Here is a 62,899-nt window from a genome sequence, read left to right on the forward strand (position 1 = left end):
ATCATCGAAAGTGATTGTCTATATCTGGTTGAGGATGTTAACAGTGGAGAAGAATCATATGCAGCTATGAGGACAGTTGTTTTTGAGATCAAAAGACTGATGGAAGGATTTTTGCAATGCAGGTTACAACATGCCAATAGATTGTCAAATGCACCTGCACATCGACTTGCAGGCATGCACGGTCTATTTCTAATTTGCAAGTTTGGTGGCATAGTGTACCTATTTTCATTGAGAATGTTGTTTATGTTGATAAACACTTTTGTAACTAGGTTTGAGGTGTTTGCCTCCTTTGCAATGAAGTTAGTTCCTATAGAGAGATTAAAAAAAAAAAAAAGGAATAAAACCACGAGCTACTATTATTTTGAAGTTTGCTACGAAGTTTTAATTAGGCTTATACACTCAAGAGTTTATTTTAAATCCAGTTAAGACTTAGTGAATTATTTTTTATGGTATTAATGACCCAATATTTTTAGAAGTCCAATTGAAGTTTAATGGACAAGTTTGGCTCATTTTGGAATTTAAGATCGCTTGTTATGATTGTTAAGCGGCTTGACCTATGAAATTATAGGCAAGCCCTATAATATAAAAGGACCCATTAAATGGGCCAACTCATTTGTTAGACCTGCAATACACATATATCAACCTTCATGCAATACGTAGGCCTGCAACCCAACCAATTCGGACTAGATTTGAGCTCGATCCGACCCGACTCGGTGGCCAGGGCAACAAAAAAGATCTGACCTGACTCGAATTGAGCCAACCCCCCCCCCCCCCCCCCCCCACCCAAAACATAGTTGGGTTATATTATAATTCTTGATTTATGCAAGAAATTATATTTGCAAAAATAAAGTAGAAAATGATTATAAAGTGGTAAAGAAGATATGGATTTCTAGGAAAAAATCAAGACATAAAAAAAAAATAAAAGTTACAAAAAAACTACTTTAATGTGCTAGGTCTAATAGTCTGTACTGTTCTTCTGAGGTGAAAGCCGCTTGATGGTGTCAAGGAGGTATCAGTGATATTGCCATTAAGAATAGTCATTGTCATTCATGACAATCTCCTCTATTGCCCATATGACTAATACAATAGGAAGAGTGAATTGGGTTGGTTTTAAAAATTAATAATTATAAACTAAATACACAATATAAAATATAAATAAATTATGAAACAGTAGTAAATATAAAGAGTAAGGGTAAGAGAGAAGCAAACTCAGTATTTTATCAAGGTTTGACCCTACTGCCCACTTCCTCGCTTCAAGAATTTCCAAATTTACTATGTAATCTCATTGAAGTGGAGATAGAAACCTATTACATATTTGAGCGGCACCACCACAAACAATCCATGTAGAACACCCTCTACACTTGCAATTACCTTATAAATGGTGATTCAACTATTTTCTATGTATGACACATTCTATACGCACAAGAGTTATACACACTATTTTATTAATACAAGAGCTGATAGTGAGTAGGTTATCAGAAAATACTCCTTAATGAGTAACATAAGAACAATATAGCGCAATCTATATCTCTTTCAAAATGAACAAAGGTTAAGGCTCAATGTATCAAGAAGAGAGATTGAAAACTTTGAATGAATGTTGTAAAACTTATTTTCAAATAAAAGTCTCATTTTTACAATTGTCAAAGATAACATAATTCACTTTTCAATTACTTTTTCAAACAAAATTATCTACCTTTTGCATATATCAAAAAGAGCATCAATCACTTTTCAAAATTTTCAAACCTAATCGTTTACTTTTCGCATATGACAAAATGAGCATTATTTACTTTTCAAAATTTTCAAATAAAATCATCTATTTTTTACATATATCAAAAAATACTTCAATCACTTTTCAAAAATTTTAAGCAAAACATGCACATGTGAAAGATGACAATCAATCATCTTTTAAATTTTCAAAATTTGAACTTTCAATCATGTCATGTACATGTGAAATATAACAATCAATCATTTTTCAAAAATTCAAATTTCAAACTTTTAATTTTCAAATATATTATGCATATGTGAAAAGTGCAATTTGATGCTTTATGAGAAAATATTAATTTTGAGCATTAATCCAATTTCGAATTTTTTCAAGAGATGTACAAAATTACTCTTAAGAGTTTTATTTGTGAGCTTGTTCCCTTTTTTTCTCATGCTTGGTTCGTTGATGTAATTGGCTCCATTGTGTAGACAACTTAAGTTTAAGACTCCTTTATGCTTGAATTCATTTGTTATTATAAAAATTTATGTAGATATATAATTATATGAAACTTGAAACCTTGGGTTCAACATCCTCATTTCCGAGGTTCAAATTGGTAATTAATTATCCATTACTTGTCCCAGCTCCACTATAATAATATTTAGTGTGATGACCCGCTTTTAAGTGTATTTTCGCTGAAATAATTGTTTTTATTTTAATTAATATATCAGTTATTTTATTTTAATTTATTTGCGTTTTTAAAATTGGTTTTTAATTTAATTTAATTTATTTGAGGTTGTGTTTTATTTCTTTTAGTTGTTTTGTGGTTTTAATCTTTTTCGGCGGTTTGTTTCGTTTTCCCGGAGTGAGGATTGGACCTCATCTCTTTTCACATCTTTTTCCTTTTTCTCTTTTTTCTTTTTCTTTTTCCCTTCTTTTCTTTTTCCTTTCTTTTTCTTTTTTCTTCTTTTTCTTTTTTTTTTCTTTCTTTTCCTCTCCCGCTCGACCGAACCCCCCCCCGTGCTCTCTCTCTCTCTCTCTCTCTCTCTCTCTCTCTCTCTCTCCTCCCTCTCCCTCACGCCGGCGTCACCTTCTCTCTACCCTACCGCCGCCGTCCGGCCACCGTTCGGCCTCCCACCGGTCCCATTTTCTTCCTCTCCCTCCGGTGCACCACCCCTCCAAAACCCACCCCCAAGCGGCCGGCCGTTTGGCCGGAAAAGCTCCAAGAAGGGCGCACGGATTTTGCTCCGATCCGCCGCCGTCGCTCCACCTCCGGCCACTATTTCTTCACCACTTCATCACCGACTCCTTGCCGTCCTAACCCACTCATTTCCGGCCTCCAACGACCACCGGAACAGCTCCTACGAGCTTAGTTTCCGTTTTGGGTAATCCGGCCATTTCCGGCCATTCCGCCGCCACCCACGGCCGTTCGTCACTTCCAATAGCTTCACAACCATCCCTAGACCATTCCCTATCAATCTCGTGTCCTAGTTTGTCCCCGTTCAAAAGTGGGTTTTTCAAACCCACGGCCACAGTGAATTTTCACTATGACGTTGCTGTTTTTCCGCCGTTTGCAACGCCGCTTGTTTTCTAAAATTGCCGTATAGCGCTGTAAGTATTTTTCAAACCCTATTTTCAGATTTTAATATATATTGCTCATTCAAATATTTATTGTTGTTGGTTGTTGATTCCGGACTGAGTCCGAGGAGTTTCGGGGGTCGGATGGATGGAGGACGGAGTTGTCTGTTTAATTGATTTATGTTGGTTGGAGGACGAAGCGGCCGGCCGTTTCTCCGTGTTCGGGCGTGGGGATTTGGGGGCGTCACAGGTGGTATCAGAGAAGTTTGGCTCTGGGTAAAACCACATGTCCCGTAGGTAGTACCAGAATGTTTTTAAAGTTGTGTTTTGAAAATTATGTTAAGTATAGTTGTTTTATTTGTTTTATTTGTGTGAGCTTGTTTGGTTGTTTTTATTTATCTAGTTATGTTTTGGCATGCTGGTTTCTTTCGTTTCTTGCTGTGTAGTGCTGTTTTGTTTTGATGGTTTTATTTGTTTTCTTAAAGGAGGGTCAAGAGTAGTGTTGTGACAGGAATATGGGGAGACCAGGGAGACCAAGGAAAAATACTCAGGAACCGCAAGAAAATACCTCCAGAGATGACTCCATAGCCGAAGCAATTCGGCAGATGACGGAGTTTATGCAACAGAGTGCGAGGTCCCAACAGGCAGGGCCTTGGCCACCACAAGGACCTTGGCCACCACAAGGGGGTCCTTGGCCACCATCAGGAGGGCCTTGTCCACCATCAGGAGGGCCTTATCCACTGTCAGGAGAGCCTTGTCCGCAACAAGGAGGGTATTGGCCACAACCAGGAGGTCCTTGGCCATATCAGGGAGGGCCTTGGATGTATCCAGGAGGGTCCAGCAGCATGGTGCAAGCCGGATGCACCTATGAGCGCTTCCTAGCGCATCGGACTCCACACTTCACTGGAAATGAGGATCCAATTCAGCCTGGAAAATGGATCAAAGATCTGGAGAAGACTTTTGAGGTGTGTGGGTGCACTGAGGCACAGCAAGTACTTTACGCCAGCTACCTCTTGCAAGGTACCGCTTCTGATTGGTGGGATACCAAGAGGGTGCTGTTGGAATCTGAACTGGGATCTTTCGCTGCGGTGACTTGGCAGCGTTTCAAGAAAGAGTTCAATGACCGCTTCTTTCCCGCATCGGTAAGGAAGCAAAAGGCAAGAGAGTTCTCCAATCTGGTCCAAGGGGGCGCGACAGTGGAGCTGTACGCCCGGAGGTTCATAGAACTTGAGCGGTTTGCTCCTCATCTTGTCGCCACTGAGGAGATGCGAGCAGATCGTTTCCAGGAGGGGCTGCGTCATGACATACGCCGTATGGTGGTCAGCCATCGGATATCCAATTTTCAGGAGTTAGTGGATGTGGCCACCCTCATAGAGCGGGAAAATAATCTGAGTTTGGGCTCCCCTTCAGGGCAAAAGAGGCGGAGTTTTTCTGGTGAAGGGAGCAGCTCGGGTTCGCCTCAGAAGTTTGTTCAGCGGACCGGAACCCGATCTCAAGCATCCTTCAGTGTTCGCATGGGAGGACGGATGCCTGTTTGTGGAGCTTGTAATAGAGCTCATGAGGGCGAGTGTCGGACGAGTAGCGGACCCCAGTGTTATCGGTGCGGCCAAGTGGGGCACATTGCTCGGGATTGCCCCGTTAGAGCTCAAGGAAGCCGTGGAGGTAGACACGGTGGAAGAACCAACCCGAGACAAGCAGTGCAAGCCCGGGTTTATGCTGTCACACCCGGAGAGGTGGATGATGAGGCACCAGCGACCCATGATGCTGGAGTAATCACAGGAATGGATAAATTTAATTTTAAGTTGGATTTAATTTTTGGTGCATTTGGTTTCTTCGTTGTTTTTGGATTTCATGGATTGTGTGTTTGGTTCAGGAAGAGTCTGTTTGTATGAGTTTTTTGCTTGTACTTTGTTTGATTCCGGTGCTTCACGATCGTTTGTGTCTTCCACGTTTGCTCGGGTGTGTAACTTGGTCACGGAACCGTTGCCAAAGGCTATGGTAGTGGCGCTACCCGATGGCGAGATGGTGTGGTGTTCCAAGGTTGCTTTGGGATGCCCGTTAAATTTTGAGGGAAGATTCTTGGATGCGGATTTGGTGGTGTTCAAGCTGTTGGGTTTTGATATTATCCTCGGAATGGATTGGCTATACCGATATTCTGCGAGTATTAATTACAGAAGTCGGATAATTAGCTTTCAGCTTCCAGATGGTGATTGTCTGGAATTTGTGGGGAGTAGGTTAAAAGAGAAACCGATAATTATATCGGCGATTCAGGCAAGACGAGAGATTGCATGGGGAGCGGATGCATTCTTGGTGCAGATGGTGTCCACGCCGTCTGAGAAGAAGTCTTTGGCAGACATTCCAGTTGTGGAAGAGTTCCCCGATGTGTTTGTGGATGACTTGCCCGGACTACCCCCTGTTCGGGAGATGGAGTTTGTCATAGATTTGGAACCTGGAGCGGCTCCTGTGCATAAAGCTCCTTATCGCATGGCACCGGCTGAATTGAAAGAGTTGAAGACTCAGTTGCAAGAACTGGTAGAGAAAGGATTTATTCAGCCTAGTACGTCGCCGTGGGGTGCACCAGTTCTATTTGTTAAGAAGAAAGATGGAACCCTCCGTATGTGCATTGACTATCGGGAATTGAACAAGGTGACCATAAAAAATAAATACCCTCTCCCGCGGATTGATGATTTGTTTGACCAACTTCAAGGAGCAGCCGTGTTCTCTAAGATTGATCTGAGGTCGGGATACTACCAGCTGAGAATCAGAGACCAGGATGTGCCTAAAACTGCTTTCAGGTCGAGGTATGGGCATTATGAATTTAAGGTGATGCCGTTTGGGTTAGCTAATGCCCCTGCAGCGTTCATGGATTTGATGAATAGGGTGTTTCAACCTTACCTGGATTCCTTTGTGGTAGTATTTATCGATGATATGCTGATTTATTCCCGAGATGTTGAAGAGCATGTGTATCATCTTAGCCTGGTACTAGAGAGATTGAGAGAACACCAGCTATACGCCAAGCTCAGCAAGTGTGAGTTCTGGTTGGAAGAAGTTAAATTTCTTGGGCATGTAATTTCCCGGGGCGGAGTGGCAGTTGATCCTAGTAAGGTAGAAGCCATTTTGTCATGGCCACGCCCAACTACAGTACGTGAGATCAGGAGTTTCTTGGGACTCGCCGGTTACTACCGAAGGTTTGTAGAGGGTTTTGCTCGCCTATCCGGACCTCTCACAGCTTTGACTCGGAAGAATACAGAATTTGTTTGGTCAGAGAAATGTGAGAGAAGCTTCCAGGAATTGAAGAACAGGTTGACAACGGCACCAGTGTTAGCACTCCCAAAACCGCATAAGCCATTCGTAGTCTTCAGTGATGCGTCTAAGTTCGGTTTGGGTTGTGTCCTTATGCAGGAAGGACGGGTTGTAGCCTATGCATCTCGTCAGCTTAAGGACCATGAGAAGAATTATCCGACGCATGATCTAGAATTGGCTGCGATTGTTTTTGCACTCAAGATCTGGCGGCATTTCTTGTATGGGGAAGCTTGCGAGGTATTTACCGACCATAAGAGTTTGAAGCATTTGTTTTCCCAAAAAAATCTGAATATGAGGCAGAGGCGTTGGCTGGAGCTAATCAGTGACTATCAGTGTGAGATCAAGTACCACCCGGGGAAGGCTAATATAGTTGCTGATGCTTTGAGCCGGAAGTCTCATTTGGAGGATGAAGCCGAACCGTCAGAAATGGATTCGTTACTTTATGGGATGAGAAGGCTCCTTATAGAGAGTTCGCAGCAAGTAGAGATTTTGTCTTCAGTTCTTGATATTCGGGTAACTGATTTTGAAGAATTGAAAGCTCTCCAAAGAAAGGATCCGAAGCTGCTGAACATCAGGAAAAGAGTCTGAAAATCTCGAGGGCCGTTGCACTATAGCATGGATAGTGATGGGATACTTCGGTTCCGAGATCGCAGAGTGGTCCCAAAGGACTCAGATTTCAAAGAATGGATCATGGCGGAAGCTCATGCGGCCCCGTATTCAGTTCATCCCGACAGTACAAAGATGTATCGAGACTTGAAGAAAACTTATTGGTGGGATGGAATGAAGAAGGACGTTGCCTTATATGTGGAGAAATGCCACACGTGCCGTCAGGTAAAGGCCGAGCATCAGAGACCTGCAGGTATGCTCCAACCCCTCCCAATTCCCGAGTGGAAATGGGATGACATCACGATTGGACTTCGTAGTGGGTTTGCCGAGAACACCTAGTGGAAAGAATTCTGTTTGGGTGATTGTGGACCGGTTAACGAAGAGCGCTCATTTTCTACCTGTTAACAACACCGACTCTTTGGGTAAGTTGACCCGTTTGTATGTCAAAGAGATAGTGCGGCTACATGGCGTACCAAAGAGTATAGTGTCGGATCGAGACCCGAGGTTTACGTCGCAGTTCTGGAAGAGTTTGCAGGCAGCTTTGGGTACTAAGTTGAAATTCAGCACTGCTTATCACCCGCAGACAGACGGCCAGTCAGAGCGCACCATACAGACCCTGGAAGACATGCTGCGAGCATGTGTCCTGGAATTCCAAGGGAGTTGGGAAAATCATTTGCCGCTCATTGAGTTTGCCTACAATAACAGCTACCATGCGACCATTCAGATGGCTCCATATGAAGCTCTTTATGGGAGAAAGTGTAGGTCGCCCTTATGTTGGGATGAAATTGGGGAGAGTAGGGTAATTGGACCCGAAATAATTCAAGAAATGCAAAGCCAAGTCCGGATCATTAGAGATAAAATGGCAGCAGCTCAGAGTCGCCAGAAAAGCTATGCTGACACCCGGAGGAGAGAGTTGTCTTTTGAAGTTGGTGATTGGGTTTATCTTAAAGTCTCTCCCATGAGAGGTGTTAAGCGTTTTGGTAAGAAAAGGAAACTAGATCCGAGGTACGTCGGCCCTTTTCAGATTCTGGAGAGAGTAGGGTCCGTCGCCTATAGGGTTGCTTTGCCAGATTATTTTGGGGATGTTCATGATGTCTTCCACGTATCATCCCTGAAGAAGAGCTTTGGGCAGCAAGAGCCACGTTTCGTCGACCCAGCAGGTATTCAGTTGCAACCGGATCTCACTTACGAAGTTGTTCCGTCGCAGATTTTGGATTGGAAGGAGCAACAGTTGAGGTCCAAGACGATACCTTTAGTTAAAGTGGCTTGGGGAGATCCGTTGGCTCAAGACTTCTCTTGGGAGCGAGCAGCGGACATGAGGGAGCAGTACCCGTATCTGTTCGAATGATGAAGGTATGTATTTTAATCTTGATCTCAGTTGGATTATGAGCGTTTATGTGGCTTGCTTTAAGCTGGTGGTTAATTTGCAATTTCGAGGACGAAATTGTTTTTAAGGAGGGGAGGATGTGATGACCTGCTTTTAAGTGTATTTTCGCTGAAATAATTGTTTTTATTTTAATTAATATATCAGTTATTTTATTTTAATTTATTTGCATTTTTAAAATTGGTTTTTAATTTAATTTAATTTATTTGAGGTTGTGTTTTATTTCTTTTAGTTGTTTTGTGGTTTTAATCTTTTTCGGCGGTTTGTTTCGTTTTCCCGGAGTGAGGATTGGACCTCATCTCTTTTCACATCTTTTTCCTTTTTCTCTTTTTTCTTTTTCTTTTTCCCTTCTTTTCTTTTTCCTTTCTTTTTCTTTTTTTTTCTTTCTTTTCCTCTCCCGCTCGACCGAACCCCCCCCGGTGCTCTCTCTCTCTCCTCCCTCTCCCTCACGCCGGCGTCACCTTCTCTCTACCCTACCGCCTCCGTCCGGCCACCGTTCGGCCTCCCACCGGTCCCATTTTCTTCCTCTCCCTCCGGTGCACCACCCCTCCAAAACCCACCCCCAAGCGGCCGGCCGTTTGGCCGGAAAAGCTCCAAGAAGGGCGCACGGATTTTGCTCCGATCCGCCGCCGTCGCTCCACCTCCGGCCACCATTTCTTCACCACTTCATCACCGACTCCTTGCCGTCCTAACCCACCCATTTCCGGCCTCCAACGACCACCGGAACAGCTCCTACGAGCTTAGTTTCCTTTTTGGGTAATCCGGCCATTTCCGGCCATTCCGCCGCCACCCACGGCCGTTCGTCACTTCCAATAGCTTCACAACCATCCCTAGACCATTCCCTATCAATCTCGTGTCCTAGTTTGTCCCCGTTCAAAAGTGGGTTTTTCAAACCCACGGCCACAGTGAATTTTCACTGTGACGTTGCTGTTTTTCCGCCGTTTGCAATGCCGCTTGTTTTCTAAAATTGCCGTATAGCGCTGTAAGTATTTTTCAAACCCTATTTTCAGATTTTAATATATATTACTCATTCAAATATTTATTGTTGTTGGTTGTTGATTCCAGACTGAGTCCGAGGAGTTTCGGGGGTCGGATGGATGGAGGACGGAGTTGTCTGTTTAATTGATTTATGTTGGTTGGTTATTTTTATTATGCATTGATATGGCATTTCATGGTGCATGCACGTGTGTTTTTGTTCATGTGTGAAAAGCCTGTGTATTGGCGTGAGTAGTTTTACGGGTGCGTGTGTATCACGAGCCCAAGCCGGGATGGGTTATTATCTCGGTGGAGCTCCTCTGGTCACTCGGGAACGGAATAAACTGAGTGATATCCCCTGAGTTGTCGAGAGAGATGACGGGAGCGGGGCTAGGGGATGCTTGGCTACGAACGCGCCGGGCGCGGAACCGGGTATCGCCCTACTCACCGACTCCGTGGCCCTTCGCTGGCGAGGGCTAGAGGATGCTTGGCTACGCACGCGCGGGGCGCGGAACTGGGCATCGCTTGTTATGTGTCACATGCGTGGTGGTACTCTACGGTGTGACACTGGAGCCAGGGTGTGCGGATGACCCCTAGGGGAGGTCATGGTGCATACGGTTAAAAATTGGATAATGGTTTATGAGGCCAAATGGGACTTTTGGCGTGGGCCAGATGGACTTCTAGCGAGATATTGGGCCGGATGGACTTCCGGCGAGATATTGGGCCAAATGGACTTTTGGCGGCCAAATGTGACTTTTGGCGCGTTTTTCAGAAAGGATATGCTTTTGGGCCAAATGGGTTTTTGGCGTGTGTGGAAAACTTGTGTTTTATGGGCTTTGTGCATTGGGCATGGTTCATGCATCTTGTTTGAGTTTTATGTGTTTTTATCTGGTAGTGTTTGGGTTTTACTTACCTGCGGTACCATTCGTGGTTCCGTAGCTTTTGGTGCAGAGTTAGAGGACGAAGAGGAGGAGGCTGAGCCCGAGGATGCGGCTCCGCCGGGTTGCTGATGCTATCTTTTATATTTGTTTAAAACTGTATTTGTGTTTTGTAATATTTTATCTATGCATGTTTTAAACAGCTTGTATTACGTTAAGAAAAATTCTGGTACTTAGTTATGACTTTCATTATCCGCTGCGTGTTTCTCTGTACACATCCGCTGCCTTACACACACTCGGCACCCGTCGATGGGATGGTGACCCGGGTTGTCACCATCCGGACGTCTCAATTTCCCCGTGTTCGGGCGTGGGGATTTGGGGGCGTCACATTTAGCCCTGCCATGCCTCATGTGGTAGTGATAGGCTAGTTGGCCTAGTTGCAAAAACATTGATCTCTTTGTCTTAGGTTTTTCATGATTTTAGAAGTTGATGCTCGTCGATCAGTTGAACTCTTGCTTCAACAATCCTCCATATATCTAGGATATGCTTGGGATGAAGGAAAGGATCTTGAAATATATGGGTGTGCTTTTGATCCTAGTTCTAGAGGCAGACCAATACCAGAGAACAAATGATCAATACTCATGCCATCTAGCATAAATGCGTATGCATCTGTGGCATCCAAATAATAGCAGTTAATCTGAAGTTTAAAAAAAAACCACAACTCTCCTAAGCATTTCATCAAACTTATAAAATACAAAAAAGATAGAAGATAAAAAAAAAAAAAACACAGAATTTGCATAAAGTCGATAGATTTAAACATATTAATGAAAAAAATGACATTTTCATGCCATAATGAGCTACCGTCATTAGGGATTTTTCATTCATTTTTTAGAAGAAATATGTAAGATAGCTTGATGGTTGGTACTTTTGGACCTTATTTAGTAAAGCGAGCATTAGAGACTTTGAGTCATTACCCTTTAGTTAACTCGGGTTTCAACAGAAAATAAGAGGCTAAAAAATAGAAAGACAGAGAGTGAAGACACAGAGAGGCAAACCAGGTGCTAGGAGAATCATGGACTGGCATTTGTGGTTGGTGGAGAAGAGTTAAATGAGGCAGAAGAGGTGTTAATGAATGATGTTACTTAGTGCTTGCTTAGGAGTTAAGAAGCACGTCCTCTGCTAGTTCTAACTAGGAACTCAATGTCTATGCAAAACTAGACCTTGAAAAATGTGGGTTTGCTTTCACTTGGCACCTCCATCTTCCCTTCCTTATTTATTCCTCTCATGGAGGTAGTGGAACTTCTCTCTTCAAGTCTCTTGAGGATCTTTTGAGGCTGCTTGTTGATTGTTGGAATCAACGGTGATGATAAACGAAGTCAACGAGTGGACGGTGATGACAAATGGAGTCGACGACAGTTCATCATCATTGTCAATGATGGTGATGACAGAGAGAAATGAGGAGGGATGGCAGCTAGGGTTTGAAATTTGGGGAGGTATGGCATAAGATTTCAAATTTGAGGAGCTGTTAAAATGTGTTAGTCGGATTACAGTTAGTGGGTTTGACACCACAAGTTAGTTCAACTCACTTTTATCAGTCGGGTCAGGTCGTACTAAAGGCCTAGGTCAGCAACCTTTCTGCACAGGCCTAACAATGGGCGACACATCTCACTAGTTCTATGATTGAACCTCCATAGATTTCTCTCCAGCAAGAACAACAACACACGTTGCCCACCACCTCTATGGTTGCGCCTCTATAACCCATGCCCCATGCATTTCTTTCACACTTCGTATATTTATCATCACTTGTTTATAGAGAAACTAGAAAGCGCTTGAGGTTGATTTTGACAGTCAATTATCATGACTCAACCTTCATGTATTTTGTTCCATTTTGAAACTATTTTATGATGGTATATGTTGGATAATTGTTCATGAAGTATTGATTGGTGAAAGTTTGGTTTGAACATGGAAAGGTCATAGTTGAGATAGTTTTTGTGTTTGTGTGAAACTTTGATATTTTGATTAAGTGTTTTCTAAAATCTTGGGTAGATCTTGATGTGGTGAATTATAACAAGTTAATATGCAAGTTATGTTTGGATTTATAGCATGTTAATATTTTTATAAAATAGTTTTGCATGATTTTGGAAAGTTAAAAATTGGATGACTCAAAATAATTTCTATTTTGGTGAAGTTGTGATCTTTGGTAATGGAAACTTGATCTAATGGCTTTGATCTTTATATATGATGTTCTTGAGGCTTTGATCTATGTGTTAAAAGTTTATGTTTGGAGAATATTGATTTAGATCTTCAATGGAATGATTTTATACATGCAAGAGTTTGTTTAGGACTCAATCTAGAGGTTTTCAGGTATCAGTTATGTCTTAATAAAGTTTTTACTTTGTGATGCTAGATTTAATTCTTAGGTCAAGTTATAACTTGAATATGAGGTATATATGGTTATATTTCTTGAAGTTGTATTTCTTGAAAATCAAGAATCTAGTGCTTTTGGTTTCAATTCAAAAGTGTGATATATACGGTTTTGATGTTTTAGTGCAAGCATATTATGTATGTTGTATTTTTATGATTTTGGTTGTTTAATCAAGCATTATATTACTTATGTTTGAATTATCCACATGTTAGGAGTGTGATAATGGACTTTTGCATCCTTAGAGTTGATTTGAAAAGCATTAGACCAAGAACATCAAAAGTTGGTCCTATTTGACCTAAATTTGGTGTTTTAGCATTTTTGTTGATGTAGTGAGTTTAAAATTTTTATAAAATGTGTATTTTGATATCTTAGCATGATTTTTGAACCTAGGATATGACTTTTTGAATGTTGCAAAAACCGGTTCAAGCATGTTAGTTGATGATTGGTCAAATTGTAACAAAAATCAAGTTTTTGGCCTTTATATGTGAATTGACCGAAGCATGGTTCTCCTAGTTGTCTTGTGTTTTAAATTTTTCTGATTAGATATTTTCCTTTAGGAAAAAATGTACATAAGGAATATAAATTTTGGTAAGATTTGGAGTTAGTACATTGCAAAATCCTTATTTTAGGGGTAAAATTGTAATTTTTTTCAAGTAGAGGAATAACTTTACAATTTTAGCCATAAGTCATTAAATTTTTATATATCTAAGTATTTAGTAAGATATTCTAACCCTTAGAAATATCTCATTTCAGTTCATGCTTTTTCACACTACGCTTTACATAATGCCAAATCACTGTAAGTAAACCTCTACTTTATTCTCGGTATATTTATGTATGTATTGTGGTAAGAATATTATTGTCAAATTCTTATCACTTCTGAATTTTTATAAATCGTTATAATATGTCATACCATGTCATTTATTGCAAGTACATGTTTGACTTTCCCATGCGATGTTATGCCGTGTCATTTATCACATGTTCATTTTGTTATTTGCCATACCATGCCACATGCATAGAGTATGTCATGAAAAGTATTTCAACTCATTTAGAGTCTTTGATTCTTATCATGACCCCAAGTGCTAGGATGATGAGTTACTCTAGTGGAACTCCATTATCTATGCTGGAGTATTTAAACTGGTGTGGAATTTCTTGAATGGATAAAGTACCGTTTATAATAGCCCGCTAGAAAGTCAACGAATGAATATAATGTTAGTTCAGTTCACGTCAGTTCAAGTCCATGTCATGTATTTGCCGAGTCACGTCATGTTTACTCATGTTCACGTCAACATTCATGTTTTATTGTCATGCATGCATCTATACACTATCAGTTAAAGTTATTTGTCAACTCGATAAAATTTGTAATCAAATCTTATGTGGTAGTTACAACTACCATTCTCCCAGAACGGTAGATCATGTATCAGGATTCCTCAGGAGATGCCATCAAAGGTCAATTGAAGGAGGTTGATTAGGCATCAATGCAACGACGCGTAGCTTATAGCCTTGATGCTCTGTTTCATCGATAGAATGTTGGCTTCCTTGGTTGAGTCTCGTGAGCTACTCAAAGGACTAGCCTAGACAATATTAGTAGAATCTACCAAATCCAAATCAAAATTTGGGAGTGCCACAATCAACCCGCTTAACATAATATACCAGTTTCTAAAAAGTAATAAAAGTTTAGCTCAGCTCATGACAAGCCCCATGTGAGATCCCTCTAAACCATCAATGAGAGAGAGAGAGAGAGAGAGAGAGAGAGAGAGAGAGAGAGAGAGAGAGAGAGAGAGAGAGAGATTAATTTGGGGCTTAACACTAAGAAACGACAAGGCAAAGGGAAGGAGTGGTTGACGTGGCTAAGCGAGGGAGCAGGGACAAATGTCTGAGTTCAGGTGCCTGGGTTAGAAATTTTTGTGGATGTCAAGAGGTGTTTCAACTTCTTCTATGGTGGTTGATAGTGTTAGAAGGAAAGCCAAGTGTTATTTGATTATTTATGGTAGAGTGAGGGGAAAAGTGACGAATGAGAGAAGATGACTTACCAATGGTTTCCTTTGGCTTATTCTGGTGAAGAGAGTGTTTCGGTTTGTTGTGAGGAAGACTGTGGTGATGTTGTGGGGAAAGCTATAGTGATGCCACGTTGAAGAAGAGAAGAATTCACTTTCATTAGGGGTTCTCACCACAGTAGTATTGTGGGTTTGCTTAAAGGAATATTATGAGGGAAAAAGAGAGGATATACATGAGGGTTTCAAGCTTTTAAAACAGGGATAGAATTTCTAGAAGGCTTTCGGACAAGGAAACGAATCCTCTTAAGAGAAAAGGGGTGTGAAGAGGGGTGAAAAATAAACTAAAAATACACTTAGACCCTTAAAAATGGATTTTAAAATAATAATGACAACAACAACAATAATATTAATAATAATTCTAAACCCTAATTTAGGACCCATATGTTATGCCACCAGTTCTAGTTTAATAACTCCAAAATGGACAGGGGGTTCAACTAAGATATTCCCCCATCCCAGAATCGGGGTCATGTAAAAAAGCCATGTTCAGACCACAACCCGAAAACCATGTGACTATGATTGAGCTTGGCATTTGCATGTGTGAGTGTGTGTGAAAGAAGACTATGATTGAACTCTCTTACCATGCCAAGCTCCACCAAAGATATATACTTGAATATTCCTTTTTTGCTTGCAAGAGGTTGGAGTTTGGATGGAGAGAAAATTTAAGAACTATCTTCTAGGGTATGGGCGAGATAGAGAGGAAAGAAATGGGAGAAAAGCTGAAAATGACTCTTGAACTTCCTCTTCCTTCACCATGGGCACTGGCCATTAATGGCCCTATTTATGGGTCCCCTTACCTCCACTTATTCTCTCTCTATCATCATTAATTTTGCTGGAAAGTGAAGAGCCACAAGAAATCTCTTGCATGGGCACCAAGTGGCCCCTTCTTCTTGCCTTAGCCGAACATTCCTTTTTTCCCTTGCTCTTCCCTATTTTAGAAACCCTAGAAGCTTTTGAATTATTTTCATGTGGCATGTGTCTCTTTGTTTTTCCAAAAATTCGCTTATGATTGCATCTTTTAGAACTCCAAACATCATATGCATGATTGCCAAGTGTCATGGCTAAATGCCTCTTCCTTTCTCTTCATTATTTTCCTCTCTTGGAAACCTAAGGGACTCTTATGCATGAAGGACAAGTGGTGCCTTCCTCTATGGCTGAAACCCTAAAGTTTTTTCATCAAAGATCCTTCTATAAACCCTCAAGATCACATGTATGTTTGCCAAGTGGATGGCCAAAGTGTCACAACCTTCTCTTGGAAACATAAAAGCCTTCATTGCATGAAAGACAAGTGGCGCTTCCCACTATGGTCGAAACCCTATTGTTTCATGATCACAAGTTCATTTTAAAACCTTCATTGCGTGAAAGCCTTATGCATGCTCACCTAGTGGTATAGCCAAAACCCTCTCATCCTTCTATCTTCATCATCATTGCTCTTTATAGAAACCCTAAAAGGCACCTTGCATGTTTGCCAAGTGGAATGTCTCTTGGTAAAACTGACACTCTCTTTTCCAATGCATCTAATGATTGTCCCTTGGAAACCCAAAGGGTTTCCCTCAATTAGAACTAAATCTCAACCTCAAGAATCTAACTTGGGCTGGGGTATCACAATATAAAAGGAAGTGCAGATTCCCATTGTAAAGGAACAAAGTTGGGGAAAACAAGGTGATTGGAGTGGAAATCCTACAAGAATTAAAGGATTAGATTTTATTGATCAGGGAAAGAATTAGGACGGTTCAAGGTTGGTACAAGACTTATGCTAACAATAGGAGAAGAAGTCTAAATTTGAAAAGTAAGCGTGGGTAATCGAACAAACAACAGAGAAGTAAAGATGTAGTAGGCAATAGGTGAGTAATGACATTGACGGACAAATATGGAACAAATATATTGAGGTAAGGGCAATAGGAAAAGCAACAAGAGAGTAACGTGTAGCGAGTGCATTTAGGGGTGAGCAACGGACAACACCATGTGAAAACTATAGTACCAAGAAATAGATTGAGTGCTCTTAAAGTGGCGGGTAACCTCACAAGACTACACTCAAACAACAATGTTTCTACATGGAGCATGCACTGGAAAGAAAGATCACACTCAAGTGCGCCGACTAGACATGAGTTTTCCACCATATGGGTGACATTCACAAGCGGCGGATTGCACTTCTCATCTCCTTGGCTAAAATTCTGAGTCACATAGACGCAAGTCCTTTTCGTTGCAATCACTCCCTCCATTAGACATATATTTGGACCTTAGAGGAATCCCCAATTTACCAACCAATCGATATCAGGAACTGTGAGACTCGTAATAGGCTAAATGCTCAGCATAAGAGCCTTGCCTTAATGAACTCTCCCTTCACATTTTGAAATCTCTGTAGAATTTAGAGAAACACACACACACACACACACACTCTCTCTCTCTCTCTCTCTCCCTCCCTCCCTCCCTCCCTCCTTCTCTCTATTGTCTACTCCAAACTTTGAGTGAAGGCATAAGCTCTGACTCAAGCTTTCTGCTTTCAAACATGAGAATCGTCACTAAATAGAGGGAGTCTAGATCATCAGCAACCATTCGGTGAAAGCTCAACGTAGAGGTAGGTTCTTTCCTACAACAATTCTAGAAATGTCAATTAGTGACTATGGTTATGTCAGGTTACGATCTATGACGTCCTTGTCCTCTTCTTGGCATTTATCCGTGTGCATAACTCTTCACTATGGTTTACTAGCTATCATTATTAAAGTGTTAATCCTATTTTGTAAACTATCATTGTCTCTATAGTTTCTAGGTGTGTGGGTCATGACCCCAATCCTAGTGGAGAATTATCTCGGTGAAGCTTCCTTGGTTACTTGGGAGCGCCTAAGAATTGATTGACATCCCTTGTGTTGTTGCCAGATGACAATAGGCTAGGTTGAAATGGTAATGCTCTCAGGTCAAGGCAGTAGCTCTCAACTAGAGGAGGCTAGAGGATGTTGTGGTCAAGGACTTAACATAAAGCTAGGCATTTCTTGTTACAAAGTTGAACTCATGGTTGTTATCAATGGTATGGTGAAGCGAACCAGAGTGTGCATATGGCCATATGAAAAAGAAGATTGTGATGCTTACATTAATAAATAGCAATGGTTGGAAATATGAATTTTATGATGCATTTTCCTTTATAATCTCCAAATACTATCCTTTTATTATCTGAGCTTCTATTGGAAGCATATGGGCTTGCTCTCTTTGTTTTCTGAACTAGTATGCACAGATAAGCCTCCAAACTTGGCTTCTGTGATTATTTTCACGTTAACTAGTTCTTGAAAATATTTGATTTGAAGACGGGTCACTTGGAAACGGATCCCTGGCTGCAAGCCGCCTTGAAACTTTTATGTCTACATATCCTTTATGGTAGCAAGATAAGGCGTGAATCCTTTGAGTTTCATGAATCTGATTGCACACTATTCCATAGCCATGTTCACTTGCACTAAAGATGTGAATTCTAGTTCCTTCTATTGTCTAACCGATTCTGGGGAGAATCAATTTTCAAACTTTTCTTTGGATCTCTCCTCAATCAGAGCAGCTATGTTTCCTAACTCCCTTGTCAACAACTACTATTTTTGTCTCTGGAATAGCTCTTGCTACTATCTCAGCATTTTTATAGTTGACAAACAGCCTCAATCACAAAATGTCATCCATTCAAGGAAGGGTTCTACTCCTTTTGATTATCACCGTCAATTGGATTTTTAGTCGGGCTATTTTGAGCCATGCGTTTCATCTTAAGACACATAGGGTCACACATGTCAAATTGAGAATGTAATTCAGCACTTCCAAAAATTCGAGCCTATACAAAAACATTAGTATTCCCATCTTAGCTTGATCACTTCCTACCCTATTGAATACATAAGCCATTCTTTATAGCTAGTTGTACATCTATTCCTCGATCTAACAATACAACTTCTAAGGTTCTCACAATTTATAATCTTAATTCTAATAAGAATCGTCTTCCAAACTTGTAATAAATTTATTACTAAATAAGATACTATCATTATTAAAACTCTGTAGATTCATCACCTTCAAAACTCATTAAATTTCATCTCCTAATGTCTCCCATTCTATATTGCAGATTCAACCAAGCTCTTCTTCTAATAGTTATAAACCCAAAACTTCATATATGCTTAAACTTACATAGCAAGTCTATAAAACTTAAAACTTATGATCCCAATAGAGGGATCTTTCCTTACAGTCTCCAATTCTAAAACCTTGATTCTTCTAACTGATCTAAAACTATCACCTTTCTCAATTTGAGACTTTCATTTCTGTTCCACGATCTAGACAACTAGGCCAAGTTGCCTCTATCCTATGGCTGATGCTGTCATGCCTTCTTACTATAAACACTTCAGTTTCATTCAAGCCTAAATATCTCAAATCCTAGCCTAAATATGCTAATAATTCATACCTCTATTCTAGTATTGAATCCTAGGTGACTTGTGGATTTACTTAGAGACATATTTCCCTAGTACCACCCTGTGACACCCCTAACTTAACTTGGGATTTGAGGGAGTTTGAAGTATTGGGGCATGCAACACAAGGTCACTATCGCCATTCATGACATTTAAGGATGCAGAGCACCAAACATACATCTAAACAATAGGCAGTATTTGTAGTAGATATATTTTTTTAGCAATACATAATGTACCAGAATGCTATATCCCAAAACATAATCATCATTTGATAACATTTACATATCCAAAAGTTATAACATTTGTCCAATACTTCTGTTAACAAAACATGTACTGGAGACAACGCTCCATAAATATAGACAGATTAAATTATTGCACTAAATACCATGTCACTCATTCAGCTCAACTATAAGTGCCAAAATGAATTCAAAAGTTGGAGCATTGACTCCATCAGCTCCTCGAGGGTCTTCCGTAGCCTACTTAACCTCGTCCAGCTGATTGAGTCCTGATCCCTCAGCTCTTGACACATCGTTTACCATTTAGGGAGGGGGAAATGATAGTTAGGACTACCAAGTGAAACTTTACAAATCTCTACAAGTAAAACTCCTAAACTACCAACAATATAAATAGGCAGCATCATAGTAAAATGACATGTATACATCATGATATGGATTTGAATATGCGTGACATAACTTGAAAGTAACATGGCTACACATGAACATAACATGACTTAACTTGAACATGGCATGACTTGACATGAACATTACTTGATTGACATGAATATAACCTTGTTACATATACATGTTTGTTTACATGAATTAAGGATGCTCCTTGACTCTCCAATGGCCATGTGCTCTTGTAGGTATGATGTCTTGCATAATTTCCTATATTTTATTACTTCTTAACTTTAAACTTTAGTATAATTTTATTTATTTTTGTCAGTTTTAGGCTTCATTGTTGTCATTAAATTTTATTTCAAATTTGAAGAAAAAGAAGATCCAAATTTTAAGAGCTAATCACCGATGTTAATTAGGGAATAAAGATCAATTTGAATTTTTGAATAGCAGAAGAAATTGAAACCAGTCAAAATACAAACTTTTGAATCGCATGTTGGAGTTGGAAGAGAGAAGAATACTATAAACGGAATAAAGACATGAAGAAATAAGAAAATTCAAGGCTAAAGTGATAAATAAAAATAAGAAGAAAGCTACGCACGCATGCGAGACCAAAAAAAAAATAAAAATGGAGAGATTTGGGCATTTGAGCAAGGGTCTTTTGTTTGGCTTTGAGGGCCATGAAACATGGGGTCCTTTGGTTTTGACTTGCGAGCAAGGCGTCTGATGAGGAAAGCTAAGATTTTCGCAGCTAGCATGAAATGGATGCAACACGAGTAGATTTGATTTTCTCGGTTTGAACGAATATACACGAGGAGCAAGTCTTTCGGCTTGATTTTTTTAGGGCCTTAGACGCAGTCCTGAAAGAGGGGTGAAAAAAAAGCACAGCATGGAGAAAGGGAGAGAATGGAAGAAAAAGAGAGGAAGAGGAGGATGCTGCGAGTAGTGATGAATATTTTTCAGTGTGGATTTTCTTTTCTTGAAAAAATTATGGTGAATTCGTTGATGTCAAATTTAATTTTTAGTATAAACTAAATTTTCTTCATTCTAGGAAAATGATGTAATCTAATTTTAAACTATACTTGCTCTACTATACTAATTTGACGTAATTTCCTGTTATGTTTGTCTGATTTATTCTAAGCCCATTGCTTCTAATTGAATGGCTATTAATTAAATGATTTTGATCTTGTGATTTGCTTTCAAAAGAAAGAACTATATGATATGTAACAGCCTGCTAGAAATTCAATTGTAGAATTTCTATTGATTTTAGGAATCTTGTGAAGACTCTATAAGTTTTCACGAATCTATTAATCGTATAGGTTTTAGTTTAACCACATAGTTAGTATCATCACTCAATATAGTATCAGAAGTGTGTTTTTAATTATTAAAGATAGTTAGAAGTGCCAGAATGCGTTACGGTTTATACCATTAGACTCGGTGGATTATTTAAGATTTTATGGTAGAATAACTCATTTTCATATTTTCGGAGGAAATGCCTGTTTGAAATTGTGAATTTATTTTTAGGGGCACTTCGGGGTTGAATTTCGGTAATGATTTTCACTGTAGCTTCATATGAATATTTAGAATTTTTTGATACCAAGTTTATCATGCACTTTTTCAGAGTAAATAGTAACATTGATAAGCATACCGAATGCTATAGTTTCAAAATTCACAGTGTAGAATGTCCAAATTAAGTTAGAGAAGTTTTAATTAGATACATGAAAAAATCTTAGCCACACATGATGAATAGTATTAGACACTTGGATCAAGAGAAATTAGATTTGGGCTTGATAACAACCCAAACCCTCTTAAAACCCCAAATTGAGACCCATTCAATTTAGGCCCACTAAGGCCCACAAAATTGGGTACCTTAGCATTGATTTTGGCCAAGTAATATAAATCCCCACATGGATAATCAGATTTCTTCAAGAGGGTCTAGAAGGTTCTAGAAGGGAAAAGTCAAAGAGTCATCTCACTCTTCCAAGTCGACACTTCACCATTAGAAAATATCTTGGGCTGATTTTTGTGGATTTTTTGTGTAATAAATGCCAACACTCAAGCCTCACTTTAGCCTCATCCTCTTTCATATCTTGTGCAAAAATATCTCTAGCCCACTCCCCATGAAATCATCTTCCTTTACACTTTTCATTGAAAGAACACCAAACACTCTCTCGGATATGTTTTAAGTGTTCTTTTGCTTGCCCATTTTGAAGCTTTTTTAAGTATTTTATCATAAATATTTCTTCATAAAAGTTGTTAATTTTTTAGTCTAGTTTACGTGGATATATTATTTGTCCCATTTGAAGATCATTTGGTCACTGATATATTGTTTAAACTCTAGAAAGGTTATTTTGGGTGATAAACTGGAAAATATGTTATATTTTGGAGTTTTTGACCAAGCTAATGGATAGATCTTAGCCTGAAATGTTTATGGAGTATTGTTAACATATGTATATGATTATTGGTCCAAGATTTGTTGCATGATTAAAGGTTTTAATGAAATATTTTCTTAAATCTAGAAACTTAGAAACTGGAAGAGGAAAAACAGTTTCTGTTTTGAGAAATTTTAAATCTTTGGTGGTTTAAACCTATTCCAATGGCTTTGATAATTTTATTGGAGGATCCTAAGTCTCTTATATACATGTTAGAATATTATTTTGAATATATTTGATGTTAGTTTCAAATATATGAAATATTATGTAAAGAAATATTCGGATAGGCCAAAGTGTGGATGTTTTTGCCTCAATTTATGTTTTGGTTAATGTTTAACCATGTGATCTTGAATTAGAAGCTTATATATGTTTTAGGACATCTTTTTAAATCATGTGATGCTTTGGTTTGAAGATCACATTTTTATAAGTCATATATCAAAAGGTTGATCAAAACAAGTTAGAAACAAAAATCAATAGAAATAACATATGAGAATTTCGGCCCTATGGAATTTTAATAGTTGTGATTAGTTTTAAATTTTTCTAAATTGATATTCGAGTTTAGGATAAAATTTATATGAGGCATGTAAATTTTGGTGACTTTCGAAATTAGCATACAAAATCCTTAAGTTAGGGGTAAAATGGTCATTTTCCTACATGTAGAGGGTAAAATGAAAATTTTACTCTTAAGTTAGTATTTTTTCATATTTCAAATTATTAGTGATTTAGTTCTAACTTTTAGAATCACTAATTACAGTTTCTCGTGAACGCACTTGAGCTTTCATAAGAAACGTGGAGATTGAAGTAAGTTAGCTTTTAACTTACTAGCAGTTTACTGTGTATCTATGCTAAGTAAAGGAAATACAGTGTATGTATGTGTGTTATCATATATGTCATGCCATGTCAAGTTATCACATATTTGTCTGTTACGTAGAATTTATTTTGTCATGAGTTTTCATCTATTACATAAGATATTCTGTCACTTATTACTATACATTGCAAGTACATCATGTTAAATATGTCATCTATTACATATATGTCATGTCATGTTCACTGTTATAAGTATGTCATGTTAAGTGTGTTTTCCGTTATATGTGATACCATGTTATGAAATATTGTGTGTTACATGTTTATGTCATGTTATGAAATGTTCTATATCAAGTTAGTCATGTCTTTCAAGTTATATTTAAGTCACATTATGTTACGTCAGGGCTTATGTCTTTTCATATTCCAGTCACGTCTTGTCTTGAGTACAGTGTTTGTATTTCGAGAACAGTCAAGTCAATTTATTCATGTCAATCACGACCTTAAGTGCTAGGATGTGTTAATATCATAGTGAAACTCCTTTGTTCACGCTAGAGTGTTTAAATATGTGTGAAATCTCGTAAGTTGACGAAATACTGTCAACGGATAGAGGGCGGTGACCTAACTAACTGGTCACTGGAGCACACCAGACACTAACGCTGATGGAGCCACATTCAGTTTTGTGGGGTCTACAACAACTGTGGCACACGAAGAATGAGGTCACAGCAATTGTGACACGTAGAATACATGGGGCCACAACAACTATGGAGTATGTATTAATGCACTTACAGCTGGTTCAGATACCTGTATTGTGATGCAATAATCGGCAGGGACACATGGCTCTAGGGGACCCATGTAGCACCCAAGAAGTTGAGTTACATTTAGTTTCGTGGGGTCCACAACAACTGTGGCACACGAAGTATGGGGTCATAACAATTGTGATGCATACACTATGTGAGACACATCAATTGTAACATGTAAAATACATGGGGCTACAACAATTGTGAATTACGTATTTAAGCAGTTAAAGAATAAGTTTCAAAACAAGTTCATGTTAAGCCAAGTTTCAGATCAGTTCATGTCAAGTCAAGTTCAGTTCACGTTTTAATTTAAGTTATGTCAGTTATGTTATGTTGTACATCAAGTTATGCTTTAATTACTTATGAATTTGATTATGCATTCATATTTTTACTGTCACGCATGCATCATTAGCCTGTGTGGTGATTTTTGTTAACTTATTAAGATTTGTAATCAAATCTCACTGTGGTAGTCCCAACTACCATTCCCCCCAAATGGTAGATCTTGTTACAGGACTTGAAGAAGAATCGGAAGCTGACCAACTAGAAACAGTCGACTGAGTGACGGTGCGACGTCAATGTTAATATAGTAGTTAGTTTAAATTACTATTTGTACTATGGAGTTACATCTCCATTACTCTTTTGGATCATAGCCATTTTAGACTAGTGTTGTGATCTTAATTGTTCAATAGGTCTTTATGTATGAAGTATGTTTTAAGCATTTGAGATATTTTCAGTTTGGTGCATAGTATTTCTAAAGAAAAAAAATTTATCCGCTGCAAATATTACATAATGTTAGATGCATGTTAGGAACATTGCATCTTATATGTCATGAATGGGGGCAGGTAACCTTGTGTTGCATGTCTCGACACTTCAAATGTCCGTCCGATCCCAAACGGAATTTGGGGACGTCACATGATATACCTTGAATATTTCAGCATAGGTAAATATAGGAATCGAAATACCTATATAACCTATGTGGTATTAAAATAGTTGGTCTTAATGTTTCATTGATTCATTAATTTGCATACTCTTATGTAAAATGATGATCAAGAATAAATCCAACTAACTATCAAAAGAAGTTTTTGGAATGACTTTGGAGAATTTGCTAACAAACAGAGAGAATTAATTTCAATTAGCTAGGTGAGAGAAACATATTAAGGGATTATGTGAAATCGGTTTTCTAGAAGTTCTTTTTCTTATTAATTTGATCATCAAATAACAGCTTTCTTTTCCTTTAAACATTTTTTTTTAATTGATTTTATTTCAAATTGCAACTACAAAATCTTAGTATTTTTTCTAAATAAAGTAGAGATTAGTATAACTTCAGTACTTATTCAAAAGGGAAATACCAATCCCTGAGGATGACACTCTTCTCATCACTTTATTATAAAACTACATTATTGTGTACTTGCAGTTTTGCACCGATCAAGCTTTTGGCGTCATTGCTGGGGATTGATTTCTTCTCGTTTTTGCCAATATCGATACAAAACAATCTTAGTTTTAATTTAGAATTTTATTTTTATTTTTATTTTTATTTTTTTGTTCTATGTGTTTTTGATGTTGAATGCACCATACTGGGTATCTTGACATTACTAATTTTGATCTGAAAATCGAAAGAACTCTTAGATCACAAATAAAAATAAAGTACCAGTCATAGTTGATGGACAAAATGATGCACAACCACGCACCTTGAATGATTATGTACGACCAGTTGTGAATGACAACTACTCAGGCATAAGATGCCAAACCATTGAGGCCAACAATTTGAGTTCAAACCAACCTTAATTAGCATGGTGAAACAAGCCCAATTCAGTAGATCACCACTGGATGATGCCAATATTCATTTGGTGATATTTTTTGAGATTTGTGATACTGTAAAAATTAATGGTGTTACTAAAGGCACCAATAGATTGAGATTGTTTCATTTTTTCTTGAGGGACAAGGTAAGAGGTTGATTACAATCTTAACAACCAGGAGGTATTACTAGCTGGCAGGGAATGGCTAAAAAGTTTTTTGCTAAATTCTTTTCACTTGCAAAAACAGCCCAACTCAAGAATGAGTTGGTCAATTCAAGTAAAATGATTTCGAATCACTCTATGAAGCATGAGAAATGTATAAAAATTTGATTCGACGCTGCTCTCAACATAGATTGTCTAACTAGTTTCAAGTTCAGATGTTTTACAATGGGTTAAATGGGCAAACTCAAACTATAGTTGATGCTGCTTCTGGTGGAACTTCGATGTCAAAAACAGTTGAAGGTGCTACTCTTTTGGAAGAAATGACCTTAAACAACTATCAATGCCTAATCAAAAGAACTATGCCTAAGAAAATTGCTGGGATTTATGAATTGGAGCCGTTAGGAGCCCTTTCAACACAAGTTGCTTCTCTATCCCATCAAATTTCAACTTTGACAACCCAAGGAATACCACAAGTTGGTGGAACAGAACATGATGACAAGCTTGATTCACACTCTATCTCTTATACACTTTGTCCTCCTCTTGACAAGTGTTCTAGGGCTTCCAATTGGGTGGCTAGAATTGCGCCATGTGTCTAATTAAAAAGTTTCCTAGTGATCCTAAGTGTATTTAGACATCCTACATGGCGATTTGACAGTTGTTTGAACTAGATGCCATGTGGTGCTCTCCCTAAGAGTTACTATTCATCCAAAAACCTCGAAACTTTTTATTGCACCATAAAATCTTAAATATTCATGTGATTCTAATGGCATAATTTATTTTATAAAATTTTACTTCTAAGTACCTTAATTAAATAGAAAGGCAATTCTAACAAACTAAAATCTAATCGATCACTCAATTCATAAAATCCTTTCAGCATTTCATGATGTTTCTAAGGTCTAAAGTAATTCTTCTATCAAACTTTGTTCGGATCATTAAGGATACTAATAATTGTAATATTTTGTAGCCATTTGATTTGGGCGATGAAACATTGTGGTTTGTAATACGTTTAGTAGTGACATGATTGTGACTTATGGATAATTTTATTGATTGGCAAGCTAAGTAGTATTTCTTTAGTACTCATATTTCTATATATGACATATATCTTACTTGTTTTTCGCTGTGATTTAATTATACATGTAAGTTTAGCATACAAGCACACAATACTCCACAGAACACAAGGTGTGTTAGCCCAAGAGGCAAACATCCTGACATCTTGGCCTTCTACCAAATCTCAAGTGGGGGACGGGGGTGCAACAACATATATTAATAATGAAAAATGTCAAACTTTACTTAAATCGAGGAGAGAGAGAGAGAGAGAGAGAGAGAGAGAGAGAGAGAGAGAGAGAGAGAGAGAGAGAGAGAGAGAGAGAGAGAGAGAGAGAGAGAGAGAGAGAGAGAGAGAGAGAGAGAGAGAGAGAGAGAGAGAGAGAGAGAGACCAAGGGTCCTTTATAGTGCCAAAGTATCTCAATCCAACAAGTCATAATTTATAAACCATTTAACTTTCTATGAATTCCAACAACTTCTATGATTTCATCGGTTATAAAACTTAAAAATGCATGAGTGGAGAAAATTAAAAGACTAATGTTTGGGAAAGTACATGGTTAACCAATACCATAGAAGAGGAGAAGATGTAGATAAGCAAGAGGATTAAATTGGACATGAGTAAGGCATACAATATAGTTGAATGGGGTTCTTTTAGAGAAAATCATGCTTAAATTGAGGTTTGAACTCAGATTTGTTAATCTCATTATGGAATGTATTAAAATCATTACTTTTTCAGTTTTAATAAATGGAAATGCTCATGGACCTATTTCACCTACAAGGGGAATTGGGCAAGCGAATCTACTTTCCCCTTACCTTTTTCTCTTTTGCACTAAAGGCTTAATAGCCTCATTGAAAGATGTTGAGGTAAAGAGGAATTTGATTAGAGGTATAATCGGTTCGGTTAGGTCTGGTTTTGAATAAAATCTAGGACCGAACTAGTAGGCACTGATTTTGAATTTTTCAAAATCGATTATGCACTGGTTACCCTCTTAAACTAGTATTCTGGTTTTGCTGGTTTTCGGTCCAATTTTTTGGTTTTAATAAAATACAAATTTATCATAAAAAATCTGTTTATATATATAAATAAAAAACTACTATGTCAAAAATTCTGCCATAAAAAAAAAAAAAACTACTATATAAAAAAACTGTTATGTAAAAAAAAAAAAATCTGCTATATATAAGTATTAGTATATAACTATTAACTATAGTCTATATATTAGTATTTGTTAATTGTTATAGTGAGTTTAGTTTATTATAACTATATTATTGATAGACTATATTGATAGTATTAGTTTAGTAATTTAGTATTACTATTATTATATTATTATTTTATATGTGATTATTTAGTACAATGATTTATATACTAATTTATATATAAACTTAAAGTATAATACTAATAGTAATATAGTATTAGACTATTAGTATTTAGTATTAGGTCATAAAATGTAAATTGTATTAATATAGTATATATATAATTTATATTTATCTACTAATATCTTATGTACTTATCAGAAAAAAATATAGAGAGTTTTAAGTTTATTAGGCTATCAAAATTTAGTAATAATATTTGAGTGATTTTGTTTCTTTTTTGGTTCTTACTTCTTATGAATCTATGATAAAATGTTATTAATAAACAATATATATTTATAATATTATATATTTAAAGCATATGATCAATTAAATTTTCATGTTTAAGATTAAACTTTTATTTTATAAATTATAATAACATTATATATAATTATAATTTATATTATTATATATAATATAAAATATATTAAATAGTACCGGTTCAGTCTGGTCTAAAGATGATCGAAACCGAAACCGAACCGGTTCCAGCCAGTTTTCCATTTTATGAAACCGATTCTGAACCGGACTAGTCTAAAACCGGCACAACCTGTCCTGGCCTGTTTTCCGGTTTGCCGGTTAAAATTTACACCCCTAAATTTGATAGGTGTAAAAGTTTGTAGAGGGGCTCCAATGGTAACACACCTCCTCTTTGCTGATGATAGCATTCTTTTTTGTCTAGCTATTGTTGAAACAACCAAATTTATTCAATGATTGTTAACTAAATATGAGATGGCTTCTGGGCAAAAGGTGAACAAGGGGAAAACAGAAACAACTACATTTTTTCTAAAAATGTAGATGCTACTAAACAGAAAGAGCTGTTGCATTTATAGGGTGTTAGAACTTTCCAACAGTATGATAAATATTTAGGATTACCAAACTTTGTGGAGAGGTCTATATCCAGATCATTTGAAGGTATTAAGACAAGGGTGTGGTCAAATTTGCAGAGTTGGAAATAAACTATACTTTCCCAAGGGGGTTAGGAGATTCTTATAAAAGTAGTAGCCTTATCCATACCCAACTCAATGAGTTGTTTTAAATTACCTCTAACATTGTGCAGAGAATTAGAAAGGATGATGGCGAGGTGTTGGTGGGGTCAAAGAAGTAATGAAAGGAAAATCCATTGGATAAGTTTGAAGAAATTATGTGTCCAAATTTAGACATGGGATGGGGTTCTGAGATTTACACATGTTCAATATGTTATTATTGGCCAAGCAAGGATGGAGGCTTTTGTAAAATGAGAATTCATTGCTGTAGAACTATCCAAGGCTAAGTACTATCCAAACTGTTCATTTTTCCAAGCTTCTTTAGACACTAATCCTTCCTATGCTTGGAGGGGATCTGGATAGCCGAAATGGGACAATTGTTGATGAAGAAACTACAGTGGATAGTTTAATTGATGCTACTACTAGGACATGGAATGAACAGTTGATTAGAGCTCTTTTTTATAGAAGTATAGCTGAGGAGATCCTAAAGGTTCAATTGTCAACAAGTCAATGTATGGATAAGTGGATTTGGGACAAGGAAGTAAACTGCAAGTTCACTATCAGGAGTCCTTACAAGCTGATTTAGAACTTTGAGGCTGGTGGTGATGGGGAAACACCCCTACAGATGCAAGACAAAATCTTTAGAGGAAAATTTGGCACATGAAATTTCCCAGGAAGATTAAAACTGCTTGGAAGGCTTGTAAGGATATTTTACCAACTCTTACTAATCTTAGGAGGAAAAAGGTTGAGGTGGAGCCTCAGTGCTATTTTTGTCAGGATCATGAGGAAGATATTACTCATGCTATCGTAACTTGCCCTACTAATCATATTGTATGGCAAAAATTATTCCCATTGTTCAAGCATTTTCATTCTTCTTTCAAATTTATTCAAACTATGCGAATGGTTCTAATGCAAGGCAGTGAAGCTGAGTTAACTATGTTTTTTGTCTTCTGTTGGAGTTTATGGCACAGACGAAACTAGTTGCAGATGGAACATAATTTGATACAACCTATTCAAGCGGCTGAACATGATTTATCAATCTGTAAAGCATCCAATGATGTGTGAGAAACTACATCAAGGGAGTTACAAAAGCTAAATAAGTGGCAAGCTCCACCAGATGGTTTTCTCAAAGTAAATATTGATGGGGTAGTCTTTGCTTATCTAAGGAAAGCTAGAGTTAAGGTTGTTCTTTGAGCTAAAAATGGAGGCATTGTGATGGTTGCAAGCAAGACTAAGCTAGAGGTGGATGAGGCAGCCACAATTGAAGCCATTGCTATGTTGAGAGGGATATAACTATGCCTTCCACTTGGCATTTCAAAATTGATCACTGAAACTGATTGCCTTAGCGTGATTCAAGAGATGCAGTCCGTAGAAGCCTCTTAGGCAAGTGCTAGTAATCTACTCAATGAGATTAAGAATCTGCTGCTGCATTTTCAGGAAGTCCAAGTGCTACATGTCAACGGGATGGGGAATGGGGTAGCTCGTTCTTTAGTTAGATATGCTTGGAACATTGTTGATATTAATGTTTGGTGGGAGCATATCCTTTCTTTTGTTCACCATGTTTTATGGTTTGATAATAATTGATGAATTGATGCTATTTTCAGTTGAATGAAGTTCTGGTTATCATAAAAAAAAAAAAAAAGAAAAAAAAAAAAAAGAAAAAAGAAAGATAAGCAAGAGTAAAATCTCTCCAAATATTAATACTTTTCAAATTATATTTTATGATAAAAATATCCATGTCAGATTTCTTACATGACTTGGCATTTCATTTATATGATTATGTTCTTATAATATTTTCTATTTGGCAGGGAATATTCTCATGAATTTCATACCAGCTCTTCTACCAACGGCATCGTCTAAACTCTCGCATTTTATCTTATATTACAATTATCTTATTGTTACATGCCCAAATTCATTGTCTTTTATGTCTCCATCTCAAGGACCAAAGATTAATTACTCACTAAGTTGTTTTAGCCTGGTTTGGATTCAGAGAAGAGATAGTTTTAAATGAAAAATGAAAATTAAATAAAATATTATTATAATATTATTTTTTAATATAATTATTATTTTAGAATTTGAAAAAATTGAATTATTAATTATATTTTGTTTAGATATTTAGAAAAATTATAATAATAAAATGAGATGAGTTACTTTCCAAATCCAAACGGACCATCGTCCATTAATTCTTGTTGGATTCCTTTGAGTCAATTTTTTTTTTTCTCTAAGCAAATATATTATATTTTGATAAGAAAAAAATATAATTGCAAGCATAATTGTGCACTAATCTGTGCACCAATATGATGTGATTGGTCAAAAAGTAAATTTTATTGAAAATAATGTTAATTTAAATTTTAAGTATGAATGAATCAATATTAGTACACAGATTAGCACGCGACTGTACTTGTATATAGCAAAACTCTTTTGATAATCACTCGATCGATGAGTAAAAGTGGGTAACCCCCAACAAGCATCCCATTATAGCTAATACATCATAGAAAAGATAAATAAAAACGTGATTTTGGGACCAATACATTGATCCCCAGCCATTCTACACTAGAGAGGAGCCGCCAATAGCAGATTTGATGCTGGCATGAAGCCATGGTGGCTTGATTTGTGCTACATTTATTAGTCTAGATTGGCTGAATGAGAGATCTACATCCTCATTCCCTTGATCCTTGTTAGGGGAAGCAATAGCATAGGAAGGTAGCAAATGAAAGGTCAAGTCATCATCGAATCTTTAGCGCTTGTACCGAAGCATGGGGTGTAACCATTGCAGAAATTTTATGTTAATAAATTAGGAATGGCCTGTGAGCGGACAAGAAGCCACAGTAGTGCATGAATCTCACACGCTGACAAGGCTGCATGTGAGACTCACTTGCCGATATTGTGGACAATCTTCCCATCATTTGAAGGATCAACGGCCAAGGATTCTTGTGGCGTGTTGCGTGCGGGCCATAGTTGCCAGAAAGCAACAAATCTAACCACCACCTTGCTATAGATGGAAAACAAACAAAAGGACCAAGAAAAGAAATATTAACAGGGTATCAATAGTTTATGGAAGAAAACTCCCGGATGAGAGTATTACTCCAAGAGACATGACAAGAACATCCACTAGCTATGGTAATTATATTTTGAGAAAGATTGCAGCTCAACCAAGCACAGATCTTACTGCTCTTTTAAGTACAAGAAGAAACTAGCTGCGGTAATTAAGCTGAATGGAATCTTCGATCGCAAACCCCCATTGACACACAATTGAAGAGAGTTCACTCCAACACGTAAAAGCTGTCTAGTTGCTGTCCTTTTTCCCTCAGCGAACTCAAGAAAGTGTGTTTTTGTTTAGGTAACCTAATAATCAAAGTTTTGTAGGGGCATTTGAAGACTGGGCCCTACTTGGGCTCCCAGAAGATGATCTCACCTTGCTCCCCACATAGGCCAAGATCCTTCAGCCTCCTTTCTTGGTAGTATTCCAATTGATCCAATTCTGATTCCCTAACATGGAAGATCTCGTCAATCTGTAGGAGCACCTTCTTCTCCCCTTCTCTTATCCCAATAGCAATTTCTAGCCTGGTATCAAGATTTGCTTCTTTTAACTTCTCATCCTGTAATACATATTTCTATTTAGTTATCAGTTTAGATTGATTGGGTATTGGAGGACGCCACCCATCTATAATTTCAAAGAAAAGATTGATTGTTCCAAGAACAAGGAGGAAGTGCCACCCATCACCCAAACCAAATAAAATAAAATAAAATAATAAAAAGGAAGTGGCAGGGAGATCATTGTCATATTTCATTTAACAATGTTTTTGCAGCTAATTCAGGTAGTTAAACATGCCGAGCTGAGCTGTTATTAACCATTCATCATTATATTAAAAGGTATGGCTAAGTTTGATGGGCCCCAAGGTGGACCAAGTCGTAAAGATCATTTACAAGTTTCAGAATGAGCAATTATAAGATCAAGAGTTAGGAAGATAAAGAAAGCTATACAAAGATTGGTGAAATCCACTTGAGATGTGTTTAGCAAGAGCCCAACATTCAAGATGGGCTTGAGAGGAGGAGATCTAATTTTCATCCACGTGATACACTACAAAAGACACGACTTGGGCTTATTGTTATTGAAGGCTTTGGACTTATTTATTTCATTAAAAGAGCTTATTTTATTAGTTTAGAATAAGTAGGCTTGAGGATGTCAGCCCACACATATGTCTTATTTGTAATGAATTAGGGTTTTTGGGAAAGCCTTGTATTTTGGCCAAGGGTATATTTGGAAAGTTATTATTTAAAATAAACTAGTGTTGGGCACTGTTCATGCTACAGTACTGCGGCTCACTTAGGGTTTTGGGGATTTTATTTAAACTACTTGTAGCCTCATTTGAGAGGGCAAGACATTTTTTATTGAATTTTCATTATGAGTGAGTTTTCTCCTCTTGTTCTTAATTGAACTCTTGAGCTTATCAAAGGTAAATCACAACCTTTGTGGCGTTCCTCCTTGTAATTTGGGTTCTTGAGACGGGATTTCATTGGGTCTAGATTTTAATATAATCTAGGTTCATGAAACGAGATTTCAACGGGTCTAAATTCTCTATCCATAGACTTGAGTTTGGTGTTCTTGGGTTTGTTTTTCCAATATTGTTGTTGGGTCTCAAAGCGAGTGGATTGGGGTTCACATCAAAGTTTCCACATAATAACCTCTCATTATAAATTCCGCGTTTTGGAATTCTACCTAGCAGATATTTTATACAGCTTCTAGTACTGCGTTTGAAGGCCTTATCAAATAAGACTTATAAAAAGCAAATAATACTTCATATTTTTCCTTTGGGGTAATTACTCACCTGAGATCACATATTTTAATATACTTTCAGTTTGAAACACTTCAGATTCATATATCTAATCACTTCACAAAGGATTTATAAGATTGCATGGGAACTAATGGCAACATGGAGGGTAAGAGTTTACCTCTTCAGTGGTGGTGTGGCCCCATACAGAATTTCTGAAAATAGATTCCAACAGGAAAGCATCGGTGCCACTTAGCACTACCAGACGCAGATATTGAAGCATTGATGGTGGAAGTGGACGGTCCAAAACAAAGTCAAAGTATGCAGTCTCACTGAAACCATTCGACTCGGCAATGTCAAGCTTGTCCCCGAAAAATGGGTCTGACTCAGATATTTCTAGTGTTAAGGTCTAACCATTAATTGCAGTCATCCTTAGGTTCTATGAACCCATAGTCGAGAGCCAGGTCAGCATTGCTCTTGTTTATATCATATTGGATCATAACCTAATGAAAAAGCTTCCAATTGTCACCCATTAACAAATAAAATCAGAACTCCTTCACAAGGAATGAAAGGGCTTGCAGTCATGGGTTTCAGGGCATCAAAATTGTAGTGTTATTTAGTTCTTAATCCCACTTCTTTTGAACTTATCTCCTCATCTTAACACCAAATGACTCCATTTATGAATTATTATTTGCCATTAACTTTGTCCAACTTGCTGATGATTCAAAAATTATAACCATTCATGTCAAATAGAAAGAAAGGCATAAAAAAAAAAAAAAAAAAAAATGGAAAAGAAAGAAAGAAAAGGGCATATGTGCTTATATATATGAATGCCAATGGAACCAAATACAATAAAGAAACATCAGAAGCAGGAATACTTCACCTGCTCACCAGCCTTGACAGAAACAGGGGTGCGTAGAGAAAATAATGAATCCCTAGAGAAGAAAGCAGCTGCTCCTTTAATCTCCCATACATGATCTTCTGTGGTTATGCTGGGGCTGTGGTTAATCTGATTCATAATTGGGACTTGAAGGAGTGAAGATTCCAACTAGAGGCAGCTTAGCCATTATCAAAGGAAAACAGCAACAGCATTGCATAAAGTAAATCCTTTTCTATCAGATTGTGAAATACAGCCTTTATGTAAAAAAGTAAACTATAATGTGTAGTATGTTAATAGAATTTTATTGGAATTGAAATGGTTAGTGCCTCCGATAAAGGCATCATCCTCACAGCTACTTGCTACTCAAGTACCATGAATCCAATACAGCCTGGTAAATTCTAAGTAGCCATTCCATTTATGGTATATCCAATGCAGCTTTTACCCAGTCAAATTTTAACAGGCATCAAGCATAAGGAGATAATTGATAATAGTGCCCTTCATTATTAAAGAATAATCCAGCAAATATTTTCAACAAAAGATAATTGATTACCTTGTCCATAAATATATTGTAGGAGTCATTGTTTCACTTTTCCATACAAATTAGTGTTGTAGATAATTCAGAAGTCGGAGTGACTGCCACTGAAAACTAATATGAAGAGGGAAAAAAAACTACTTTACCAAGTCTGCAAGGGGGATCAAAACAAGATTTTGACCACGCATGTGGGAAAATGCCCTTGATCTGAGTATTCCAAATGCCCAAAAGAACTCATCCAATGTTATCGGACAAGGAAAAAGCTTCTTGTGAGGAGATATAATTTCTTCTTCCACTTTTCGAAATTCATTTCGCACATATTCTTTCACACTCAAAGTCGTGCTCAAAAGTTGGGTTCCTGAAAATCTCAATTCAATTTAATTCTAATGAAAAATGGCATCTGATGGCAAACCAGCAAGTAAGGCTGTGACTGTACGCACGTTAGAAAATTTTCAATAAATCTAAGTGGTCACAGGCTGAAGAACGCCAATAATTTGGGTATATTGTCTTGGCTCCCACAATAGATTTAAGTCTCCCAAGAAAACCTGTTTTAGCCTTCCACCTCCCTCCCTCAATAACCAATCAGGATTTTAAAAATAAAAATCAATTAATTAATTAATTAAAAATTTTAAAAAAATTATTAAAAAAAAAAGTGAAAGAAAGCAAAAGGCAGCACAAATTTTACTACAATGTCATACCGATGTGATGCACTTCCATTTTGAAACGTTGATACAAGAGAGAACAATATTCGGATATTCCCATTATTAATTGGGTTATGCTACTGAGCATCCCACACCATACCAATACATAGACTAAACTAATTGAGTAGAATTATGCTATTTAGCATCCCACACCACACACCATTCTAAACTAATTGAATTGTTCTACTTATCATCCATACACCACATACTTGTTATAGAAAAAAATAAATAAATAAAAGAAGCCTGGTGTATGGTATATGGGATGCTGAGTAGAATTATTCTTATTGATTTACGTATGCTAAAACTGGGTAAGCAATTTGTACTAGCCTTAAGTTTTCTAGATTTTAAATCCACCGTCAATTGTTTATAAAAACAGAATTAGTTCGTGCCAAACTACAAAATACAAACTACTAGCACTATTTTAATACGGTCAAATATGCGTTGCAGATGAAGCTAAACTTAGGCGGAAATGCCAAAAATGTTGAGAACTAATCCATAGTTAGATCCGAACCTTGGAAAGTTATTGAGCCTAACGCAAGAATCAAATTGGAAATATCAATCTGAAACAGCAACTACACTAACCTTGAAGTTCAGCCAGCTCCTCTTCTGACCTGCACTGGAACCAGCAAACCACATTCATCAACCCCACAGTTCAAATATACCAAAACACCGAATTCCCACACACAAATACCAAACAACCAAAACCAAGCCAAACCCACCAATATATAGTGGAGTGAGTGTACTCCGGAAGAATATCGACGTAATAACGCAATGGAGAATCGTTTTTCAGCTTCTCTCTGATCAGAAACAGAGCAACAGACACCCAAGGCTTCAACTCACTACAAAGGGTCCCAATTTCGGAGGCCGCCACAGCATCTGGGTTGATCCAGAATCTCTTGGGGACCTCAAGAACGACCTCGTTCCGGGAAAGGTCTCTCTGGGCAACGAGTCCTAGACCTTCCGGGACGACAGCGGGCCTCGCCTGAGCCTTGGCGGAGACTACGCCCTCGTCGCGCAACCATTGCCAAAAGGTCTCGACTTTGGGAGGCAAGGGTGGCGAGTCAGTGTCTGATTTCTGAACAGAGGACGTCACAGACACAGAGAGAAGCCTCTTGCTGTGGAGGAAGTGAAGTGGGGGTGCTTTTGTTACCTTTACGGAGGACGAGCTTCTGAGGGATTTGGTTGGGGAGAGGAAAGGAGAGGATGAAGATATAGAGAAGGGAGTAACCATTGTCTCTCCGCCTCTTCGAACTTCTTAACGGCAATGTATATGAAGAGATACCGGTCTATTTCCTTACTGCTGGCTGTGGATAGCGTTTTGAGAAATGTTTTATTTTCCGCTACAAAATTAAATGAGAAAACGTGAAGAGCGGTCGGGCTTATTTTGGGAGGTAACAGCCCATCGATAAATTTGTGACAGATAGGCAGTCTACTATAATAATGTCGTGGATGCACTGCATAGGAATCGGACCTCTCCTTCCCATTTCGCAATCCTCTATGATTTTCCTCTCAGCCTTACACCCCTCTTTGGCCATCATTAGCCTCGACCCCTCCCTCTGTTCCTTTCGCAGCCTCGACCACCTTGTTAAAATCTTTAGAAAAGTGGCCTTCAACCATACCTCAATACAACCACTATCATATCGTGTCAGTACTGCAGCTTAGTCAGCCATGCCCATGGCCTATGCCATGGGCCATTTCAGCACAAGGCCAACACCAAATCAAATTGTGGGCACCCATGAGTCCCACTGCCAGATTTAATTAATTTATTTATTATTTCATTTTATTTATTTGTTTTAAGTGTTTTTTTTATTTATGAGACCTATTTAGCATTTCCACTTTGTAAGCCTATAAGGACCCTTAGCTTTTATCTTAAGATCTTTTTGGCATTTTTCCTTGGTCAAATGGTTTGGTTTGTTGTTTTGAACGCTTTTGGTGTTTGCGCACTTGAACTCTTTTGGGTGCAATTCATGAATCCCAATGAGAGGATTAACATATTATAATTCGTGAATAGGTGTTGTCCATTTATCTATCTTTATTTCATTACCTTAGAATTCGTGAATAGGTGTTGATTCTTTTTATCAATCTCTTGTTTATTTTTCATTCAATCTTCATATCATCCATTTATCAATCTTTTGCATATTTCCATTTTCTAGTCAAAAATTCAAAAATACTTTTATGTCCTTATATTTTCTAGTTTGTTCATATATTTTCTTGCATTTTCTTGCATATCAAACATATCCTAAACCTCCATCTTTCCAAGGCCATATTCCTATCTCCCAATCATAAATCACACCCAGTACATTTCTACCTCCATAGATCTATAATTCTCACATGACGTAGCCTAGATTTATAATTTCATATCCATTTCATATACTTTTCATACACTTTCCTACCTACCAAACACTTCATAAGCCTCCATAGATCCATATTCTATCATAAATCTATTCTATAAAGCCATAAAACCCTAGATCCATCCTAGATCTATTATCTCCAACAATCCTTGTCAAAAACCCTAATTCCCATAAGGATTCTTATATTTTAGGAAATCCTAACCCTAGCCTCAAATTCCTAAATCTTAGGATCTTTCCTAAACCCACCTAAATCCTGATCATATCTCTTCTTGTCCTAGCCAAATTCCCTCAAATCCTTTAAACACTTCCTACACTTTTGGATCTCATCCTATATATCACAAATCCTAAGATCTATTCGATCTTTGACCTAGCCAAAACCCTAGACTACCCAAAACACTTCCTTCAAAATTCGCAACACTATCCATCCATCATTCAAACCCTAGCCTTACTTCACCATACCAACCCTATTCATCATCCAAGTGGCAGCAACATCAAGGCCAACCATCAAGCCTTTCCACATTGCATAAAACACACCAAATCATTACTTAGATTACTCTACTACATCATCATCATCACTTCCATCACTCAAATACTAAACCTTCATCAACCTAGGGACCCTCCATTGCCTCGCAAGTTCAAGGCCAAGCAAGTCAACTATGCACAATCGGTCATCACCACAACAAGGCGAGCTCGTGGACTTTAATGTTTAGGAACTAGACTGAGGTCCCTAAGATTAATTTGTGCTTTTCATTGAGAGGGTTGCATTGAGAGTCTACTTGCTTGGTATTTTAGAAAAGTTCTTACTTTTCTTTGAGGTAAACAATGCGATAACTTAGCCTTTGTGATTGGATTGGGGGAATTCCTCTGGAATCCCATTTATTGTTGTTATTGCATTGTGAATCAAATTTTGGAGGTTGAGGTGGAGGACAGAGTAGTGTGACTTGAAGGGATCGACTACCCTTGAAGGTGGGGGATCCGTGGTTGGACATTTGTGCAAGAGGGGTTGACCACCTTTAAAGGTGGGGGACCCAAGGTTGGACTTGTGATCCTTGAACAAGCATCCAAGCAAGCTAAGTGTTGTGTGAAGAAGACTCAGTTGCAAGCTCATTTTGTAAGCATCATGCAAGATACCGGCTAACAAGGAGGCTCCAATCGGGAGCATATTGAGGTATTGGAGAGGCACACCACAAAGTTCACCAACATCCTTGATGAGGTCACCACCACTATGGCCAAGTTAAGGATGGCCTTAAATGCCACCACCCGAGAGGGTGAAGAAAATAGAAGGATCATGGAAGCCATGAGAAGAGAGACACATGTGAGCATTGAGAGGCTCAAGAGAAGGATGGCGAATGGGCATGCTCGTGAGCAAGTGCTTATGATCAATGGGCAAAGGCATGAGGCCTTTGTGGAAGGGGCCGAGACAAGTATTACTAGTTCCATCCATGAACCACCAAGGCATGAATTTAGAAGGGGTGGGAGGATTGAAAATGATCAAGTGGTTGTGGAGAGATGGATCCGTAATGAGGATACACGCACTAGAACTCCTAGTTTGAGAAAGGAGTATCAAGATGCACGATTTGAACAGCCACAAGGAGAGGAAGACTATAAGGCCAAGTATGGGCATGGGTATGAGCATGAGAGGCCTTTTGGCCGTGGAGATCACTATGAGAGAAGAAGAGGCCATCATGGCTGAAGATATGAAGATGACCATTATGAAGATAGAAGGGGAAACCGGGCTTATGACTAGGGACCAAAGAGACCAAATCTGGACTTCCCTAAGTTCAATGGGGTGGATCCATACGAGTGGCTTGACAAGGTGGATCACTACTTCCTTGCATATGAAGTTCCAAGACACGAGAGGGTGTCAACGACTTGTTTTTATTTGGAGGGAAAAGCAAGTTAGTGGTGGAGATGGATTAAAAACCAATATGAGAAGGATGAAAGCTGTTAGGGATGGATGGCCTTTGAGAGAGAATTCTTGTTACAATTTTTCCGTCACCCATCATCAATCATCATGGGAAACTTGCCAAGTTGAAGCAAGAAGAGAATGTGCACCATTACATTGAGGAGTTTTGACTACTCCAAACTTTAGTGAGGGGTTGGTCAGAAGAGGCATTGATTGGCACTTTGGTGGATGGGTTGAAGCCATGGTTGGCTAAGGAGATCAAATTGAAGTAACCTACAAGGCTCCAAGAAGTGATGAAGATGACGGAAATTTTAGAGGAAAGCACACACATGGAGAAATGCCAATATGGAGAGCAAGCTTACTACACCCTTGCAAACCAATGTTCCTTGGAAAGGTAAGGAGGAAATAGGAAGTGCTTCTAAGTCCAAGCTGCTTGAAATAAAGAAGCTCACAAGAGAAGAAGTCCAAGAAAGAATGAAGAAGGGCCTTTGTTTCAAGTGTGGTGAAAAATAGGGCATAAGGCACAAATATAGATCGGGACAAGTGTACATATTGATTGATGAGAGAAATAATGTGAGGATCATGGTTGCTTTGTTGAACCATCTAGCCAAGAGTCCGATCAAGAAGAGACTAAAGCTAATGAAAAAGGAGAGGAGGCCAAGTTGTCCATTAATACCATGATCGGGGATCCAAAAGCATACCACCATGAGGGTGATGGCATGGATAGGGATAGTTGAGGTCACATTAGTGGTGGATAGTGGCTCCACACATAACTTTATGAACTCCAATATTGTCACCAAAATTGGGTTGAAATCCCTGGCTATAGAGCCATTTGAGGTGAAAATAGCGAATGGAGACAAGATAAAATGTGAAGGGAAATAAAGGAAGTGAAAATGAATGTACAAGAGGTGAGAATGGTGGCGGACTTACATGTGCTTCCTTTAGTAGAGCTTGAAGTGGTCTTGGGCAATCCATGGCTAAAAGGCCTTGAAAGGGTAGTACTTGACTACAAAAAGATGACTATGGAGTTCAAGTTTGAGTCCAAGAAGAACATTTGGGCAACTGTAGCATCCAAGGAGGCCAAGTTGGGAGATGTCTCATATTAGAGAAATTGGGCAAAAGTGGGGCACATTGTTTTGCCATGGAGATGGCCAAGGAAGAGTATGAGGAGAGGATATGGAGAGTTTCAAATTTGACCCTTGAAGGCAAGGATGTTCTTGAAGGGAGAGAGAATCTCAGAACCCCTAGGAAAGTGGCTCCGGACCATGCCTCAACACGACCACTGTCATGCTGTGTCAATACCGCTGACGAGCCACAGGCCATGGCATGCTCATGCCCACCAGCCATGCAGCTTAGTTAGCCACGCCCATGGCTGATGCCATGGGCCATTTCAGCACAAGGCCAACACCAAAGCAAGCCGTGGGCCCCCATGGGTCCCATGACTAGATTTAATTAATTAATTTATTATTTCATTTTATTTATTTATTTTAAGTGTTTTATTATTTATGGGACCTATTTAGGATTTCCAATTTGTAAGCCTATAAATATGACCCTTAGCGTTTATTTTAGGATCTTTTTGGCATTTGTCCTTGGTGGAACAGTTTGGTTTGTTCTTTTAAATACTTTTAGTGCTTGCGCACTTGAGATCTTTTAAGTGCAATTCGTGAATCCCAATGAGAGGATTAACACCTTGCAATTCATGAATAGGTGTTGATTCTTTTTATCAATCTCTTGTTTATTTTCCATTCAATCTTCATATCATCCATTAATCAATCTTTTGCATATTTCCATTCTCTAGTCAAAAATCCAAAAATATTTTTATGTTCTTATATTTTCTAGTTTGTTCATATATTTTCTTACATTTTTTCACATATCAAACATATCCTAAACCTCCATCTTTCCAAGGCCATATTCCCATCTCCCAATCATAAATCATGCCCAATATATTTCCACTTCCATAGATCTATAATTCTCACATGCTGTAGCCTAGATCTATAATTTCATATCCATTCCATATACTTTCCTACCTACCAGACACTTCATAAGCCTCCACAGATCCATATTCCATCATAGATCTATTCCATAAAGCCATAAAACCCTAGATCCATCTTAGATCTATTGCCTTCAACAATCCTTGTCAAAAACCCTAATTCCCCTAAGGATTTCCTATATTTTAGGAAACCCTAACCCTAGTCTCCAATTCCTAAATCTTAGGATCTTTCCTAAACCCACTTAAACCCTAAAGATCCTATCTCTTCTTACCCTAGCCAAATTCCCTCAAACCTTAAAACACTTCCTACACTTTTGGATCTCATCCTACATATCACCAACCCTAAGATCCATTCCATCTTTGACCTAGCCAAAATCCTAGACTACCCAAAACACTTCCTCCAAAATTCGCAGCACTATTTATCCATCATTCAAACTCTAGTATCACTTCACCATACCAACCCTATTCATCATCCAAGTGGCACCAACATCAAAGACAACCATCAAGCTGTTCTACATTGCATAAAACACACCAAATCATTACTTTGATTACCCTACTACATCATCATCACCATCACTTCCATCACTTAAATACTAAACCTTCATCAACCTAGGGACCCTCCACTGCCACGCAAGTTCAAGGCCAAGAAAGTGGCTAGGCACAATCAATCATCACCACAATAAGGCAAGCTTGTGGATCTTAATGTTTATGGACTAGACCGAGGTCCCTAACCTCCCTTCTCATAGCATCGCACTCCCTCTCAAAGTTTTTCACACCTACTCTCGCACACCCTTCTCGCAACACAGTCACCCACTCCGTCTATCTCCAAGACATTCACGTGGGTTTACAACCTATAATTGATGAGCTTAAAGTGTTGGGTGCCAATAGTGCAGTTCATGAAGATGGTAACAGCAAATGTACTTCGATTACAGGGATAAATGAAATGGTAGGTCTTCAGTATGAGAACCAATATTCTGATCATAGGGTGAGTGATTTTTTTTATTTTTTTTTTATTTTTTTTTTTACTTTTAAGAATCCAGCTACTATCCAAAAACTGGGTTTACAACCTATAATCATTGTATGTAATTAAGTGCTGCTATGAATAAGTTTGAACCATTTCGTCCAAGATAATGGTTTCATTCTGGTGTTCAGAAATCTTAGACATATTAGTCTGGCCCATTATGGCCTTGAAATGATACAGAGATAGACTTTACCAACCATTAGAGAAACTAAAAAATGTAGTTGAGAGGGGTTAACAATTAGGAAGAGACCAGATTTGGCATGGGGGCAAAATTGGGAGAAAATGGCCTGGGTGAAATCAGCCAAGGAGGACGACAAATACTTGGCGAACTGGTGGTAGCCTAGTGGCGATGGATGCTAGCTGTGAAGGTCTGCTCGGCGTTGGTTTTGGAAGCACACGTTCATTCTGGAAGAACCTGGGTAAGCTGAAGTAATTTTGCATTGATATCCCATGTGCACGAGTCTAGCATGAATTTAATATGATTTCTGAAGTGGCGGCTTCTAAGTGGAGGGCTGTTATTACTGAAAAGTTGGACCGACCGCTTAACAGCAGAACTGAAAGTAAATTTATAAGATAAAATATCCAAAAATATTCCACACACTGATAAAGCACCATGTCTCCTCTTTTTCTTTTTTTTTTCTTTTTTTTTTTTTTCTTTTTGGGGCTCTCCCTGTGCCTCTCCCCTCCCCTCCTTCTCCTTTCCCTCTCTTTCTTCCCCCTCCTTGTGCCTGCCATTGTGGTCAGGGACCACCTCAAGGTGGGCAAAAGCCACCAACAATTCAAGCGGCACCTCCAGCAGGGACATGGGAGCTCATAGTAGTACCATAAGCTTTTCGTAAATGTTTTGTACACTGTGTTGTGGCCTGGGTGGTCACAGCTTGCATGGGGACCAACTCAGGGTGGGCAAAAGCTATCAACAGTCCAAGTGGCACCACTGACGAGGACATGGGAGCTCGCAGCAGTGTGATGGAAGCCTCACTTGCTCTTAGGTGTTTACGGTAGTGTTGGATGTATGAATTAAGGGCCACCATAAGGCAACACCAAGATCCGAATAGTTTCGAGCATGAAAATCAAGGTAACTTGGGCTAGCACTCAATTCTCGAAAATAGGGTAAGAAAGCATAAGCTTTTCTTTTATTCAAAAAATAGCATAATAATCCAATATAAAGCTGTAAAATATAAATACTCCATGGTTCAGTTAGGTCTCCCCCAATTATTCCCTCCAACAACCTTTTTTAAGATAACATTCCAAAATAAACTCAAAAAACTCCTAAAATTAAGGGCAATCTAATCCCTTACTTAAACAAATCAATATTCAAACTAGATTATTCAAACTTCCTAATTTAAAGAGCATTCAAATGCCTAAATTTCTCTAAATTCCATTAGCCCTAAAATTAAGGGACTCGGTCACCATCTAGGTGACAAGTGGTTGGTCTTTCGTGGCCGTGCCTTGCACGCCCAAAGCTTCCCCATCCGAACCATGTAAGCAACCCAAAGCCGCCCTCCTAGCTTGGCATGCCTAGCCCTCCTAATGGCATTGCGAATGGCTCTTCTTGCATCTCCATTAGTCATCCCCCTTTCAAGATCGACCTTATCCTCAAGGTCAAGTTCCAAAAATTGCTCCTTGAGAACTCGAACACTCTCCCATGTAGCGTTTTCGATTAGAAGTCCCCTCCATTGAACCAAGGTTTTGGTTCTCACAAGGCGTCCCTTCCACACTTGCCTATACTTTAAGAGCTTCTTAGGTTTAACTGCCTCTTGTCCCTCCTCGTCTGCCATAAGAAATTCATTCACCACCTTGTTTAGGTCTCCAAGCTTCCTCCCTAACCATGAAACATGAAAAATAGGATGAATTTGAACCTCGGCCGATAAGTCCAGCTTGTAAGCAAGCTATCCACACTTCTCTAACACTTGGTATGGGCCAAAATATTTAGCCCTCAACTTGCTCAGTGCCACCGTGGATAGTGCATTGTACTACCTTAGTAAGTACTTGAGAAAGACCCAATATCCTGGCTCAAAGAACTCTATACTCCTTCCCTTGTCAAAGTGCTTCTTCATTTGGTCTTGAGCACGTGCCAATTTCTTTTTGAGTTCCTTCAAGACCTATCCCTCTCTCTAAGCTCCATATCTACCAAATCATTAGCTGAATTCCCTACTTCATAGGCTACAAGCACCGGTGGTGGCTTCCTATAAAGCACCTCGAATGGTATCATCTAGATTGATCGGTGGTACGAGGTGTTGTACCAAAATCTAACCCAAGGTATTTGCTCCTTCCACTTCTTTGGATATTGGTGTACAAAGTACCTAAGGTATTGCTCAAGAGTTTTGTTGGTCACCTCAGTTTAGCCATCAGATTGAGGATGATAGGTTGAATTTTGAGCCAACTCTACTCCATGCATCTCGAAGTACTAAAAAAAAAAATTGCTCATAAACACACGGTCCCTATCCGTCACAATGCTCCTCAGCATACCATGGAGCTTCATCACATGATTCACATAAAGCTTAGCAATAATCTTGGTCGTGTATGCATGCACTATTGCAATGAAGTGTGTATACTTAGTCAAGTGGTCTACCACTACAAGCACCCCATCACATATGTTAGAAAGTAGCAACCTCTCCACAAAGTCTATGGTTACATCCTCCCAAGTGTGAGTAGGGATTGGTAAAGGTTGCATCAAACCCTTGGGCTTGCTACTCTCACTCTTCACTCTTTGACAAGTGTCACACCTCCTAACATACTCCCTCACATCACCTTTCATGTCATCTCAATAAAACAAGTTAGCCACCCCTACCCAAGTATAGTACACCCCCGAGTGTCCCCCTTTCTCGGTATAGTGAAAGTGGCCTAAAATCTTCCTTCTAAGGTCTCCTATACTTGGTACCACTACTCTTCTCTTGTATTTTAAAAGCTCATCACGTATCTCATAGTTTTCTACAATCTTAGCATCTCCTTCTAACCTCTCCATTACCTCCTTACACCTTAGATCAGATTTTTTACTCTCTAATCTCATCCCATACTCCCCATGAAGAACCTGAAAGGGCCTCCAACACCTCACCATCTTCCCTCCTAAATAAAGCATCAACCACTCGATTTTCCCTACCAGGCATATACACCAATAGAAATTCAAACTCAAGTAACTTAGATACCCACCTTTGTTGATCTGCAGTGATGATCTTTTGCTCTAAAAGCTACTTCAAAGGTTGTTGATTCATGACTATCAAGAACCTCCGCCCCAGCAAATAAGGCGTCCATACCCTCACGGCCTCCATGATAACAAGCATCTCTCATGCATACACACTCCACACTTTCTTTTGAACTCCAAGGGGCCTTGCTAATGAAGGCTAGTGGCCTCCTTTCTTGTGTCAATACTGCACCTACCCCCACATTGCTTGCATCCATGTATAACTCGAACACCTTATCAAAATTCGGCATAGCAAGGATAGGTGTGGCAATCATGGCCTTCTTTAAAGCTTTGAATGTCATCTCCACCTCTTCACTCCAATCAAAATTATTCTTCTTGAGCATGTTGGTGAGTGGTTTTGCAATGGAAGCATAATCCTTGACAAACTTTCTATAGTAACCATTGAGCCCTGGAAAGCCCCTCAATTCAGTGATGGTCTTTGGTTTGGGCCAAGCCACCATAGCTTTAACCTTCCTTGAATCTACCTTGACACCCTCATGTGAAATTAAATGCCTCAAATACTCAAGTTCCTTTTGGCTGAATGTACACTTGGACAACTTAATATAGAAAGAATTGTCAAGTAGCACCTCCAAAACAACCTCCAAGTGTTTCAAATGATCCTTCCAGGTCTCTGAATAAACAAGAATATCATCGAAGAACACCAATACATACCTCCTCAGGTACGACTTAAAGGTTTAGTTCATACATGCTTGAAATGTTGAAAGAGCATTGCATAGACCAAACGACATTACCAAGTACTCGAAGTGGCCATTGTGAGTTTGAAAAGCCATCTTGTGAATGTCCGATTCATGCACCCTTATTTGATGGTACCCGGCCCTTAGGTCAAGTTTGGAGAAGAACATCGAACCTCCAAGCTCATCCAACAAGTCATCAATGGTCAGATTGGAAATCTATCCTTGATAGTAGCCTCATTCAAGGCTCGGTAGTCAGTGCAAAACCTCCAAGTGCCATCCTTCTTTTTCACCAAGAGAATGGGACTTGAGTATGGGCTATTGCTTGGTTGAATGATCCCATTAGTCAACATCTTATTGACTTGCTTTTTGATCTCGGTTTTTTGGTAATAGGCATATTGGTTGGGAGCCATATTAACCGACTTAGCTTCCTCCTTCAATGGCATGCGGTGGTCAAATTCTCTTGAGGGCAGAAGTGTCTTTGGATCGTTCATCACCTTGGAAAACCTCCCCAACAAACCCCTTGAGTCACTAGGCACCTCAGCCCCTAACTTCACCTCTCTGCCCCCCACCTTCCACTCCATGCTTCTCACCCAAATCCCTTGGTTGTAAAGCCAAAGTGATGGCAAAACATAACCCCCTTGTCTCAAGATCTTCTTCATCTCATTATGCCCCACGACCTTACATCCTCCTCTCCCATTCATTCTCATTATCACCCATTTGCCCCCCATCATAAACTCCATAGTCATTTTTCTATAGTCCAAGACTCTCTTCCCTAGCTCCTCTAGCCATTGCACACCCAACACAACGTTCAGCTCAACAATAGGCAAAGAGTATAAATCCACCAAAATCTCAAGGCCTTTCATTTTCAAACATACTTTCTTGTACGCTTCTCTACACGCAACTTCTCCCTGCTAGCTAGCTACCTTGACTTCAAATGGAGTGATAAAAGTCATAAGCAATCCCAAGCTCTCGACTACTTTAGAGTTGATAAAGTTTAAGGATGAACATTATCAACAAGAATTGTTCTCTCCATCTTGCTAATGTGAGCTTGTGTTCTCATCATTCTAGGCCCCATGACACCAGCCAATGCATGGATAGAAATGTGATGATCTCCCCCCCAACCCGGCGTCTCCTTATTCTTCCTGCTTTTGTCCTTGCTCTTCCTCCTCTAAGTCTCCCTCATTCTCTGACTCCATCTCAATAAGAAAAATTTATTTCACCCTGCATTTGTGGCCAGTGTGAACCTCTCATTGCAATTGAAACAAAGTCCCTTCTCTCTTCATCATTTCATCTCTTCCAATGATAGCCTCTTCACGCCCGTGGTTAGTGGCTTGACTCTATTCGATCCACCCACCTCCACTAGGGCCTATTTGTGAAAAGTTCTTGCTAAAAGTTTTGTTTGCATCAAACTTGGAAACCATTGGGGGTGGTTTTCTTACCTCAAAGCGGCTATTCTTCCTCAAATATTGGAGTTAATCTTCCTTAATCAGTGCAATCTCCAAGACTTGCATCAAGGTCTTCAGCTTCTTAAGCTTTACTTGCACTGCCAATTCACTCTTCAAGCCTCCCACAAAAGATCCAATAAGGGCTTTCTCTGACCACCCATGTACCCTTGTAGACAAGTATTTGAACTCCTTTTGATAATCTCTTAAAGATTCATTTTGCTTGATCTTTAAGAGAGTCTCATCGTAGTCCATATACTCAGTTGGTCCAAACCTCCCCAAGAGCTCATTGACAAATTTTTGCCATCTCAACTCGCTCGTTTGAGCTCTATAGGTCTTCCTCATCCATTAACACTATTAGTTAGCATCCTCCTCAAGGAAGTAGGCCGCATAGGATACCTTAGCATGGCCCTCTATGTGATTATGCTCGAAGTATTACTTGGCCCTAACCCAAGTGCTCGGGTCATCACCATTGAACTTGGAAAAGTCCATCTTTGGTTTGGTGGCTTCCCCCCTTTGCCTTCTATTATGAGCACCTCTTCTCTCACTTCAGTTTTCTTCTTCCCTTTCACTCTCCTCGGTTGATCCTTCATTGAGGCTTAAGGAATCTTTATTAGATTAATCTGAATCCTTTACCCTCTCATGGTGTTGGCTTCTTCTAGACCCAACCGAACCCTTAGGACTATAGTGTCTCTCAGCCCTTCTTCTATGGTGCCTTCCATCTCCATTCTCGAGTATCCTCTTTTGCTCCACCAGCTGGTTGAGCACCTTCTCTATCCTTCCAAATAGTTCATTTGTGGCGATTTGTTATGCCTCCAAAGTGGCTTTCAGGTTCTCAATCTGCTTTCTATGCGTTAGTTGTCACCTCTCAACAAAAGCACCAATGATGGAAGCCTCTTAGGTGTTTACGATTGTGTTGGATGGATGAATCAAGGACTACCTCAAGGCAACACCACGATCCAAATAATTTAGAGTATGAAAATCAAGATTAACTCGGACTAGCACTCAATTCTTGAAAATAGGATGAGAAAGCATAAGATTTTCTTTTATTATAAAAAATAGCATAATAATCTAATGCAAAGCTGTAAAATATAAATACTCCCAGGTTTAGTCAGGCCTCCCCCAATTATTTCCTCCAACAACCTTTTTCAAGATAACATTCCAAAATAAACCCAGCAAACTTCTAAAATTAAGGGCAATCTAATACCCTAATTAAACAAATCAATATTCAAACTGAATTATTCAAACTTCCCAATTTAAAGAGTATTCAAATGCCCAACTTCATCTAAATTGTATCAACTCCTAAAATTAAGAGATTTGCCTACCCACTCAATCAACATCTAAGTGACAAGTGGTTGGTCCTTCATGGCCACACCTTGCACGCCTAGAGCTTTCCCATCCAAACCATGCAAGCAACTCAAAGTCGCCTTCCTAGCCTAGCACGCCTAGCCCTCCTAGCCCTCCTAGTGGCATTGAGGATGACCCTTCTTGCATATACATCACAATGTTATGAGCTTACCGTGCACATTTAGTGCACTGTGTTGTGGCCAGGGTGGTTGCAGCTTGCCTAGGAACCACCTTAAGGTGAGCAAAAACTACCAGTGGGGACATGGGAACTCACGCTAGTGTCGTGAGCTCTCCGTGCACGTTTTGTGCACTATGTCATGGCCGGGATGATCGCAACTTGCTTGATTGACGGCCGCTGTTCATTGGCTGGAGTGGTCGAGAACCACCTTAGGGGGGTAGACATTGTCGACGAGGGAAATGGAGAGGGAAAGGGGGGGAGGAAAAAAAAAAAAGACAAAAAGAAGTGGCGCATTGTTAGTGCCTCATATCAGTATGTGGAATCCCATTGTACGATTCATTTGTGTCTCTAACAACCCTCAAAGACTAAAGTATACTTTTAAAAAATAATAGTAAGAAAAACTAAAGAATAGCATGAAAAAAATAAAATTTTCAAGCTGAACTCTCATTTTGTAAAAAAATAAAAAAATAAAATAAAATAAAAAAGTAGGTGGGAATGCTGGCGAATTTAACTCTAAAATTGTATTTAATATTATCCCTCTATAAATTTATATAGATTTATGTAATACGGATTTTAACTTTTATTTTTTAATAAAATATATTTGAAGTCTTGTATATAATCATATCAATTTATAATTTATGTTTTTAAGAAGTACCTTTCTATTTGGGTACAAAGTATGCCAATAGTTTATCTAAACTCTAACGTATTTTAGCCAAACAAAACTTATATTATCTATTTTAGCTAGTGTTATACATCAGTTTATCTATTCTTTTTAAGATTGTTTATTCATATGTAAAGGGATATTAATAAAATTGTATATTATTTTAAATTTTTTTAACGATTAAGGAAATTAAAAAAATATTTATAAAAAAATAATAAAAAAATAAAATTTCCAAGTATATTATAAAATAATAAACATGTGATAAGAAATAATAAACTTATCATTATTCTATAACCGCACATATTTTTCAGTGGCTGAGTATCCACACAACTTTCTAGGAGGCCCTTTGGCCATTTCGTGCAAATGCAAAACCAAAATTATTGGGATTTTTTCTTTTTGAAATTATTGGGATTTGTTTTAAACGAATAACTCCATTATTAATTTCATTACGAATGATTTTGATTGGAAGTTTCTTATTCACCTCAATAAAGCAGCAGCAGCCATTGTGAAAGTAATGGTAAGAAGTAGGTTCGTAGTGGCTATAGGAAAAAGTCTAAAAGCATACATTTTTTCATATTTTTTGTGCACAAGGCGTCGCTGTAAAAAATGAAACGCTGTGTTTCTGAAGGAAATTAGATTGTTCGGTAGAAGAGGAAATAAACGAAAGTGACTGTCTTATCTAGCCAAAACTCCAAGTTTATCTTATGTAGCCAGCCACAATGCCTTCTCCATTCTCCCGTAGCAAAGAACCCTCACCTTCTTTTCTCTTCTCCAATCTTCAACTTTTAAGATTGTCTTGTCGACCTGTTCCCATTCCTCCTCAGAAAAGTCCAATGGAGATCTCACATTACCTAAGGTTCGTAGCGTAATAGTTAAGGACATCGATCAAACAAGTAAAAGAAAAAGAGATAGATCCATATCAAAGTATACGAATCTGTCTACAGGCTCTAAGAATTAAAATATAGAGGAAGAAGTAGCTATGTAGCCATATACTCGCAAAGAAGTATCAGGAAATTCGGATAAGACTCAGTAGGCTAATATCAAAGGTGGAATTTGAGTTCCGGCTTAAAATTTAATGAATTATTTTTATTGTTAAGAAATCAAGTTAGAAGAGATTTTAACATTAATGGTTTATTTGCTTCGGTTAGTACCAAATTCAAAATTTTCTCTCATTTTCCTTCATTTTCTCAACAAATAAAAAAGAAAGCAAATAAGAAAAAAAAAAGAAAAAAAAAAAGAAAAGAAAAGAAGAGTAAATTGCCTCTAACTCTTGCATTATTGATCAAGGCGTCGATATGTCCGAACTCATCCCAAGCCTTGTACAGAAGCTTTGATGGTGGGAGTATCGGCACAAATGTCTAGCTTTATAGCCACAGCTCGAAAACCTTAGGAGTTGGATGCCGAAGAAGAAGGGAGGTGATTGATTTGGTGGCAGAGGGAGTTGAGGCGGTCGACCCTACGAGTGGCGTCCATGATCTTGCAGCCAGCATTGGCAAGGTCAAGACAAAATTCACAAGCAAGTTCGGAGGCTCCCCTATCACCATAACCACTTTTCCCTCCAGGTCCTGCCTCCATGGCTCCTGTAGATACTCCTAGCCTTACTTCACCATTTACCTTCTATGTTTAGGGAATTCACACTAATACAGCTATTGACGTTGTGTTTTGTATACCTTTTAACTAGGCCGACAGCAACTCTGGTCTTCAATTTTAGGCCAGCAAACACTGAGAAAACACCGAGAGATGGTAACCATGGTGGTGGCCAGGGGAGTCTCCGATGCCAAAATTAGTTACATGTTTCAAGTAAATGAATCTAACCCTTGCTCTGGTGCCTGAGAATCGTTTTTATACCTGGGTTTGGGGGCCAGAGGCCCATGCCCTGTGGCTGGGGGATTGCATGCCCTCGTAGTTTCTTCAGCCATGTCCATTTAATGTGGCGTGGCCCTTTAGGAGAAACATTTAATGCGGCGTGACCTCTGTCCCGACTATTTGTTAAATTCTAACAGTTAGCTTCAACACACGGGTGATTTTGGTTAACATAGAGTTCCAAAAGAAAAAAAAAAATGACTGTGGTAGAATGCCACGTTAGGGGTGTGCGCAATTTCATGAGCTAAAATGATTGTCTATAGCGAAATTGATGTTGCAGATTTTCCATAATATCTCCTCAAGCAAATATTCTACAAGACATTGAAATCTTCGCTTGAATATATACACTAATGTTTTTAAAAGAGTGATATTTTTTTAAAATATCTTATAAAAGTAACACCATTTTGTAAAAATATTCTTATTTTATAACATGTGTTGCGAAATGTGTTGTGTAGGTATCATTACTTAGCAATGTTCAAATCCAACTATCTAGGTGGTGGGCTAATTAAGTGAATAAATGTATCCAAAAAATACTTAAGGGACTAAAGTAGAAGAAAGAAGCATAATTAAAGTGAGCTTTGTAATATATATGGTTCACTATTTGAATTTTTTTACATAGCATCAAATGCTCAATAAATATTTTAAAACTTATTTCATATGGCAATCTCTCATATGAAAAGCCCTAAAGTTAGGCTAATAACTTAAGAGATGTTGTCCAAACACACTGGAAATGGGTAAATCAGGGAAGATTTAAGACACATCTTTCACCCTTCACTTATATACATAAAGCTACCAGCAACTCCAAAGTTCACTTGCTCCATGACTCAACAAAGAAATGCAACCATAATAGGTGAAGCATTATCTGCTCTCCTTGCAGCCTCGAAAGCAAAGAAGCTCAACCTGGTATTGTGAAAATGATGATAGAGAAAGTAAAAGCAAACAAATAAGCAATCACACGACACAAAATTAACATGGTTCGGCAACGTATTTACATCCACAGAGTTACAGATGATTTTATTATGTTAAAGAATAACAAGATACATTTTCGAGCAAAATTCACCATCCAAACCAGTTAGGGCAGGTTTGGGGCCAAAGAATTCTCATCTCAAACTCAAAATTCTCATCTCATCATTACACTTTTCTCAAATCTCCATATAAAATATAATAAATAATTCAACTTTTTCAAATCCCAATACAACTTTTTCAAATTCTAAAACAATAATATTACTAAAAATAATATCTTAAACTCTCGTCTCAAATTTAAAATTCTCATCTCTACCTCCAAACCTCCCCTTATACTTTTCATTAAGTACATATTTATAGTATTACACAACGGAGCCTAAATTTTGACTTTTTTGTGTTATTCACTCGAGTGGAATGTTGAGTGAATCTCGAACGAACTTCCTATATGATCTTTGCTCAAGCGACCTGTCGCGTGAATTTCGAGCAAACTCTCTATTTGGCACTTCCTAAATCAAAACAATGGCAAAATATCAGCCCAAGCCTCATTAAAACTCCACCAAAAAATCGTGACAAAATATTGGTGGGTCAGCTCATCAAATCAAGTCACCACAATAACAAACCAAGATCCACAAGCCCAACATCTAGAACGGATCACATGCACGGGATAGAAACTCAGAAATAGTCTACAAAGTTCTCAATCACATTAACGTGAATGAGTATTAGCAGATTGTACGCATCATTAGAGAGATTGTAGCCATCATCACATTGCCCACCAAATGGAATACTTCTCGAATTCTATGTAGTGCGAGCTCTAATTGTTATAAACCTGCAGGATAAATCACTAGAAAAAGGAATAACAAATGAAATATGGGATGAAGAGAAATTGATAATTTCATAAATTCAGGAAAAATAAAAAGTAAATGAATGACAATGGGTAGTTCGAGGCACCTGTCCTCCAAAATATTCAATTGATTACAAAGTCAAAGATGATCTCTATACATTGCTCCATTTTTCCCTTAAACATTCCGTATACCCCTAGCGTTTACAAGGTAATAACAAACTCGTAACAAAAAGCAAGAAATTCTAAAAAAAATCGTAGAAACAACAAGCTGCCTTACTATTAACAACACACAGTGTTTAATGTAAAATAAAACACATCATTTCCTTCTTCCCAAAAAAAATGTCACCTAGTTCTTACTTAGGTCTGGTTTGGATGTTAAAAGCCTCTCATCCCATTCCATACCATCTCAATATTCAAACACCACAAATACAAACACTTTTCAATTTCAAATCTTCAACTTTTTTTATCTAATCATTGCTTAATTATTACAATTTTTCCAAACATTCAAATGAAACACAAAAAGCAATTCAACCTTTTGAAGTCTCAAAATAAAAATAATATTAAAAAATAATATTCTAATAATAGTTTAACTTTATAATATTTTTATTCAATTTTTTCTCTCTCATTTCCCAAATCTCCATAAAACATTTTAACTTAAACTATTTCATTACTATTTACAAATCATTTCACTAGCATTCATAGATCATCTAATCTCACCTCACTATCTAGACTAGGCCTTAGACTTAATTGTTATTTCATCCCTTCACTTCTCCATGTGCAAACTTCCCTACTTCAGTTACAATTCTTTATAATCTCTCCCCCTTAGAGCGCCTTGCCCACAAGTTGCATGTATGCTTCTTTGAATTCCTCATACACAAGGTGGGTATAGCAAACTAATAAAGAATGCCCTTGTTGCAATGAGAACAACAAGGATTACTTCCAATTTTCTTACACCATAGCTCTCAAGTAATAGGAAGATAAAACTTCCACACTAGTACACATATGCAGCTATTGAAGGAGGATAACCTTGCTATTAGTTATATGGTGGTGGCTGATTGTATCCGGGCAAATTAGATATCTTGGTAACTACCCAAACAACAACAAATGCTTAATAATAAAGCAACCAAGCAAGTTTGCAAGCCCCTATACCACCTATGCCAAAAATAACAACCAAAAGCACAAAGAACCATAATGACATAAGTTTGTATAGAATAACCAAGAAGCATGAAGCAAAAACAACAACAGGACAACATATGCTAGGTTGATGTCTACGGCAGATGCTATGTTGATGTTTACAAAGTCCAAACCTCTAGGAGTCCCATTGTCTCCCTTTTAAATAACCAACTAGCAATTTTTCCATAATTGGAGAACTCCCAAAGAACCTCTTCCATGACATTTAGAGGCCAATTCTTTAATTACAAGTTTGTATATTTAGCATCAACACTGGACAAAATCCTATCACTCTTTTTAACAAACTTCAAAACATATATTTGCTTCTCTCCAACCGTAAAGCCATTTATTTTCTCAATAGCATTGTTTGCAAATTCCTCACACTCAAATTGAACAAACACATCCCTTTTACTCTTCATGCCAGCAACAACATCAAAAATCTTATTCCAAGGCATGTCCATTTTCTCATACACATTCAGAAACTCATTATAACCAAGGTAGTGTATTATAACCACACACCTTACCGATTCATGCCGAAAAAATGTTTGAGGGTTGGATCACAAACAAGCTTTTCGCCAATCTTTGAATGGATACAAGCAATGCCTCTTGCTGCACCTATTTCTCTTCTTAGTTGAGCATCCCAAGCCAAAGGGGTCCTATCCTCTCCTTTTTTACCATGTAACAAGGTGAGACGCTTCCATGATCTTGAATTGGCGACAGTAAAGAATTGACAACAAGGGTAATTCCACCAAGAAAAGCAGCTGGAAGCTAGTAACACAAGCTTTTGCGGCCACCTGCAACCATAATCACTAAAACATCTTGAATTTCAACCCCTACGTGAAGCAACTCCTTAATTATCAATTGGGTTTCCATTCCCGGGGGTAGATGGTTGACCCCATCCTACTTTGATAAAACATGGTACCTAGCCATCTTCACGCAACAACGATTTTCTCCATATTTTATCTGCCTTCTCCAAGATGCAGAATATGCTCCGTACTCCTATATTTATTTTTCTTTTCTGTTTACATTTCTTGGCATCTGGCAGTAGAACTCTAACAACAATCATTACTCGCTTGTAAAGATCAATGTTTAGCTCAAATATATCTTCTACCCATCACTCATTTGGAACAGACTCCATTTTCTTTGGGAACTTCGCTCCCTCCACAACAATTCTATCTGGCTTAGGCGGTATGTGGCGCATTTCCTCAAAGAGGCCATGCCCATTCCCTCAAGCAATGGTTGTCACACTTAGGGGTGTAAACAATCTGGTTTGTTTGGTTTTTAATATATTTTGGAATCGAACCGTTATATACTAGTTTTGAGAATTGAAAAACCGATACCGCACCAGTTACACCCCCTAAACTGGTACTTCTAATTTTTCCAGTTTCGATTCAGTTCGCTCCAATTTTTTGGGTATATTTATAGTATATATTATAGTATATAACAATATAATGATAATATATTGTATTATTTTATAATATATATTATAATTGTATTATAAACTATAGTGATATATTATAATATATAATATATTGATATATTATAGTATATTATAATATATAGTGATATAGTAATCGTATAACTACTAATACAATAGACTATAGTGATAATATACAATTATTTATATAGGATTTTAAATTTAATATTATATTAATTAGTAATTTATCATATAAGAAAAAATATTTTATATATAATTATAAAATTGTATATAATATAAAAAATATTTTAGACAATATAAAAAAATTAAAATATATATGTATAAGAACCGGTTCAGTTCGGTCTGGTATTAAAAAAGAGAAAATAAGAACAGGACCGATTTCAATCGATTTTAAGAAAAATAGAATCGATACTAGAATGGACTAAACTCGGTACCGGATCAAACCCACCGATCCAATTTACCCATTTTTTTCCACCCTTAATCACACCAACATGAAACTTAACAATACTCTCAATACACCTTGCCAACAATCTTTCATGTGCTTTACCACACATGTTTGCAATGGATAGAACCAACAAAATGTAATATATTATAGCATTGTCAAGAATATCTAGCAACTGCCTTTAATAAAGGGCAACAAGTTCAGAAATTTGGAATATAGAAGTGGCATAAAGCACATCCACCATGAAAACCGTGATTGGCCTACACTTTTAAGCTATAGATACAAAAACTATACTTGACAAATTATGGTATCAAATTAAGCTTAGCTTTTCAAGCATTTAATCAAACAGCTTCTTGGTTCTAACCCTTTCCCAATAATTTCTAAGCTTTTCATCAAGAATCACTTCCCTGTTTCGTTTCACAATCACATAATCTTGTTCCAAAATTCTATCTCCTAAAACCCCCGAAACTTCAGCAACATTTTTCTCATTTGGATTATATAAACTCAAAGACTCGGCCATTTTTGCAAGAGAACTATACATTTTTTTTTTTTCATTCGCCTTAGCTTGAGTGTGAGCCAGCATCTCCCCTTACCTCAATCGGCCTCAAAACTCCTTCAACCAATAGTCTAGTCCTTTTACTCTATCAAGAGGCCAAGGAAGTACATCGAGCACACAAACAAAGTGTTTATGTGACATTATATTGAGCAACTGATGAGCCATACCTTCCGTATTATCACACTCCAAATCCACACTTCCTATCTTCCCTTGATCAATACCTACCAATCCAACAAAAATTTGGAAGGACCCATCAAAACATGGGAGAGAATCTATAGTACCTATCGCAGTTGACATATCTTGAACCAATGGGAAAAGATTTGCACCAACATCAGTGTTAGGTGTAGAAGGCTTAATGCCAGCAGCCAAGTTTCGAAGGTTATGAACAAGACTTATAGAAGCTGATTTGTCCCCCATGAAAGTTAGTTGAAGATTTGAGAATGGGCTTTTCATGTTCTTGGTACTCCTCGATTGCAACTTTTTCTTCTTTTGTTTACCCTTTTTCTTCTACGACCACTAATTTTTCTTTTCCTTTTTTTGAACCTATAGCTTCTCACTTCTATTTTTTTTAACTCTGTAGAGCCCAAATCTTCACTCATGCTCATATCAAGAAAGAGATTTCAATCTTCATTAACCACTGGAAGTTCTTGATTATGAATATTGTTATGATTTGCCACCAAGGTCTACACCATATCCGTCAACTAATTTAAGTGGTCCTTGATCTCCTGAAGACTCTCATTGTGAGCATCCACTTTTCATTGCAAGGTCTCTTGTTGTTGTTGTTTAAAACGATTGTTGTTAGCCATCGGGATCGTCGGCTCTAGATACCAAATGTTTTGAACTTGTTAGATAACTCAATAGAAAAGGGAATAACAAAGGAAAATGGGATGAACATAAGAGCTGATAATTTCATAAATTCAAAAGAAAAGCAAAAGAATGACAATGGGTAGTTCGAGGCACCCTTCCTCCAGAATATTCCACTGATTAAAAGCTCAAAGATGATCTCTATACATTGCCCCTTTCTTCCGTTATACATCTCATATTCCCTTGGTGTACGTTTACAAGGTAATAACAAACTCATAACATAAAGCAAGAAATTCTAAAAAGACAGTAGAAACAATAAGTTGCCTTACCATCAACAAAATGCAGCGATGTTTAATGTAAAATAAAACACATCATCTCATTCATCCACTTGCTCAATGTTATTTCTCTAACTTCTCAAAATGGAAATGATCCATCTGGCCCTCATTTTACCTGACACTACAAGAAATCAGGGTTTTTGCAGCGATTTTTATTCTATTATAAATAAAAACGCTGCAAAAAGTAAGTATTAGCAGCGATTTAATTTTCATCGCTGCATATAAACCCAAACTTTATGATTAATAAGGAGCGGCTGTTTTTGCAATCAGTTGTAGCATTTTTTGAATTATTGCAGCAATTGTTTTCTTTGAAAAAACAAAAAACATGTTGCAACGAGCTAACTATCGTTGCAATATCGTCTTGGGTGCCAAAACACACGAATTGTTTTATTTTCCCCCGTTGAACCTTAGTCATTCCCATTACTTTCCCTTTCAGTGAATTTCTCTCTTCATCCCCATTCCCGAGTACGTACCATCGTTGTGATACCCACCCTCGCACAGCTTGACCAGGATCTTCAATCCCCACCCAAGCTTGTATTTCTCCATTTCGTTTGCCTTCCCAGCAGAAGCTACAGTGCGTCGTCTTCTCATCCCCTTACAACTGGGTGCCTTGCGATTGGGGATTTGAAGCATTTGATTTTTCAACCATTTTGAGCAAATCGAAGGTGGAGATTTGTGAGTCGAGACTCTTGTTTACCTTCCATCATCACAGGTATGGCTGCAACAATTTATTGTATCTCTTCTCCTTCATCCATTCTTGTTGCAGTGTAAAAAATTGCCATTTTTTTGTAGACTAATTTCTAGGTTTTTGAGTTTGAAACCATGAATTTTTTGGCATGAGATTTTGATTGTATACCTACATTTTGTGGACGTGTTGATGTGGGTTTAGATTTCTAGGTATCCTCATGTAATTTGTTTGGCATATTGTGGGTTATGGGTGGCCCAGGTCGAATGTTTACAATCATGCATGGAAGCTTTCGATTTCTATGGGATTGGGTCGTTTGCATCATGCGGCTTATTAGACTGCACACTCTTAATATCAAGTATGTCACACAGCAGACCAACAACACACGCACAGCACAACAATCATGTCTACTAGAATATGTACTACAGAGTACATATGAGATTGCTACTCCCTGTTGTGCCCTATAACCAACAATATTCTTTTCGATTCTTCTATAAAGTCTATATATAGACTTTGATTCTATAAGGAACTTGAATGGAAGAATCCTTGTCCAATTCCATAAACTTCACACGGCTCTGAATTAATGGTTTTTTTCTTCAAATTTTTTTATTTTTTTATTATTTTGGGAAAAAAGAACAAGAAGAGTGGTCATGAAGATTTAAGGGTATAGGTTGACTTGATTATAACCTAAAATGCAAGCTGAGGCTCATAGTTACTTTTACTTGTGTGATCTCACTTATCGAAGCAATTGCTCAAGACTATTTTTTTCCCGCAAATTTTTGGTGCATTGCGTTTTTAACTCAACTAGAAATACCACATATTCCATATGCATTTTTTATTTTTTAACCAGCTTGAATCTTGTTATTTAATTTGTATTTGTCTTTTCTGGTTGCAGGACACCGATATCAAAAGAATTTGCAGCAGGTTACCCATCCGACGAGGAGTGGCATGGTTACATAAATAATAACGACAGGGTGCTTCTTAAGGTACATTACCTTTCTATGAAACAGTTGTGTTGTTTTAGAACTTCTTGTGATTTAAATTTGATTAGATTTCTCGGAAAACATACACAAACCCGCCAACCACATTAGAAGTGCTAATTTTCATTTTCTTTTATGTCTTTTGGCTCATTTGGGTGTGTTTCTGTTCATTTCTCTTATATAGATTTGTCTTTGTTTAAGTATATATAACGCAGAAGTTGTAATCGTGTAAGATGGTCTACGATTAGAAAGTCTTTGCTTGTTTGTTTGTTTGTCCCTTTTTTTTCTTTTTTTCCCCCGTTAGTTTCACGATACCTATAAAAAGCTTGAATTGTTTCAAGTAATCATCCATGAGATATGGTTGGTAGAAAGATGCTATGATGTCATGTGACTTCGTATTTTATGCTTATATTTTTATTTTTATTTAACTCGGCTGTCCCAAGAATATCTCATTTATATTAAAAAATCAAATGTCTTGAATCATTCGTTATAAGGTCTTCACTTCAAATTAGCTGTGGAAACAATGTCCTGAAAGTGAAGTTGAGACTAAAAGTTGCCAAGGAGAAGAAAAGTTCTTAATTTTTCACAATCAAAATGAATGTGGACATTTTCAATTAAGTTTTAAAAGCAAGAAATGCGATCTATATATTTAGTAGTTTGTAAGTTGTAGATTTTGGGAAGAAATTGGTCCACCTCAATGTATATAGCCCATAACTACATTAATGGTCTACGATTTTAAATGCTGCAATTAAACTTTAACAACGATTTTTCATACATGGGTAACCACATTTGCAACAGTTTTTTTCCTATTTGCAGTGCTTTTGGTTCTTTTTTTAGTGTTTCTATTACGCTGCAAATGAGTATTTACAACAATTTTTTTATTTTTCGCTGGAAATACTATAGATCAATTCCAGCGATTTCTAGAGTATTTGCAAAGATTTAAAATGCTGCAATTAAGGTTTCTCAACGATCTATGTTTATGGGCATGAGGACAGTTACAACAATGTTGGGAGTTTTAGCAAGGAAAAAAATCGCTGCTAAAAGTATTTTTAGCAGTGAAATTTTTTTTATCGCTGCTTTGAGCAAAAAAGACGCGATAATTGCTGCGAACGTGCAAGAAAGTTAAAATCACTGAAAATGAGTATATGAAGAGCTTTAAATGTTTTTTTGTAACGATTTTAAGCGCTGAAAAAAAATTACTATCAAGAACCACCATATTCCTTTCTTCGTTTTGGCAAAAGAAGAAGAGAGAACAAAGAAAACGAAAACATAATTCGTTGCCAGTTTGAATAAGAAAGCACGTGGAGTTTGAAGAGAAAGTCAACTTCAAGCAAATTATGTGTCTCACCTACTCAAATCAAAAAGCAAAAAAAGCAGGTCCATGCAAATTATTAAGAATATTAATTCTAGTTTCAGTGTTGGGTCCATCGAAAGGCATCCAATCAACAACCCAACTCAATTAAAAAGCTCTCTTCCGCATTACTTGAAATCGTTGTGTACATTGAGCTCATCATGTTTTATAATATGCTGAATTTGAGTTATTGTCCTTCTCCGACCTTTACTATCCAACCTTAGAAGGACATATGTGCACTATTGGGAAACATAGAAATAAATCATGTGTGCATACTCTTTGTAAACTAGAAAAGAAAAAAATTAACACAAAATCACATGTTCGAATTAGGTAGATGTGCGTGGTGTAATGTTTTCTTATAACAATTCTCTATAAAGAAGTAGTGCTATTGAAAACCTTTACACCACATATATCTATATAACATAATTTGATTTGTAAGATTAAGATTTTAAAATTTACCTTAATATAAAATTATTATTTTTAAATATTATATAATTTTATGAGATGTTTTCAA

The 62,899-nt window shown here is 37.9% G+C and overlaps 1 protein-coding gene and 1 pseudogene across 1 annotated transcript; both read right to left on the bottom strand.

Annotated features, from left to right (window-relative positions):
• Window positions 1-32,293: 32,293 nt before the first annotated feature.
• Window positions 32,294-37,583, bottom strand: LOC122317386 (annotated as a pseudogene).
• A 9,008-nt stretch (window positions 37,584-46,591) lies between these two features.
• LOC122316182 (uncharacterized mitochondrial protein AtMg00860-like) lies at window positions 46,592-47,406 on the bottom strand. Its single transcript, XM_043132717.1, has 2 exons — window positions 47,394-47,406; window positions 46,592-47,265 (listed from the first exon to the last, which is right to left on the bottom strand). Exons 1-2 carry the CDS (start codon window positions 47,404-47,406, stop codon window positions 46,592-46,594), a joined length of 687 nt encoding a protein of 228 aa, XP_042988651.1.
• Between the last annotated feature and the right edge of the window lie 15,493 nt (window positions 47,407-62,899).

Source organism: Carya illinoinensis, chromosome 7 (assembly GCF_018687715.1).
Source record: "Carya illinoinensis cultivar Pawnee chromosome 7, C.illinoinensisPawnee_v1, whole genome shotgun sequence".
Taxonomy (NCBI): Eukaryota; Viridiplantae; Streptophyta; class Magnoliopsida; order Fagales; family Juglandaceae; genus Carya; species Carya illinoinensis.